At 41.8% G+C, this 60948-nt stretch overlaps 2 protein-coding genes across 4 annotated transcripts; both read left to right on the top strand.

Annotated features, from left to right (window-relative positions):
* Positions 1 to 494: 494 nt before the first annotated feature.
* Positions 495 to 35708, top strand: NUP58 (nucleoporin 58; the record flags this gene model as incomplete). The annotated part of the gene is made up of 16 exons (XM_082498727.1): positions 495 to 610; positions 4392 to 4531; positions 5978 to 6013; positions 7504 to 7656; positions 8698 to 8832; positions 9590 to 9700; positions 12540 to 12564; positions 13005 to 13070; positions 13676 to 13850; positions 15115 to 15194; positions 15862 to 15980; positions 18906 to 18988; positions 22435 to 22636; positions 28545 to 28643; positions 31556 to 31651; positions 35524 to 35708. The coding sequence occupies 16 exons, from the start codon at positions 495 to 497 to the stop codon at positions 35691 to 35693; spliced, it is 1806 nt and encodes a 601-aa protein (XP_082354853.1). The 3' UTR covers positions 35694 to 35708.
* An 11018-nt stretch (positions 35709 to 46726) lies between these two features.
* SHISA2 (shisa family member 2) lies at positions 46727 to 52333 on the top strand. Of its 3 annotated transcripts, none has more exons than XR_014270506.1 (3): positions 46727 to 47099; positions 49189 to 50072; positions 52320 to 52333. XR_014270506.1 is itself a non-coding variant. In XM_082498379.1 (2 exons), exons 1-2 carry the CDS (start codon positions 46793 to 46795, stop codon positions 49740 to 49742), a joined length of 861 nt encoding a protein of 286 aa, XP_082354505.1. In that variant the 5' UTR covers positions 46727 to 46792; the 3' UTR covers positions 49743 to 52272. The 3 variants fall into 3 exon arrangements, 1 of the variants encoding a protein (XP_082354505.1); XR_014270507.1 differs by lacking the exon at positions 52320 to 52333 and adding an exon at positions 50503 to 52272; XM_082498379.1 differs by lacking the exon at positions 52320 to 52333 and having other exon boundaries at positions 49189 to 52272.
* Positions 52334 to 60948: the final 8615 nt, after the last annotated feature.

The raw sequence follows: 60948 nt of genomic DNA, 5'->3' as shown, positions 1-60948 counted from the left end.
CGGCAGGTCTTCCGAGAGGCAGAGGAGAGCCGTGTGCCGCTGTGCCAACTGCGAGCCCGGTTCAGCCCCAAATTAAGCGGGTTTGGGGGTTTTCAGGCAATTTGAGTTGGAGGGTCCGGGGTGCCTGCCCCTCCCTGCCCCCGAGCGGGACATCCCCGCCCGTTAGCACCAGCAGCCCCGGCCGCAGCAGGCGGTACCCTCCGCCCTGCCGCCCCGCACGTTACTGTCGCTTTAAGGGCCGGCGGGGGGTGCGGCGGCTGTGCCGTCCCGTGGTGCATTGCGGCGGGCGCGCGTAGAGAGCGTGGCTGGAGCTCGCGCGTTCGCTGCTGCCGCTCGGTTCGAAGTTGGCGCCGGGCGCGATGCGGAGCTGAGGAGGCTGCTGCTGCTGCCGCCGCCGAGAAGACCGCCGCTACCGCCGCCCTCCCCGGACCCCGCCGCCGGAGCCCGCCGCCGTCTCCCAGCCCCGCTCTCCGGCTATTCCCTCTGCTGCCGCCATGTCTGCGGGCTTCTCCTTCGGCGCGGGGACCCTGGGCTCCGCGGCGGCCGCCGCCGCCGGGGCGGGAGGAGGAGGCGGAGGCGGGGGCTTTTCCTTCGGAGTCGCCACGCCGAGGTAACGCCGCCACCCCGCGTGGCTTGGCCCAGCCTGCAGGCCCCAGCCCCCCTGACTCCCGCGGCCCGGCGCGCCACCGAGGCCGCCGGCGCTCCGCGGGCCTGGCGTGGGCCCGGGCGGTACGTACGTGGGTGAGTGCTGGGGGGGGGGGGCAGGGCGCAGACCCCGTGCTGCGTGTCTCGGCGCCTCTGCTCCTGCCCCCGGAGGTCCGTCACTCCTGGCCCAAAGGGGCCTTGGTGGGCGGATGAACGGGCTTCACCGCGTCTGCCCCGGCGCGCAGGGGTGGGGGTGCCCTTCCTGCCCCGTCTGCCTCACGGCCGGCTTCGTAAATATAGACTTAGGGATCAATCTGTTCAGCAGCTAATAACAAAGGGAGGTGCGCTTCTAATTGTGCTTTATTTTGGCTGTGTTGGAGCAGGGTGTCTCCCTTCGCGGTTCTCTCTAACGTTCTGAACGCAGAATGTGAATTATATGCGTATCTAGGTTTCAGCAATCAGCCTGAGCTTGTGTGTGCGACATGGAGCTTGGTAATGCCCAAATGGTTAATGTGCAAACATGAATTTTATTTTTTTTTCCTTCGAAGGTGGGTTCAACCTTACCTTTTCCAACACAGATAACCTTGCATTTGGTGTATAGTGTATTGGAGTAAAAGGAGAACTTTGCTATGCTTTGATGTGCATGTGACACACAGCAGGCTCTGTACTAAAGGCATTATTAGTATTTAGGTTTCTCAGAATAATAGGTAAGCCTTTATTGCTGTTTTTATTCCCTTTCTTTCTTTGCACACAACTGTACTAGCAGAGATTGTTTTTTTCTGACCTGCTTGCTATTATGACTCCGTTGAAGATTAGGGCTGTTGTGGAGCTTTGTGTCAAGAGTTTTTTCCCAAATCTGCTCAAGCAAAATTGATCACTGTAATGTAAACTAAATGGGCACGGTGAGCTACTGAAGGGAACTTCCCCTGAAGCAGATATATTTGAAAATACTTATCTGACAGAATTGAATATTTATCTGTCAGAGTTGTCAGGAATTAGCAGTGTGAGGGGAAGGGAACAGAACATGTGAATCTGAAAGTATCTCTGGATTAAATGGCAGTATTGCTTTCTGGAAGCCCATATGAGAGGGAACAAGTTTTCTGAGTCTCTTCTAATAGTCTTAATTGTGTAGTTATGACAGATTGATGACATTCTTGTGTTACCTGTGCTTGGTTTTGTGGGTTTTTTGTTTGTTTTATTTTTTCACCCCCACAATGAAGCTTATATGGAGTTTATAAAGAACTTCAGTTTCTTTTGCTTCATGCCTGTTTAGGTTTCCTGTGATTAAGACAAGCAAGTTAAAATAACACTTGTTTATTCAAAAACGTTGTTCTAAATGTACTGCCTGAAACAAGGGAAACTCTTTTGTTGATCTGCACTTGTTAAAAACTGCCTGTTGAACTTAAATATTTTTATGTTTGGTCTTTTTTTTTGCTGTTCTAGGTGGCTCTTTAATCTGTTAAAAATAGTAAGTAGAAGTTTAACAGGTGCTAATTAATAGCAGTACAATACTCTGCATTTTTATTCATTCTTACAAGCAGGACAAGTCGTCAAGGAGTGTCACAGAGGAAGAGGCCTTTATACTGCTGTATGATTGATGGGATGATCTTGAGCATTTCTTTTGGATAGTTTGCTTGGGAGCATGTTTGAGACTATAAGAAGAAGCTGTTGTTCTGAGCTGGGTCTAAGACAGTATTGCCAGGTGTTGGGGAGAAAAGGGGCTTTCTGTAGTCCAAGCACAAGTGTTATTCATCAGTGTGACCAGACAAAGATTATATTTTGGTGGCCCATATGTGATATGCCAGCCTACTTAATTCCTGCATTGCACCAATAGTTCAGGTACTTGGGCTCTTTTTGTTAATTGATGTTCTCTGTAGTATGCTTTAGCCAGGTGCAATGGTTTATTCTAGTTCTAAAATTAGAGTTAAGATCTGACTTCAGTGACCTGAGCTCCTCTTCCTTCCATCTGTGGGGAGCAGACAGTCCTTCTGGCACAAGCTTTCTCCTGCTGGTGAGAACACTGCCATTGCTTTATTTCTACGTTTTGGTTTCTTTCTATCTTAAACAAACAAGATGGCACTTCATTTTTGGGGGGGGTTGTGGGGTTTTTGTCTTAGGGTGCTGAATTGTGTATTTTGTACCTTAGCTTTCTTCTACTGGAATGCTGAAACAGGAAAAAATTTCACAGAATAATCATCTTTATCTATGCTGGAAAGGGATGAGAAACAAACTCTTGGCTAGTGAGGGAAGCGCTATGTTGTATCTTTAAGTTTACAAGCAGTTAGATCATGGTGCTGTAGCTTGGTATACTGAAATTTTGGGAGTAAAGCGAGCTGAAATGCTTTGGCTGCGTCTCTGCTTCCTGAACTCTTTAAGAATAACTCACACCTAGATTTTGAACTTGGAGTCAACTTTTGCTGCACTTGCCACAATGGGTTTTGTAGATATTTTGAGAACTTAGGACATTAGGAGCTAATTATAGCCTTTTTTTTTTTTTTTTTTTAAGAATTTACTCTTGTGTTTAATTTGTTATGCCTAGGAGGTGCTTTCATACAAAAAGAGACAAGATGAGGGAACAATGAGAGAATACCGAACACCTGAAACGTAGACTATTTCTTGACAGTTGTTACCCTTAAGTCTGAATTGCATTTAATTTCAGTGCTACTGTTGTACATACGCAAAATATTGTTTAAGTTAGAGAAAACTTATCTAGTTTCTAAAAAGACTGACAAATAGAAACAGGAAGTTACTACAAATAAATTATTGACCTGATACTTTGTCTGTTTAAGAACAAAATCTTTAAAATTGTAGACTTATCTGGCTGCTAGTACCTGTCATTTAATTGGTTAGAGATAATCATGATTATTGTATTCCCCCATGTTTTGTACAATAACTTAATGCGTTCTCTGCTAAATGTAAAGCTTGCTCTATATTTGCCATGAAATTTTTAAAATGTGTAGTTGCCCCAAACAAATAAAGGCTTAGTTTTCCTGGTGGTGGCTGATCTCTGATTTTCTCCTTCTTCTGTCTTCCCCTTCACCTGTGAAAATAGCTCTGTAAGCTTGTTTCTGTAACTTTCTGACAAGTTTAGAGTCAGAAAAGAAAGTATGGTAGGTGTGGGTCCTCTGTAGTTTGCACCTGTGGGGAAGGGTGGCATTTTGGTTAGAAAATGAATTCATGCATTAGTGTGTTTTGGTGGCAAGATACAGCAAAGTTGTGCTATTGATGTGAATGATTGTGTGTCTGTGCTTACCACTTTGGAATGAAACAAACTAGCATTGGTTGAGGTTTCCGGTCAGAGGTATCTAACTGGACTTGCAACCCGCTTTGCGAAGATTTTCTCGCAGATTTGTTGTCATCTTTGTGCTGCCTCTAGCATTTGTTCTCCATTTTCAGTAGTTCAGGGAGAATAACTAGAAAGAACTAATGGGATGATCTAACAGAAAAGTTCAAATTTCCCACTTTTCTAGCAAGACGTATCAGCTCAGCAAGGAGTTGGAACAAATGCTGGAGCCGGTGTCAGGGAAGCAGTAGGAATTATGGAGCTGTAGAAGGAAAGGGGGAGATAGGCTTCCTCTTTCTCTTCGGTCGTAGGGAGCTTGGACTCTGTCTTGTCCAGCTGTGTTGTGTGTGATTTTGGAAAGTGAATGATGGTGTGGGAAAGAAACTGAAATAAGGAGGGGTGTGGATTTTTTTTTCCTTATTCTGAAAAAAAAAATACTGCTAATAGTCTTATTTTGTAATAGCTCAACAGGAGGACTTAGTTTTGGAACTCTGGGCTCTTCCACTGCTACAGCAACTACATCAGCTACTTCAGTGGGCTTTGGGAGTGGACTTTTTGGATCAAAATCAACCACTGGCTTTACCCTAGGAGGCACCAGTACAGGTAGAAAAACTTCTTTTACAGCAAAAACTTGGATCAACAGTGAAGAAATAGATCATCTGTACACGAAAACTGGGTTGTCATAATGTGCTTGCTTTTTTTTTTTTTTTTTACAGTAGTTCTGTAGCTCAGCATATTACTTATGTAGTTTTGTAAAAAGGCTTCATAGAACAGTTTAAAAGGTCATTCATTGATAATCATGCAATATCAATGCTGCAGAAACACAGATGCAGTTACCAGAAAACACTGCCTGGGCCTCTGTGTACATTGTTCCATAATTTGAATCCTGATGTTTTCTAGAAATCTAACTCTTCATCTGGGATACTTAAAATTATGATTTACGATTGAGGTATATTTTGATCTGAAAAATATTTTAAAACATTGTGAGATTGGTAGTATTTGTAATGTGATATTTGTAACCCTGCAGTAGTAAACACTTCTGGTTTTGTTGTTTGGGTTTTTTTAATGTCAGCAATATGCATGAAGAAATTTATTAATATTTTCTTGGGCTCTAATTCAGCCTGTGAACATACAGATCGTAGAATCATAGAATGGTTTAGGTTGGAAAGGACCTTGAAGATCATCGAGTTCCAACCCCCCTGCCATAGACAGGAACACCTCCCTCTAGACCAGGTTGCCCAAGGCCATGTCCAGCCTGGCAGGAATATTGGGGTGCAAAAGAATAAAACTTCTCTGACTGGTTTGGGTTTTTTTGAGCCATCATGCAAACCTAACTTAATGAATTTTACTTTGGCTCCAATATTGTTAGACAAAATAGTTTTTTTTTTCTTGTACACTTGTTTGAGTAGATAGGGGAAGTTCTAAGAACTAATCTACTAGAAATAAATTTAACAGTAGACTGAAAGCCTGTATTTGTGTTTGGCTACATTGGGGTAATTTTCTTTTAGCTTTCAATCATTCTTTTGATTTTCTAATCGGATGTTTTTTAAAATATGAAATGGCATAGCACTGTGTTCAAAATAATCTCTTTAAATTGCCAGTGGGTCAGAAACCCTAAACCAAGACATAGAATTTTACAAAGACTTTGGACTCCATAATCCTCTTCATTATACTGTAAATCTGCTGGCTTACATGTGTGTTATGTGGCTGAAAAAAACAAACTCGATACTAGTTTCCATATTTTTGTTTCCCTTCATTTATTTGGAATTTCAAACAATTTGTTATACTGCTGTGTTAACATCAGCTTCACTGTTAGCAGATTTTTATAAGGAAAAATTATGTGCTGCTGGTGCTTACAAATACCATTTTCTATGTTTAATGTTGTTTTGCTTTCAACATACTACAGAAAAATCTTGTATAATAATCTACATATTGTCGCATGTTGCATTATTTCAGTGTTTTGTTTCATGTTGTTTACTGTCATAACTGCTCTGTAGTCTTCAATTACTATTCTTACTCTTGTTTGTTTGTTTTTTATTTTTAAAGCAGGAACAGCAACAACTATTGCTACAGGACTGACGCTAGGTAAGGACTTAATTTGGATTTTAACATTATACAGGAAAAAAAAATACAGATAGATCTTTCTTGTAATGTAGGAAGTTAGTGGTCATATGAGAGCTTTTTCCCCGTTACTAATTGCAGTCTCCTTTGCAGTGCAAATGTTATGGCTGCAAACCAGAGCGGAGCCCCACAGTTTTGAGCATGGTTACTTGTTAAAGGTTTATTCCATTCCTGTACAACAGTGACAGTGGTCATAGTGAAAAGTTAGACTTCATTTTTATGTCCCCCTTATGAGTTTCATCCTTCAGCAGAGGGAAGGTGGAATACATTATCAAAGAATTCTTTGTACAGAATTTATTGCTCTCATGAACTTTCTGTGAACAAATCTGTTTGGTAATTGCCTTTTAGAATAATAGGGAACTGAACTGTGAAGGAACCTTGGGAATATTTTACTTTTGTTTCTCTGATGCATTGTCAGTGACTATTTTTCAGCTGTCACTGGAAATACAGGAATATGTGGGTAGTTGTGGTGTGTGTTTTTTGTTTTTTGTTTTTTTTTTTTTTTTTTCTTTTTTCTTTCAAAACATCAGCAGCTAAGATCTGAGAAGAAACCAAGCTGGAGTATGACACATGTTGGGGTTGGGGGTGGTGCTACAAGACAGACTGCTGTCCAAGAACTTAGGAAGCTATGCTGTGAATAAATGGAAAAAAATGGTGTTGGATAAAGAAGCAGATGAAATAGGCAGAAGAAGGGAGGAGCAGCAGCTAGCCGAGAACAGACTGTGTGATGTGTAATCGTACATAGCAGTCAGTACTATGCAGATGAACATTAATTCTTTTGAATAGCTGAAAGAAATTATGTCATCCAAAACAGACACAGAGCAGTTACTGAAAATACCAAATATGTGTTTCTTGTGCTTGCTGTTGTGGTTTGTGTATGTATGTGCACACCCCTCCTCTACTTTGCAATATGGATTCTAGAATATAACATGTATTCTTACCATGAAAACAGAAGGAAGTAGAAGCTTTATTTGCTTTACTTTAAAAGTGTTGAAGAGCAAAGTTTGAGGGAATAACATATCAACGTATTTTTCTTGTTTACAAATTGAAAGGATATGTGCATTTGTTCTAGTATGCATAACCAATTGAGAATTTTTAGTCTGTATTTTAGGCAGTATTGTTTATGGCTCCATCTACCAATACTTTGCTGCTTCTATTAGATGCTCTTGGTGAAAGCTCTTATTTTTACAGGTTTTTTTAGATTATCACTAGGTATCATCTCCAGTCCATGATTAAAGTCCAGTGGATCACTAGGAATTCTGGAGAAAAAATGCCTGTATGATTAATGTAAACCTTTGAAATTTATCTGAAGGTGCTATGGAGATATTTTGTTTGATGCAAGTGATCTTGCATGTGGTGGTGCTCATGGTGGTTAAATGGGAATAGTTCAGAAGAGAAGATAAATTGAGCATTCAGTGTTGTAAGAGTGATAATTGTTTTTGGGTTTCTTTTAGGCACGCCTGCCACCACATCAGCAGCTACCACAGGCTTTAGTTTAGGTTTCAACAAACCTGCAGGTTCAGCCACGCCGTTTGCTTTACCTGTTACTTCTACCTCAGCAGGTGGCCTATCATTATCATCTGCTCTTACATCAACTCCTGCAGCAGGTAGGAAAGTTTTTTAGGGTTTGGAGTTTTTTGGTTTGTTTTTTTATCAATAAAACTTTATGGTAAAACAGTTCTATGCTAAGTTTGCCTGGTATTTACCTAATTTTTTAGGACTTCAATAAGAAGGTTCATTGGACTTCAGTCATTCTAAATTTGGCTACCCTAATGCAGATAGATTTATGTTTATACTGAGGGCAGTATATAGAGAGTATATAATCTGAGTCATTAGAAGTGTAGCAGTAGCTTATTGGTCATGCAAAACCATTATTTTTGTTATTGTTAACCCCACTGAAGTTTGAGAGCTTCTTACCTGTGCAACTGAAAAGTTTGGAAAGTGTCTACCTTTTGTAAATGGCTTGAAATGGTTAACTAGTAGTGGAAACAAGATTTTTCCAGCGTAGTTCTCATACTGGCACGCACTTGCCTTCATATTTAACTTGGCTAAACTACACCATGCACAATGATAATTAAGACTGGAGTTCATTTTTCTTAACCTTAAGAGTGCATTTGAGCTCAGCTGTCTGTGCCCTCTGTGCACTGTCCCTTTATGCTTGTGGTCTTTCTCTATTCAATTCCTCCCTCTCCTACCTGGGATGGGATGCTTAATTCCAGAAAAAGGCTCAAACTACCAATGAAATGTTCTTGTATCATCTGTCCTGTGTAAAATGTTTTATGTTAAACATTAAAATATTAACACTTCGGCATTTTAATATAAAAAGTCAATAGCGCTTGTTAGATCCATTACACTGTAAAATAAATTCTGTGCCAGGTTCTATATTCTCTAGTGTTCTGGGGGACTCTCAAAATTTTTATATTGCAGGTAAATATGGACTAATCAGGATTATGATACTGTGGAACAAATCACATAATTCAAAAGTCTCTAGTGGCTTTGTTTGGAAAATCTGCAGGAAATAAAAACAATGATTGAGTTTATTATCCAATTATGATAAAGTTGCTGTTCAGACCTTTCAGTTATTTCAGATTGTCTATGGATGTATTTGAATGCAGCATCTGCATGAAGCTGGTTTGATTTCTGTGCAGGAACTACTGGCTTTACGTTAAATTTGGGTGGTACAACTGCTCCAACTACAACTGCGTCCACAGGCCTTTCCTTAGGAGGAGCCTTAGCAGGCTTAGGAGGCTCACTCTTCCAGAATACAAGCACAGCAGCAACAGGTAAAAGTTATGTTATCTTTTTCCTCCTTTTGTCTCAAAACGTTGAAGTTTAACATGTGATTGCATAAATTCGTAACGTAAGATTTCTTTTATATAAATCTTAACACAGTGAAAGTATAATTTTTAACAGCTTTACAGTTAAGAACAGTGTTGCTATCCATGGGCAATAAAAATGAAATCTGAAGTAGTTGGCTTCTTGCTCATTCTTAAATTCACTAGTACTTAACACTTTTTTTTTTTTAAATGAAAACACAAGGAAATCTTTGCCATTCCCATAATTGACTCAAGGAAGTTGGTCATAAATGGGAGAGGGTGATGATATACATGTATATCTCCTTTAACTGTGGAGAAGTTGAAAGTTCCTTATTTTGGTGACTTTTTGTCCAAATAAAATCTTTAACTGTTAGGAAGCCATGAAATAACAATACTGTCTTTTTCAGCTCTAGAGGAAAAACTTGTTGTTCTCTGTTGAAGTCTTGGTAACACTGATCTTAAACTGTAAATGAAACAGAAAGATTCTTAAGGTGCTGATAAGTTAGCTATCTAATTAACTTCCTAATAATGTGAAGAAATTATGTAAAACGTGTACAGTTGTATGAAACTTCATGCAATCTGTTTTCTTCTCTATTTTGCGTAATTTTTTTGTCCAAATGTAAATGGATGCTGAAACTGCAAGCAAGGTTATATATGCTTTTAGTTTAAAATGAGTTTTAATTATCAATACTTTAAGTGCAGAAATTGTTTGGATTTCTTGTAGGACTTGGGCAGAATGCTTTGAGTTTGACTCTGGGGACAACTGCGGCTCCTTCAACTACTACCAATGAAGGTCTTGGTGGTATTGATTTTAGTAGTTCTTCAGACAAAAAGAGTAAGTTTGTTTTAAAATATTCATAATTTTTTTCTATTGAGAAAATTATCAGAGCACTGCAGCAGAGACTTTTTGATTGAGGAGTGTGGAATGAAAGCTGACAACTTTAACTCCCCTTGCCCCTTACAAGTCATTTCAGTTAATTTCAGTCTTAGATATTGTGCTTGCATAGAAAAACAAGATTTTGGCTGCTAATGTAATGTAAAGTTAGTTATTTAACATAAGCGTAAGCCAATATCATACTTGAGAACCAAGATCTAAACGCTAGCCTTTCGGAAGTGAAGACTCATAGGACCATTTGCTGAAAAACTGCGTCAGATTTCTGAACAGTTGTATGTGAAATAGCCACTAGAGGGGGGAGCAGACCTATGTTTAGTAATGTATGGCTAATACAAAAAGTACTCAAACCAGCTTTCTCCAACTATAACAGATCTTAAACTTAGTTTATTTTTTTGAAAGCTTGCACAATAAAAATGTTCTATTTTAAGTTGCGCTTCTTCAAAGCTGTGTTTCTCGTGGTGTGTAGTTCTATCTGATACATTCTATCAGATTGTTAAAACCAGTTATAAAAGCTTTACCTCTGGGGTAACTGAAGTACTTAAGTAAGGGAACATTGAGCATTGACATATGGACCCTTACTAATTTCTCTTGCTTTTATGCTTCCTGAGTACACTTAAGCTGATTCTAAAATATGCATTTTCTCTGGGAAATCAATACTGTTAATTTAATCTCTTCGTTCCATTCAGGAGCAAAACTTTGAACTGGGTATACCAATAGCTAGAAGAGAAGGAAATATAGGAACTCTGTGAAACCAGTTTTACAGAGTAACATAGGTTGTGGAGACATAGTTCTTGATACTTGTAGAAGAGATGGCATATTGACTGTCCAAACTCGAGTGCTCTGCATGATGATGATTGATTTTGGAGATGATTATTGAAACTGGGAGTGATGAAAAAGCTCTGATTCCTAGGTTCTTAGGGGATATCCATTACTATAGTATTAGGATGTCACAACACTTCTGTAATATACAAGTATCTTAAAATGAGGACCAGATAACCAGACTCAAAGTCTACTTCAGTCTGACATCTCCCAGCATTGTTTTGCCCATCTCTTAGGGTGAAAACTTGAATGAGCACCTGAATTCTGCATGTGTTGTATAGTAGAACTGGGTGCATGGGACTATCGCTGTCAGGATGATAAGCAGAGATCCCTTAGCTAAGCAGTGGGAAATGTCAAAGGAGACTGGCTTTTGAGTTTTCCTTTTTTTAAAATTTAGGTTTTAATTTAGGAGTGTTTCCCATAATGGATAGTGCTTGCTTAAGCAGCCCTGACAAATATCCCTGCCTGGGTGCTGCTACTCAGTTCTGTCAGTACAATTGTTTGTACTACTATATGAGGAACTGTGTTAAGGTTTGAGGGTGGTGGTTTTATGGTATTGAGGTTTCTATTTATTTTCCTTCCTGAAGAAAAGGAAGGAGGAGATGTGGCTGTGAAAGAAAAGTTCCCTAGGAATCCCAGGACAGATAGGGACTAGCACTTTTGTGCTCTCTTCTGGAATTAGTTATAAAAGGTTTTCCTTCTGAAGAGTGTCTGTCTAATATTTCTTTAAAATACGGCTGCAGGAGAAAAAGCTGTTCTTACACTTATTTTCCTCATGTATTACTAAAAAGAATGTGAAAAATGTAAAAACTGGAGCACTTATCCAGAAAGTAGTAAAATCTGATATCAAATCTCTATCTTCTACTTTGTAAGTACTGTTCTGATGTACATAAAAAAAAAAATAGCTGCAGAGAGAAAGCAAAGTATACATAGTTTTTTGCCTAATTTTCAGGTTATCAGCAGAGAAATGAGTCCTAAATTCTGGGGTTTATGTTGGTTGGTTTTTTTTTTTCCCCTTCCAATTTTGTGTAGATTTTTTTTTTTTTTCCTCCCTTAGCAAAAGGTATAGGGAATGGTTGTGAGAGTCCAGGTTCTCTGAATGTCCTGGTACTGGGTGACAGTGTCTGCAGACAATTTAAGTAGATGTTGCTTTTAAAAGAAGTAGCTTTTCCTGGCAGAAGCACTGGCTTAAATGTTTGCTTAAAACGGTTGTGGCGCTGGCATTAGCTACATAGCTGCTTTCTGCCTTGGTGTCACTGAGAGGGAAATGGGGATGTGAATTGCATCTAACTGAAGCAGATGAAGCTCACTTCTTGGGCTTTCTAAGTAAGCTTCCTAGCATTCTGCTATGGTGTGGAATGTGATTACTACCCAGTTAGCCACAATATTGTTTTCAGCTCCGTTCTGTTACTCAGAGGCATTTGGCATCTTGATCCATGGATTCATAGTTTGGAGTGTGTAGGTGGTAGGTAAGCAGTAACATCTTCAGTTCTGTGAAATCTCATTTGTTACTCAATGCACTAGCATAATTCTTAGGGAAGTCCAATGGGCAAACCTTCATTACCCTCGTATTTCAGAGGAGACTGCTATTGCTGAATTCAAACACTTGAGTGTTTTGTTGGTGCAGGTCTAAGTGAGTTGTGGTTGCATAAGCAGGAACAGATTTCTTATGCAACTGCAGTTGTTTATGCATTTGTAGTGACTTGTATAGTGACACAAGATGTTTTGTGTTCTTTGCCAAGAAATTAGCTCCTCACCTGTTGAACCATTGTTCTTGAAAGATATCTATCTGTGAAGGGGGAGTAAATTAAAACATTCTTTTATGGCTAGCCTAGTCTGTTCCTCTTATCAAGAGACATCAAGCAGATTGTAGTCATTAGTTCTTCCCTAAAAATCTCATTAAGGTTGTCTTGTTTGTTCTTCAAAGTTTTATTTCTGACCTACAGTTTTTATTTTCTAGGTGACAAAACAGGAACAAGACCAGAGTAAGTGTTCAGATTTTCTTTGCGTTCCATGTCTTATTAGAAAATAGCTAAACTAAATATGTTGGCTTTTGTACTACTTCAATCTTGAAATGTAAATAACTGTCTTTTGCAACATGGACAATTTAGTAATCGTGCTTCATCATTTTAAACATTGAGATTTTCCCATCAAATGCAATACCTACAGCTTATCTGGCATCTCCTGTAGACTGATCGTGTGGTCTGAAAAATGGCTTCTGCAAATGTATACAGTGCTTACACCACAGGCTTGGACCCTGGCATAGTATCTGTGTGCATACGTCTAAATCATTCCTAGTTGCAGCATATATGCAATGGGTGCAAAACTGTGTACAGTCACTTGAATGTTTTCATGATACTTAGTAATTGTGCAAAAATATTTGGCAGTATTAAAGCACCATCTAAACATGCATTGTCTCTTGTAGAGATAGCAAAGCACTAAAGGATGAAAATCTACCTCCGGTAATCTGTCAAGATGTAGAAAATCTACAGTAAGTAGTGGTTTTTATTTATGATAGTTGAATAGCTAAAGTATTATGTGCTGTCAATGCTCTGTGACAAAAACACCCTACTGCAGGCTGCATGCAGGATAACTTACTACCCCAAGGCCTTTTGGCAGGTTAATCTTGGGAACAGAGTAGGCAGGTAGTTGTAGCAGCTGAAGTCTTAGACTGGTTTGATTTTCTTTTTTCAGCCTCACTTTTCCATGCATTTATGCAAATGGGCATGCCCAACAAATATGCTCTTGGAATCTGATCCATCTCTCCCTGGGAGTATTAAGCCTATTGCGTATGCATAGTAAGGATTGAACCTTATGTCCATATTGCATGTGCATTGTGGATCTCTTCTGGAATAGAGAGAACTGCAAAAGAGCCTCCCCTCAGGCAGGAATGAGGCAGGTTGTAGACTAAAGAGGCTGTATGTCACTGTATGTGAGTTCAAAGTTCACTTGTACATAGACATTATATCTTATAATACATATATATATAAAATAATTGATATATATAAATAATGTGACCAAGAAATAAACACTTGGGTACTTCAGGTTCAATAGATTGTTTCTTTCCTCCTTACCCTCTTTTTTTCCCTTCCCCAGGAAATTTGTGAAAGAACAAAAACAAGTTCAGGAAGAAATTAGTAGAATGTCCTCTAAAGCAATGCTTAAAGTACAAGAAGACATTAAAGCTTTGAAACAACTTCTGTCTGTAGTTGCCAGTGGATTACAGAGAAACACTCTTAATATTGACAAGCTGAAAGTAGAAACTGCACAGGTATAAAATAATGTACATTTTGTTATATAGAGTTTGTATGTTGATTATTTCATATGGGATAACTAGGCTTCTTTATCAGTCAAGTTAACATATGTGTCCAAACTAAAATCATTGTAAACAAAGTGAAAATTTGAATCCCTTCTAATCTATTTGAAGCTACTGGAGGAGACTCATATCTGTGACGTCAGTATTTTCAGATAAGTACAATAGCAATAAAATTACTTTTATTCCACAAAGGCAATAGAAGGGAATGTGTGCCTGCTTTTAGTTCAGTTTCAGTTGTATGTTCAGCTGCCAGTGAAAGCATGTTTGTAACAACATGCTGGACTCTGGAGTAGCAGAAATTCAAGTATGTTTTCTTCTGGTGACATGAAAACAAAACAAAACCAAAAAACCCACCCCATAACTTTTCAGGGACCAAAATATCTCAACTAGCACTAGTATTCATTTATTGAACTTGAGTCAAAACTCTGTCCACCAGTCCACATCTTAACTGTGCAGTCAGTTTGAGTTCAAGTTTTGATGCAAGTGCTTTCTTTCATCTGGCATGTCAAGGCTGCTTGCTATATAAATAAGTGTATTTTATTCTGAAGAAAAAATGTTGATGTTTTTTCTAAATCTTGTGATACCAAAAGGAAATAGTCTATAGTTGTGGCTTGCCAACAGTTTTCTGTGAAAACAAAAGCTTGTTACCGATAGTCTCGTATTTCTGTAAATGATGCAGTTGAGAATAATTGTGGAACCATGCACTGAGAAATTCTTAATGGTAGAGTTATTAGAAAATATTAAACAGAAGTGTATGCTGCAATTATCGGGCATTTAAAGATCGTGTTGATAGAAAGAGGCTTTTTTTAAAGGCAAAATAATCCTTTTTGTTCTATTTCTTCTCTTCTAGGTGTGTTACTTCCTTGCATTTGACTATTGCTTCCCCCCATAGTCCTCAGTAACTGTAACAGGATTTCTGATGTACAATAGAAATTAGGTCTTATCTCTGACAGTTTAGTGCAATACTTTCCCAACTTCTGAAAGCACACTGAGCTCTCAGTATGTACTGTTGTTTGTTCCTTCCCCAAACTTCTGCTGCTATTTGCAGTTGTTCAACTTCCTGGCAGTGTGTTCTTGAATTTCTGGTCAGATTCTATCACAGTGTTAACTTAAATATTTGAAGAAAATTATTTTACATGAATGAATAGTAGAGTTGTAGCTATTTTTTTAACACTTTGTACAGGACCTCATCTTTTATTAATTTTCCCTATTTATTTAGGAGCTAAAGAATGCAGAAATAGCATTACGAACACAGAAAACTCCTCCTGGTCTCCAGCATGAAAATACAGCCCCAGCAGAGTGAGTTACTGTTACTCATAAAAAATAGTCAATAACATAACTTGGAAAAGAGAAGGCTCCAGGGAGACCGTATTGCAGCCTTTGGATACTTAAAAGGAAAATGGGAATGGACTTTTTAGCAGGTCTTGTGCCAATAGGACAAGGGATAATGGTCTGAAACTGAGAGGGTTGATTCAGACTAGATATAAGGAAGAATTTTTTTATGATGATAGTGGGGAGACACTGGAACAGGTTGCCCAGAGCAGTGGTAGATGTCTCATTCCTGGAAGCATTCAAGGTCAGGTTGGACAGGGCTCTGAGCAATCTGATCTAGTTGAAGAAGTCCCTGCTCATTTCATGGAGGCTTGAACTAGATGACCTTTAAAGGTCCATTCCTGCTCAAACCATTCTATGAACTTCGTAACATGAATTTTTTTCTGCTTCTTGTAACATATACTGAATGCGTCATAGAATCGGTGTTTTATTTGTGCACTTAATTTATCTTCATCTCAGACATGAGAAATACAGTCTTTACTCTCCACTAGTAGAGAGACATCAAGAATGTCATAGAGCATAACTGTTGCAATTAATGAAATGAAAATTGGTGGCTACTATAGATCAGACTTAAAAAAAATAGTGGCAAATTAGTGAAGTTTAATCAGACTATTTCATTGTTTTATTCATCTAGCTACTTCAGAATCTTGGTTGAGCAGTTTGAAGTACAGCTGCAGCAATACAGGCAACAAATAGAAGAACTGGAAAATCATCTTGCTACTCAAGCAAATAATTCACACATAACTCCACAAGGTAAATGTTTCCATTTTAATGTTTCATACACGAAAAATAAAAATCTTACACCTATAAGAAAAATTCAGTAATCTCCCCTTTTGTTATTGTTTCTTATTTAATGTACAGAAATAAGTGTTCAGATAGATTCTGCAGTTGTTCAATGTAAAGATGAAAGGATTTAAAGGTTAAATTCATAAGTGTTCTTGAGCTTTGTTAAGATGGATCCAGTTTCTGAGGTGCAATTTGTAAGCCTGGTTTGCTTTGCATGGAAATCTTGATACTTAGGTATGTAGGAGTAGAAATCACAACTACTGAACTTCTGAAAAATAGGGTATAAGGAAGCATGGTAAGTTTTACATTCTTGTTTTGTCTGACTTAGGCACCATTCTTGTAAAATAACTTGTGTTCTCTATATTTAGCTAGAGCACTTGCATAGGAGCTGGAATTGGAAGTTTGGGGCTCATAGTGTGGCCAGGGCACATCTGAGATATTATTTTGCAAAAGCTTGAACTCCAGTTTTGCGCTGCCTTTTCTGACAGTATCTATCTAATCCATTTGCATTTTGCTTCTTTACAATTCTTAGTGAGCTCATAAACGTCAGTGAAAGCTCCCTACTCTTCAGTTTTTCATTGACTCAGCTCAATATTGTTTGGTACATTGGTTCAGTTCTGCTTCCAAACCGTTTTTCTTTTTCTTTGCCTTTGTCTATATCTATTGTTCTTATGGTTAATATAACAGTGAGAAAATCTGTTTTCCTTTCACTTTGGCTTCTGTCTTCCTTCCACTAATACAACTTTTCTGTCCACCTCCTATTTTGAGATGAGGTCTTTATACAGCAGAGGTGCTTATTTATGGAAGATACCAAAATGTCTTCACCATCGTAGATGAGGGATACCCCACCCCCCGTAAACTCTGAGAAATTATGCAGTTGTTTGGGATGTAAGGTTCCTTTCAGAATACTATCTTGCTGTCAAAAATGCAGGCATGGAGAAGAAGATGTATTTTCTGGGAAAGGTGTTCTGTCATCTTCTATAAAACTCTGAGCTGGGTGGACAATCCTGACAAAACACGAAAGTGAGAGCATTGACGTCCACTGTGTCCACCTCCTTCCCATCAGCATCTAGCTATATAAGGCTGAGGTCTGGGACCTTCTATCTTTCACTGAGCTGTCTGACCAGACAAGTATGGGTGTCTGCTCTGCCAGCTTCAGATCATAATGGTAACTTTTCCTTAGTTTGGAGCCTGTTGGCATTGCCTTCAGTTCTGACTGACTGAGAAAATTTAGTCTTGTTTGCTGCTGTGTAATTCAATCTTGGGAGAATCTCTCTGGTCAGAATACTGACTTCTGGATGGTAGTCTCCTGGTTGGTTGCCACTTCTTTGACCATAGAAATGTTTATCTTCTGGGCCATTTTAGGTACAGGTCCTCCAATAAGCAGTGATTTTTCAAGTGCATGGCTTTTTGTGCCAAATGATACTTGAACATCTTGCCACCAACAGGATGGTACCTAGACTCTGGACTTCATATGTCAAAAATAAGATAACTGTCTAGCTTCCAGAATGGAAGATCTGCTGAATCCTGAGGGTCCTCTATCTTTCCATGTCATCATCTTGTCTGTCCAGAGTATGAAAGGGATGCCTTCACAGATTTTGTTCAGGTTTTTCAGCAGTTTCTGCTATAATCTAAATGTTCCTTGCTTGGGTGGGCAAGGCTCAATCTGATGTGCCAGCATAGGCAGACAGTCAACAAATTATCTAGTCAACACTATTGCATATGTAGCCTTTACCATACAGCAAAAACTTCCTTTATCATACAGGAGACTGTGACTCAGAATGTCTTGAAAATTTTGAAATATCTAGTATTTGATATCTATAAATTGCTTCCAGATTCTTTGGAAACTTGTGGCCAGTCCTCCTAGATACTGCTGCCTCCACAATCCTGCAGATTGGTGTGAGATGTATTCCTCAGCTTTTCCTTTGCAGAAAGAAATGCAAATCATAATGGAGAAATTCCCCTATGAAGAGGCAGACCTTTTCAGTTCACAAATCATTGCTAGACCTACTCATCTTCAAGAGCGTGATAGCTACTATTTGCATTTCAGTAGCTAATGTGCATCCTTCAGAGGAAATGCAGAAGCTGATCTTTTCACAGTGAAAAAACACAGCACTTTTCTCTCCTCTGTTTTGGTACGCTGTTTCAGTCCTTCTTTCAGAAAAGCGTTTTTTCTCAGCAAATGCCTCTTTTTGCCAAAACCTTTGAGATTTCCCCTTTAATCCTGAAGTTTTGCATTAGTTGGGTCAGTGCACTGAAAACACTTTCATATCTGTGTGGGAAGTAGGATATTCTAAATATAAGACTTTATGTAGGCAAGAAGGCTCCCCATTGTGTTTTTCTGTGTATTATATGCTTGTGGGCAGAGCTAGAATAAGGGTTGCTGGGATGTCTTTAAAATGTAAGTAAAGCTTCCCTTCTACTGCTCTCTTTGGCAAAATAAACTGACCACTTAACTGTGCTTTAAGTCAAAAAGAGTGGAAAATGTATACAACCACAAGAAAATCTGATTTAACTGTATTTATGTAAAAAACAATGAAGTAAAATGTTCCTGAGTAATTAGATGAAGTTCAGTTAAATAATATTTTTAGCTTTGCTAAACGATAGAATCGTAAGAAACACATTACCACGTAAATAAAAATAAATCTGAGGAAAGAGTACTTTTCAAAATGAAGTTTGAAGCCCTTTCAAAAAGTAGCCCTTGGGTGACTTATGTCACCCAGTTGCTCTCAAATCCTGTATTTCTTCTAGACATAAAATTGTTCTCATGCAATTGTTTTTGTGCTTTGTGTTCCATGGGTTTTGGGTGGGCTTCTTGCTGCGTTATAACCACTAAATCTTTAACCTAGTAGTAAGATTGTCGCTTACCAATATTTTATGTGTCTGTTACAGATTTGTCTATGGCTATGCAGAAAATCTATCAAACATTTGTAGCTTTAGCTGCACAACTTCAATCAATACATGAAAATGTAAAGGTATGTTGTTTTGATGTCTTCCTGTGTATTTAGTGAAAACACTACAGAGTCACTTCTTGAAAATGTAGTATCTTCAGGTTTTCTTTTCTCTTTCTGTTAAATTAACTGCTTTTAAAAATTTTCAACCTGTCCTGGAGAATTGGTGATAGTAACTGACCATAGTCATTTAGGTTACAAAATATTTTTCACCTAACTCCTTTTCCTTTTTTTATTGTTGATCAATTTTTGAAATATCTCTTTCAGCTCATGCTTGTATGTTTTGCTTTTTTCACAATGACTTCTTGATTTCAAGCAAAGATGATCTAAATCTGCTTTTACTCAAATAGGTAACAGAAAAATCAGTATTCATATGTAAGATTTTTCAACATGTCAAAGAATTCCGGGGAAAATCGTGTTATGGCTGGCTTAATTTTTTTTTTTAAATGTGATTTTCAATGAAAAAGTCCTATGTATAGAAAAAAAGACGACTGTGAAAAAATGCTGATGTACCAAAGGTCCTAGCTAGGGTTGTGTTTTGTTTTTTTGGTGGTGTGTGGTTTTTTGTTTTTTTTTTTTTTTTTCTCAGCATGGATTCCAGCTTAAATTTCCCATTAACAGTTCTGGATGTATTGACACAATGTCTGTGTCCTACAATCCATAACTTTTCTTTTCTTGATCATCAGAACCCTTCTTGGTTACAAAAAAAAAACCTTGGGAGTACAAGTGTTTAGGATTGTTTCTGCTAAGTGACTTCCTTAATGGAATAGCTCTGGTAAATCTTCTGCTTGTTTCCTTCTCAAAGCAGATTCTGCACATTATCGCTAGTTCTCTAAACATCTGAAACTTTTTACCTTTCCCGGATAAAGTTCAGGAATACTGAGGATCTTGTATGAACTGGATTCTTTTGCATTGCATTGCTTCTGTCAGCGTGGATATTCACTGGATTACAGCTACCTGCTGTCAGATATTTGTGCTGCTCTTGTTTAACTTGGTTTTGGTGCCAGATATAGAATATATCAGCTCCTCCATAATTTTGGCAGAGTTACACAAAAAGGATCCAAAATGTGTTCTGGGCTCTTCACTTCTGTGATCTGAGTGTAACCCGAACTCATGCAAGTAGTCTCTGTGATGGCACTGTTTTGTTGTTCTTCAATATGAAGAGCTGGATTAATGGACAGGTATAAGCAATAGTATCTTCAGTACCTTGTCAGCATGACTGAATAGGAAAAATATTACTTCAGCTTGAGGAGTATTCTAGTGCCTAAGGTGTTGGTTTGAGGATTTTTCTTTTTTGGGGGGATTTTTTTTTTTTCGAGACTTAATCTAATGGGGGGATATGAAAGCTGATATTTTGGAAGACACAATTATAAATAAAGCTTCAAAAATCAGAAAAAAATGAATGTACTGCTCAAGTGGATCTCTCATTCTGACCATCTGTTTTAGTTTATCAGCAAGGAAATGCTAGGAGAGGAGAGCAGTTTTGAAACTGCTGTCTCTGGCTTATTTGATGGTTGTGATATGGTTTGTGAAGAGAGAGCTGTGACCACAATTGATTCCTTTGTCTGAAGTAGGCTTTCTGGTTTGCATATACACTTTGCAAAGGTCTGAAGCTGTAGAATAATACTGCCTGGAACATCTTTGCACTGAGCTAGTAGTTAAATACATTTATATCACATATGAACATATAGATACATTCTGTATCCTAGGCCAGTGAAGAGTAAAATATGCTTAGGCACAATTCAGGCAGAGAGTGTCATTAAATCATTCCACATAGAATGGCGTTAAGAACTGCTCTACAATGTCTAATGGCATTTCTGTCAGCTCCTGTGGCAGTCAGTAGGGCATTGTATTAAATCTCATCAGAGTTCTACAAATGTTTTTTGTCTCCAAAGACAGCGCTCCTGGTGTGATAATGAGGTCCTTTCTGTGCATTTCATGCTGTTGCTGATTAAACAGCTGTAAGCCTAAATCTAATCCTGAGTCGGAATTTTTGAACTGTAAGCTCCTCTTCTCAGAAACAAACATATCCTTAGCCAGGAACACAGGACATAGTATGTCTTCCATAAAATTCAATTGAACTTGCTGTGTTTTGGTAGCAACTAGGACCACGCAGCCACTTGCTCCCCTGGTTGGGATGGGGAAGAGAATGAGAAGAGTAAAAGTGAGAAAACTTGTGGGTTGAGATAAAGACAGTTTAATAAGTAAAGCAAAAGCAAGGCAAGGCAAGGAATTAATTCATTACTTCCCCCCGGCTGGCAGGTGTTCAGCCATCCCCAGGAAAGCAGGGCTCCATCATGTGTAATGGTTACTTGGGAAGACAAACGCTGTAACTCCAAACGTCCCTCCTTCCTCCTCCTTCCCCCAGCTTTATATACTGAGTGTGACATCTCACACGGTATGGAATATCCCTTTGGTCAGTTGGGGTTGGCTGTCCCAGCTGTGTCTCTTCCCAACTTTTTGCGCACCCCCAGCCTACTTGCTGGTAGGGTGGCATGAGGCCTCGGCTGCTTAGCAATAACTGAAAACATTGGTGTGCTATCAACATTGCTTTCATCCTAAATCCAAAACATAGTACTATACCAGCTGCTAATAAAAAAGTTAACTCTATCCCAACTGAAACCATGACCAAGCTGTTTATTCTTTTTATGTTACCCAAGATATCCATAGTTCCCTTATATGTGACAGACCAAAGTTGCTTATGATAAACAGGCCAAGCCAGGTGTTGTCAAGGGGCATAGGCAAGGAGAGGGGGGACACAACAGATTTAGGCTACTTGCTACTCTGAAGCAGGATGATCTATTTTGCTCTGCATTACGTTGATGAAATGCATCAGAAACGAGTGAATTCTAAAATTCTGGTACCTTCTTTAGCTTTGTTCTAAGACAGATATGTAAGAGTGAAAGGAAGGAAAGAAACGCAGGTGAAGGTGATCGGGGAGCAAAAGCAGACTCCATGCAGAAAGGCTAGCACTAAAGAAGAGCGTATTATTTTATGTTATGAGCTAGTAACATAGTCATATTTTGCCTCTTAGGTCAGCTAGTACAGCGATACAAATGGAATTGTGATGATTTACACCAGCTTTGAAAGATTTTGATACCATTCACTATGTTAGTCTGTTACACTTGACTGCTTTGCAGAATTTAAGTAAGGAAACTGTTCTGGCTGTAGCTGGTGCAAAACAATTCTCTCCACCTCATAGCCTGACTAGATCCTTTCAGGTTGTAGGGTGGACTTTATTTGGGGTGGGGGGTGGGGGTGGTTTGGGGGATTTCTTGGGTAGGTTTTTTGTTGTTTTCAGAGTGTTGTGTTTTGTTGTGGGTTTTTTGTTGTTTTCTGTTTTTTGGGTTTTTTCCTTTTTTTTTTTTTAAGGAAATGTTACTTATAACTTAGTCTCTCTATATCCTTATTAAGTTAAAGTTCTATGTCAAGTACACTGAACTAAAATGGCTTCCTCCCACCCCCTTCAGATGCTCAAAGACCAATACCTTGGCTACAGGAAAACTTTTCTGGGAGATGCCATGGATGTGTTTGAGGCAAGACGAACAGAAGCTAAGAAGTGGCAGAGTGCGCCACGTGTTACCACTGGACCGACCCCTTTCAGCAACATACCAAACGCAGCAGCCGTTGCGATGGCTGCAACACTTACTCAGCAGCAACAGCCTGCTACAGGTCTGAGTGCATTCAAGTTATAGATTATTAGTGTTACGACAATAGTAAATTTGTGTAAAATTTTCTATGAAGTCTTCCTTTGTGTTAGACTAAAAATCTAAACGTTGTGATGAGCAAAGTTACTGGTACATAGCCAATAGAAAAATGCAGGGTAGACTTAGCAATAATTATGCAACAGATACTTAATCTTGTGAATTTACTTGTATTAGTGGTATTTACTGTATTGTTCTAACTTACCCCTTGGAATGTGAGTCTCCACTCTTAAGTAACATCTCTGAATACTCATAGCCTCTTTCTAGAATTGTACGGCTATAGTAAATTATTTCAAAGCAGTGAGGAGAGAACATCTAAATGCATATTACCTTTTTCTTATGTAAAACTAATAATGCATTTTTATATAGCACTTTGGAACTGTAAAATGAAAAATGCTGTAGAACAGGAAGGATAGTAGAGCAAAAATCTGTAGAATAGGAAGACAGATGCCTGGCTAACTATTTTATAGCCAACTCCTTTGTCAGGGTGATGTTGGAGCAGATTTTGCTGCCCATTCTGCTGTTGCGAATAAATATTAGCAGAGTGAATCAGTGGTTCTGTGTGTGTATGTGTGTAAAAGGAAGACCAAAACAGGAAATGCATGACCCACTGCTAATGAAGAATGGATATGTATGGCAAAGGAAATAACTTAAGGCACCTTAGTTAATGCTGTTATACTAACCAACACAACAACAACATTTAGGGATTCCTAAATGTAGAGAATTGAATTCATATTCAATCACTTAACAGACATAAATTCCATGTAATTTTACTTGGATGTGGATATGTCTATCAGGAAGTTATGAAAAGCATAGTTAACTTCATTCTACCATTTATTTTCTAAAATGTTGTTTATCATGGGTGTACTGAAAGTGATATTAGCACCTTTTCCTTTTCTTGTCTTAAACCATTCAAACTATGACTGCTGTTATTAATTGGAGACCTATGCAGCAACCACCCGCAGTTGGACAAATTATTAGATTGTGCTTGCCTTCTCCAAAATAAAAAAACACAATGTGCTTCCAGCCCTGGCCCTTACAAACAGCAAGGAGATGGATTTTACAAAACAAATATGCCATGATATTTTGAATGCAACAAAAAATGAAGTGTTTATGAAATATTTCTCTGCTAAATTTCTGTCATAGACCACAGTCTTCCTGTTGCTGCTTTATTAATCCATGGAAATTTTGTTGAAGTGACATCTGCAAGAGAGTCTGGTTTTAAGCAGAAAACATGAGATAATGTACTGTCACAATTCAGGGTTTTTAAAACGCGTAGAAGCGTGGCTTGTGCAGCCTAATGTTGCCAAAGTAGTTCCCTGTCCCTTCACCTCTCTGTTTCACGTTTGTTTTTTTTTTTTTTTTAACTTATTCCCCATAGTCATTACAGGATTAGTTGTATATGAAAGTCATATACTTGAGATGCCACGTTTAAAGTTATACCTGTGTTTTATACCTGCATTTTCATGAATTGGGGTGAGGGATTTGAACTTCCTCTTCCTAGTCCAGATTCAAGAGAACTACTATTACCTTCAGGATATTGATGCTACTTATGGCATGACTTCATGAATATTCTTTTAGGAGTAGGAGTGAAGGGGGGGGAAGGCAGAATTGGTCTGTACCAACACAACTTGAGGTAAGGTGACTTTATATCTTGAGGCATTTCGTAACATTTTGTGGTGAAAGGAGCTAATGGCAGTGTGTGTAGGTTGGTGGTTTTTTTGGGGGGGTGGGGTGGTGGTTGATTGTTTTGATGGAGTATCTCAAAAGCCAAAAATGTGCCAATTACAAGAGTGATGCAGATAGAACAAAGCCATTAACTTACATCAGACAGGCCAACAAAAGTAGACAACAATTTGTTTGCTACTTATTCACTTGGAATATTGTCATCCTCCATGCAACTCACTTGAGGACCTGGACAAATAGAGGTAGATTAATGTTTTGAGTGGCACTTCAAGAGTACTTAAAACTCTCAGAAAATAGGGTTGGGTGGAACTTGAAGTCATCTTTTCTGTTCCTCTAGCTCAAAAGCAGGATTAGTCAGGTTTTTCCAACAACCTCCCTGAAACTTCTTACCTTCAGATTAAGGCTGCCACTTTTTGTCTTACTCTTAGTGGAAAAGGATAAGAATCTATTCTTTCAGTTTTGCAGGAATCTAAATATTTAAAGACTGCCTCCTCTTCATTTCCTTTTCTTTGAGTTTTCAGATGGCCATTTGCTGCAGTAGAACTGCAAATGTTTGTGGTTTAACTTTTGTGTTATGTTGTTATGAATTTGATAAATATCTGCTAGAAGTTAAAATCATGCATATTTGTTTGCAGGATCTAGATCCTGAAGAGTGGGATAGATGAGGGATGGTAGAAGGTTATGAGAGAAAAGATTATGAAATTGTATGTAAAGGGGGGGAAGGGAGTATCTGTGTAATACCTGACCTGCTGTTGCTGTTCTTGAAGATAAGAATAAAACAAGAAAATTAAGCTAGGCTTTAAAGTTTTTTGACTAAAATCTAATATATGGTACTCTAGTATTGAGGGATCAGGATGGTTAGTCTCTTTTTTAAAAAATATTTCATGTTTACATGGTAAAGTCTATTTCATAAGATTAGAGTTAGTTGCTGTTCTTTCTCTGAAAAAGATAAATAATAATTTATTTTAAATTTGTGTTTAGAAGTCAAAAGTTTAGTAGCTACATCTAAGCTGTGGGATCAGGGAATGTTTCCCCAGTTCCTGGGTGTAGATATGCACCCTATTTACGTTCTCTCTGTATGCCAAGACATCTGGCTTCTATTGAAATAAATAAAGCCAGTGGATCCTGGCCATATGGAAGAAAGGGAGCAAAGATGCGGTCCACTGGTCTCCTGGGATGGATAATCAGGGAACCAGGACTGTGACGTGCACACTGAAGCACAATTCTTGTGCAATTTTTTTGAAGCTAGAGATATTAAAATTATGCTTAAGTCTTGTCTGCACACAGACTTTCTCCCTAGTTTAGCACTTTTGCTCTGAGCAGTTTTATTGGTAGCAGTGAGGCTGGTCGTGCTTTTGTACAGTAGCAGCTAGAGTTTTAACCATTGCCTCACCTGCACCTTCCCCGATGTCCTGGTTTGAGGACATCTTGAACAGCATGGAAGTTTGTAAAATGATGGTGGCTATTCTACCCAGTATTATTGATGGGACTAAAGTAAAAGATTTTAAAAGAAATTAAAGCTTAGTGAACTAAGAGCTGAAAATGCATGAGGCTGAAACTGATATTTTTCTGATAAGACTAAGTTGTCTTAAAGAAATGCTTTTCTTCAAGCTCCCCTGTCCTCCTCTAAAAATAAATAAATATAGTAAACAACCCCCCCAACAACCTAGTTACTCTCTTTAACTGGTGAAGTGCAGAGTTAGTCAAAGGATTATTAAGCTATTGGCACACTTTGACTTGACTCGGTATGAGTGCTAATGGGAAAGGATTCTGAAATCTTTGTTGCACTTAAAATTGTTATTGTGTAATTTGATATTAATGTTAGTCAAAAGTAGTCAGTGTATTACTTTGTCAGAATCAAATCTAAGTTGTGACACTAAATTTGTTTGCTGTTAGGACCAGCTGTGATTTAAAAAATTGCAGAATGTCACTTTAGGAAATCTGGCTGACCTGTCTGGACTCTTTGTAGTGGGCCCTATTCATTAAACTGAAATGCTCTACAGGGCAAATATATCAGCTTTTAAAATGTTAAAATACTTGTAGGTACAGGACAAATTCTTTATAACAATAGCCAGAAATGCCAATTTTTTGCTAGTACTTTTGGCATCGAAGAATCTTTATAGTTTTTTGCTATTGGAAATGATGTTTACTTACAAGAATTATAAATAGTGCTGATGCCTTCAGAACATTATGGTACAAAATCAACAAATATCATGTGCTGTTGCTCAATGAAAAGTTTATTAGCCTAAGGCTTAAGATCTTGTTTTATATAATCTGAAGTGTTTTAGAATAATTTTTTTTTTACTGGCTCTAAAAAGCATGTTGCATTTGGTAAAAAGCTTGGACTGGAGGACTGTAGTGTTTTATTTTAAGGTCTTCCACTAACAGTGCCTCCTACTGGGATAGAAACCTGTGCACTTGAGAAGGAACTGGATGTGTGTTTTTAGGTTTTCTTTTAGTTTATTAGGTAACTGACCTGTGTAGGGTTTTTTGTTTCTCTTTATTGATAACAATTGTTGTCTTATTTTTAAAGAGCTGCTAGGTAGATGTATCAGTATTTAAACTGGATGTAAACAAGTTTAGTTTGAAATTTATGTGAAAATTTGTAATTACAACATCTGATATACTTTTTTTTAATTGAAAAAATAGCTTGGGTTTCCCAGCTGTTCCCTGCTAAGCAGAGACTGAAAGCTAACAACTTTAGTTGCCCTTAAAATTTAGTTTTACACTACTTTGAGTATACAGATGTCATTCAGCTTGGATCACGTAAGAATTTTGTGTTCCTAGCAAAAAATGTTACTTTTCAATTTACAGTGCCTTTCACTTGATTCAAAATGATTTTCCATTTCAGTCTTTGAATACTGAAATGATTTTGAAAGCTTGAAATAGCTACATTTTAAAACTCTAGACAAATGTTAGTAACAGGAAACTTCATAATATGAAGGAAGAAATTTTGAATGAAAATAAGGCCAAATGTGATAATGGTTTAGGAAAAATACTGAAATCATTTGAGCTTTATAGTAATATTTGAATAAATCATCACTTTCACAGATCTAGTATGTAAAGTATGGTCAAAGATGGAGAAAGCTATCTTGAGGAAAGGTGTGAATGTCTGTGGATTAAGAGTTTGGCACTGTATTTTGTCTTCAATGGTTAAACTTCTTAACTAGTGCACTGAAAACTGTTTTTGAAAAAGACAGGAATATAAGATTGTACTGTGAAAACTGTCAAAATATATTAATTATTTATCAGAATTAATTATTTTAAAATGTGTTAGTAATGGGCTAGCAAGTTGATTCTTTACTTCCTAAGGTTAAGAAAAAAAAAAAAGGAACTGAGGCTATAAATTTAATCTTGTCAGACTGAAAGTGTTTTTTGACAGTCCTGCATCCTATTGTGAATATGCAGGGAAAGTACTGTCAGCTTTTTAAATTATGGGACAAACTCTTACTCTGAAATTTTGAATGTATCTAATTCTTTAAGGTACACAGAATTGTGCCTTTTGTAAATGTTTATTTAAACAGGTGGTTTGACTAGTTTACCTTATTGAATGGTGTTATGTAGCAGAGCTTAACAGAACTCAGTTATCACTTGTGTGGAAAAGAATTGAATTGTCATGTTACTGTGTAATTGACTTGCTTAAAAATGAACAATAAATTTAATAAAATAAAGTCATTGTCTTGTTTTTTATCTTAGTGTTCTGTTTAAATTTGGATGGAATACTTGAGTAGTTTTGAAGATTCCCATTTATTAAATAAATTAACTTTTGGTAATATAGTTTTAGTTACATTAGTGACAGTTCTTATGTTTTTATTTGAAGGTTTTTCTCTTACTCTGATTCCATTAATACAGGTGGCAAAATGTTGTTACCTATGAGTTCTCTCAAGGTTTTGATTACTGTTTAAAGGTTTAAGGTGAGACTGGTTAACTTTTACACATACTAAATTATGTTATTATCATGGTATTAGCTTTGACTAGTTTCACCTTATTACAATCAGATTTTCTTAGATTTTTACCAGGTGGACGTAAAGGCAGACAGTTAAGTGAGGAATTTTGATGAGGTAAAGTTTGGGATCTTAATGGGATTTGTTGAAAGCAATGATGTTCACATTATCAAATACTTGAATAAATAAAGGACCTCTTTACTATGAAAGAGTAAGGCAAGTTTGTTCTCATTTTTTTTATACCAGGGCCACAGCCATCTCTGGGAGTTAGTTTTGGAACGCCATTCGGCTCAGGTATTGGCACTGGCTTGCAATCAAGTGGCTTAGGTTCTTCAAGCCTTGGAGGTACACTTTAATTTTTCTAATCTTTCATTGAATTTTTATTCCGCACATCTGAATCTCTTGCAAACCTTTAACTCCACTAAAAGGATGATCTGTTTCAGGGAAAGACCTTACAGTTTGGCAGCCTGCGCTTTCCAAACTCTTCATGTTTTGCAGAAGGAGTTGCTAATAATACGAAGGCTAATAAGCCATTGTAGTGAAAAACCCAGGATGAACGGGATGAAGTAATCACATAGAAGTTCTGTTCTTAAAGTTAGGGAAATACATCAACTACATCCTTTTGTAACTACAGCTTGACTTAATTTTACATATACAAAACTTAGGCACCTGAGACATTGGATAATGCTGTAGCTAACCCATAGAAGTTTTTCACCTGTCTGTACAACTGTTAACTATAGGGACCCATTTCTGCTTGGATTAAGATAAGACTAAATGCTAAAAAAATACTACCATTCTGGGATCCTGCTTGCTGAAACACATTTGCTTTAGGTGTCACTCTGTCCCTCAGTGCTGAGGTGGAAAAAAAAAATCCCTCCTCAAGCTGAAAAAGCAACATTTGTAAGTGAGGGAAAAATACTTACCAACATGTTAATAGTGCTGGTGGGGTATATATTCCAAGAGGACGCGTGACTCTGAAAGAGTAGGTGGTAATAAAAAAAAGTATAAGATTCATGTAGGCCTCTTCATTTAAATGTAATGAATTCTCAGTTGTAGAACTCAGAGTAGAATCTAATCTGCATATACATTTAGATCAGGTGTTCCTACAGTGAAAGTCAAAAGACAGTATTGTCCTCTGATGCTTTTGTATGAGATCTGCAAAGAAAATCGTTAAATCTGCTGAGCACAAACATAATGTGCTGTGGATTTTTCTTGTTACATCCTCTCCTCTCTGCAACCTCAGTTTGCATCCCTACATTTTGCTTCTTAAGAGCCGAACACGTGAATAGATGTTGTAATGTGTTTGAAATAATTGAACATCACTTGGTATTGGAAGGATGATGTAACTTGAACATTACATCAGTTTTACTTTAAATCATCATCTTGAAATTATATTTAAATCTACCAATGTCCTTTCTCATCAGATTTTAAGCTTTTTCAGATAAAAGAAAGTGTGTACACCAAACAGGAAAAATAACTGAGAATAGTGGGCTAAGAAGAAAGTAGTTTTGAATTACCAGGTTGTTCCCACAATGTTTTAAATGTCTTAAAAGAAAAATAAAAACCCACCAAACATAAAATTCCTCTTTTTCAACCAAAGAGGCTGTAGACTAAAGATTGTTTATATATGTTCACCAATCTTGCCAATGTAAATTAAAGAACACTTTCTTTTAAATTGATGGATGTCTGCTTCCAGTTTTGTCTTGCAGACCTAACTTATGTTCTCTTTTTGCTAGTTCTCTGCTTAGGAAGGCATTTGCTTGCATTTCGTCTATTCTGTATTAATTTGCAAAATTTTCATTTTCTGACAAATCAAGATGACTATCTAATAGAAGCAAGTGTAGAAAAATACATACATGCAAAATATCCTGCAGGTGTTCTCTTGGAAACAAATTAACAGAATGAATACTTAAGACTTTTTTTTTTTATCTTGGGTTTGGGGTTTTTTTTTTTTTTTTTTGAACAGGACAATTTGTAATGTATACTCTTTGAAACATCGTTTTAACTGGGGACATTTGCTCTTTTTCTATGATAAATATTCTGTGAATTTTGTTAGTGATAAACAGAGAGGCTTTTGCATTTAAGTATATAAGGTATGTAGCATATAGATCCTATGCTTCATTAAATATTTGCAGACACCTTGCCTGACCATTGGTAATTAATTTCAAACTAGATGGGACAAAAGTGTATCATGTAAATAAACTGTCTTACATTCAAATGATGCTTGCCTTTATATACCCTTAAAACTTAACTTGATTTTAAAGTTGTAGAAAACTAGAGAACGCTGCTTCGGATCGTGTGTTCGATCCTTAATAGTTTTAAAATCTAAAAATTATTTCTGTAAAGGAAGGGTAAAGGCTCAATTTGCAGTAAAATAGAAGCATTTTCCCTGACGCTTGAAACTTAAGATGGGGTCATAATTTCCTCAAATACAAATACTGCTCTCTTTTTGAAAACCTCTTAAGACAGTCAAAATCGGAGAATGTATTTCCCTTGCTGTTCATTTTGTCTGGCCTCTCTCTCAAACTGCAAATATCAACTTACTTTTCCTTTGAAATGATCTCTTATTAATAACATAATTTGAAATCTTGAAACATTTATATTACGAAATTATAAATGTCAATTATGAAATTAACTGGATGAGTTTTATTACAACTGTGTTTATGGCTGCCCTTTATATGATGATAAATATTGTGAAATTCTGTTTCTGTTCTGTATTTAACCTGTTTTCTGGTTTCCTAGGTAAAGCTGATCCCCCAGTAATCTGGGGGAGAACAACTAAAATAACACAGATGTAAACTCAAGAAAATGTTTACTCTGTTTTAAGCATAGAGAATATTTCTTTTAGAGTTGTGGATGAAGGTTACGGCTTTCTGTAATACAAGTCATATAACTTGTGTCTGAATTTTCTTAGTTTTGTCCCATTTGGTTACCATTTTCTTGCTAATTTAATGGCAATTCTATAGCATTTTTGTAAACTCTGATAGTTTGTCACCTGTTTTTATAGCTTTTCCTTTACTCAGTTTGCATTTTGAAGGAAGTATTTTTCTCCAGTGCTTTCCGGTTTGCACTGTTTTCTTAATGCAATGCTGTGTTGAGAACAAAATACTCTTGAGGCAATAATCTTAGGAAAACTTGTTTTCCAAGTAATGCTTAGAATTATGTTTGGTTTTAGAATATTCACCCAAAACCTATGTGTCTTTAACTGCTGTGTCTGTAATCTTTTTTGTTGTATGTCTTTACTATTATTTTACTAGGATTTGGAAGTAGCTCTGCCTTTGGAAGTAGTGCCACAGGAGCATCATCATTTGGGTTTGGAACTACAAGTAAACTGTCAGGAAGTTTAAGTGCAGGTTGGTTTGTTTCTCTTGAATTCAAGTTTATCTTAAAGCAAAAGTGTTATAATCAAACTGCTGCACTCAGTCTGAAAAAGCTATTGAAGCAAATGTGGTTAGTTGCATGTGTATATAAACATTAAAGTAACTATTTTCTTGCAAAATGCACATTTTCAGAAAGTTTAAGTTCTGTTAAAGGTCTCCTAGGCAGACAGTATTGAGTGAGCATTAATGTTTTCAGTTTGATGGTGTCTATCTAATTAGGAGTGGAAGGAGATGCATCAAATTGGATCAGATGCAGTCTGAGGCACAGAAATGCAGTTACTACTTGAACGCATAGGCTATACGGTTACTGAGCTATTGAAATTAGTCTATAAATTTGTTACAAATATATCAGTAATTTGACTTGCCATATTCACAAATAAAGTTAAAATTACTTTTTACAAGCCCAGAAGGTTTCCTTAAAACTGTTCATGTGCTTATCCTTTCTATTTGAATAGTGAGTTACAGGTATTGTATCTCTGTATATATCCCTAATTCATCGTGTTAACAACTTTGAAAACATTTCTGTGGCAATTGAACTACTCAGTACTCATTTCACTTTTTTGGTTTAATTTTGTTGGTGGTGAGAAAATTAAAATATGGATGCAATTTCTCCTTAACTTAGATGTCTGAAATCTTAGTCACTTCTATAGCTTGCATCTCTATTTACTTTCTAAATAGGAGTTTGTTTTTGAGGCAAATAGCTTACTATAGTCTGTCTTACAGTCTTTCTTCAATGAGAGATTGAAGGAGTATCATGTCTCCTGGGACTGGCTTTTGGTAGCATGTTTCTTTTTCAAAAGCAAGATGTTCTTTTAACTATTAATACAAACACAGCAAGTGACTATTATTTGTTAGTAAGTGCCCAGTACGTTAGCTTAGACCAGTGTCTTGTTAGTTGCCGTGCTTTTTGTTTAGTTTTTTCCTTGGTTCTGTCACCCTGTCCTCCTAGGCTGCTTAGATAATGCCCCAAATTTCTTCCACATGTTTTCCATCACTGTTCTTATTATAGAATGAAAATTATAGATCCCCAAATAGCTTTTGTCAAGTGTTTGTAAGTTAGGGTTAGATTTAATTGCTTTAAAAGATTTGAAAATGTTTTTAGTAGTATTGCTGCTCTTCTCAATTTCAGTTTGTATGTTTGAAGAGAAAATTCTGAGTCCTCAGAACGTACTTGAGCATCTTCTTATAGTAAATTGGGTGTAGTCCAGTCATTGTGTCTGCTGTGTCGGTATATGAAAAGCAGAGCAACTGCAGTCTTCTCTCAATTCCTTTAATGCACACAATTGTGAGATGGAACAAGTGTCTCAGACTACCCTCTGAAACACACACAGACACTGCAGAAAGTGGATTCCCAGTCAAGTCCCAATTAATTCCTACTCTTATTCATTTGATGGCAACTGAAAAGGCTGATGTGAGTGAGATGTTGTAAAAAGCACTGACTCCCAAAGTGATGGGAAAAGGAAAAAAAAAAAAAATCACCATTGAATTTATAGATATAATATTAAGGGAGAGGGGAGTGTGTACACACACTATTTTTGCAAAAGCTGAGATGCTAAATATGCCTTGAAGAGCTGAGTTGAGAATTTTGTATTGGAGACTTATTGGAGAATAACACGGTAAGAGATAATCAAGTGGGATCATGGCTGGACATACTGCTGAAAAATGGACGTGAATATAATCCATGCGTAACTGTGAGCAGCTTTTAGATACAGAGGTTATAGTAAATCAGTCAAAGCTGTGCTGGAAATCCATTTTGATCTACAGCACCTATTGTGGCCTGAGGGATGAGGGCAGGAATAGATTGCCTTTGAGATCTGCTGAACTGCTGTTTATCCCTGTAGTGTTAAAATAAAAAAAAAAAATACTGTTATGGAGAGGTGTGTACCTCATGGTTGGCTCACCTGTCTGAAGGGCTGACTGAGGCAGAGATACAAATGCCCAACAAATAAAGTGTACTCTAAGGTCCTTCAGGGAGATGCTAAATCTATGCCCTCAAAGGACAGGTGGTCATTTGCTTTCTGAAAATAATAGTTTACAAATAAGTAATACTAATCATTGATCAAAACTTCATAACATGGCCTTGTTACACTGCTGTGATGGGACAAAGCCATTTAGATTAATTTCCCTTTTCCCTTTCTACACTTTTGTGGCCACCATAAATGGCACCTCTAATATAAGAGCTATTATTTTCCAAGTTATGTTTAAATTAACAAGTATGTTCTCAGTCTTCTATCACACAGTTCTTTGTCGTTCTCTAACGTGCTTTTTCTATGCATGCTTCAAAATAATCCCTGCATCTGCAAGCAGCTAGGTGGAGGTACTTCATGAACACTTTACCCTTGCCTACTGAACTCCTGACACTATAGATCTTTATTATGAATGGCATTCATGATGTTTTCTATAGGAGGCAATGCTTACCTGTAATTTCACATACATACTTCAAGTAAAAAGGTAACTTACAAGAACAGTTTTGGTTATTAAAGATTTTTTTCATTAATGAGACTCCTTGATGAATAACATGTTTATTCTTCTAAAAATCTTACTTGGGATTCGGAGTTAGCAGGGAAACAGAGGAATAGTTGCATCTGCTTCACCCCTTACATCCTGGGGTGAGAGACAAATTAGTCCACAAAATTTAGGCAAGACCCAAGTGAACAGTATCATGAGTCACATGGTACATCTGCACACTCATTACATTGACAATGAGTTCTGCACAGGCAACTGCATGTTGAAGGACTGCAGTTACTGGAATGTAGATAATGGGGGATTTTCTTGACAAGATGTAGTGTGCAACCCAGGTCCAGACACTGCAGGAGAAAGAGTTTCACGTTATGTTTTGAAGTAGTTCTTGATGCAAAGCACCAGTAACAAGTGAGAGAACAGAAGACATCAGGCTTGTGAGGCCACCCTGGGATTCTTATGAGACAAACAGTTGGGTTTTTATTTGTGTGCTTTAAAGATGTTTAGGCATTGAGTTAAAGGTACTGATGTGACTAAAGGATTGCTTTAACTGTCTACTAGAGAACTGATGAAGCTGTTAAGTAATCTGTATTGAGAGTATACCCTTTTTTGCTTGTGAACCAGTCCCATTTTTTTCTTAATATTTTAATTGCTTCTATGTGCAACTTGTATGAAACTATTTGTTAAAATCTTGTTTGTGTCGTACTTGTTATTTTGTATGATTGGTTACCTTATCTAGTTTTTGAGAGAACAAAAAGTGGAGTTAGGAAGTTCTGCTTCCTATTAACTAATACTTGAGACATCTCTAGCACTCTCTAATATTAGCTTCAATTATTATCCAAGTTGGTTGTGCATAACTGATACAAATGCACAAAAGAAAGTAAAATGAGTTGGTATTACTGTTGCTGAAAACTCTAGGCAGATTTTCTTCTACTAGTCAGTAGGGCACGAGGCCGGGGGCTCCAACTCCAGCTTTGCCTCGTACCTGCTGTGAGTGAAGTGGTCCCTGCGTACTTCTGCCCTCCTTCCCACCCTATGTACGCGTTGCATGTTTACCCTGAGAACTTGAGGAGTTAGGGTTCTTTGACTCTACAATTTCAGTGGGACTTTTGGGTTCTACTGTTGTATGGATAACAATATAATAGACTTGAGATTTAGGATATAATTGTTTACAATCACTGAGGTAGACTGTGTTAGTGCTGTAAGGTCCAAGTTGTCATAGCAAGTCCAAGGCTGTTAGCAATGTGGCATGCTGCTGTAGATTTGTGAGTATAAAGTATTACAAACATTGGTAATAAAGTGGCTGGTGTTCATAACTCCAAGGTGAACAAACTTGTAATCCTCGTATAACTTATGTTTTAAAATATTTTTCCCTCCCTCATAAGGCTTTGGCAGCTCGACTACATCTGGGTTTAACTTCAGCAATCCCGGCATCACAGCATCAGCTGGCCTGACGTTCGGGGTGTCTAATCCTGCATCTGCAGGCTTTGGGACAGGAGGGCAACTTCTTCAGCTGAAGAAACCTCCCGCTGGAAACAAGCGAGGGAAAAGATAGGCACCCCTTTTAGGAAAGGGGAAGTGAATCAACTTTGTTCATCTGAAAAGTCTATTTTTCTAGATTGATGCATTAATTAAATTGCATCGCAGGAGATTTATAAAAATTTTGCTACTTTTTCCCTAGTCTGAAGTAAAAAATGAAATCATATTGAACAGCTATTTTCTTGTGAATAGAAACCTGTTTATGTATTTTTATTTTTGGCCCTAGTTTTAGAAATGTTCTATACTGCGTTATTATTAAAGAATCTTGTAAAACCATCTATTTAACCTAATGTTAGTAGCAGAATATTTTTTGTTAATAAGCTTTATACCATATGAATATATGCATATTTGTTTTTTTGTACAGATAAAATATATTCTAGTACAAATACTAGAGTTCATATCTTCTGTTCCTGGATATGGCCTTTAAATCTACTTCAGGGTGTTTTTGTGTATATGGATGTAAATATATACAGTACAGTGCACACATCTGTGTGTATGTATGTGTATATATATATGTATAAAATACAGATGTGCAAACCTTGCCACATAGACAGGTCTCCTTTTCTTTGTGCGTTCTGTTTCTCCGTGTTGCCCTGTGGTCCCATATCTTGATGTTCCGAGGAGTTTCAAATAGTGGGTCCCAGGCTATGTCATCATTGCTTCTTGTGTTTTGTTGTTTAAGACCAGCTGAAATACAATGTTTACTATTTCATAAAGTTCGGTAAATAGTGGTTATTAGCTGGATTATTTTTTAAAAACCTTCTTCTTGACCTATTTAGCAGCCAACTCTAAAGAAGAAACTGAGATTTTGACACAGGCATGTCATAGGTAATGCTCCCAAACCACTGGGTTTTGTTTTTTTTTTCTCCTGAGCTGAACAGTAGGGTGTTGCAGGTTTTCAGCTGAAAGCTCAGGATGCCACAAGGTCTGCATGCAAGAGGAGAGTTGTCAGGCTGGATGAGCTTTCCCTGCAACTGGGGGAGATAGGATGTGCTATTCTAACGAAAAGCTGAATTAACTGTTACGAAACGGAGTTGATTGACTAGGTTCTCATCAACACTACTAGCATTGACTTAAAAGCAGTTGGGTATCTGCTTTCAATACGAGGTATATAGTACAATAAGTTGCTGCTAAAGAGTGGAGGAGGAAAATGATGTAATTTGAAGGTTAAAGCTATTGCAACAGTAGTTAATGAATCTTGCATATTACAACAGCATAGCTTGTTGCGCTGCATTTCCAATTTGGTGTGCACTAGAAATAGCTGGGAAAACATCTTAAGGAGATGAGATAAATGATAGATCGATTGAATCTTAGCAAATAAAGATACAGGTTGAAGTGTGATTGTGGAACTTTGGAGCCGAGTTGCTTTTTATGTAGAAGATGTTTTGTATATAACACGCATCAAATAAATATTCACAATCATTTTCACAAAAGCACCTTTTTTTCTAAAACAGTTACAGTGCATAAGATTTTTTTTTTTTCTATTACCAGGTCATTTGCTTTCTATTGTTAAAGTGTTATTACCATTTTGTATGTTTTGGAAACGTCTGCATTCAGTGGTGGTTGCTCTTTGACAAATGTTCAGTTTGTCACTTGATCTGACATAATTAAGGGAAACTGAGCACAGAATTCTTCACTTTTGTACTTGTATGTTATTGCATCCTTGTGAGCAGTCTCTTATGAAGGGATATAATGTGGTTTTTTTATGTCTCGGAAAAATAAAGCTTACAGTTTATTTTGATTTCAACCTTTTCTTAAACTTTTATTGGGCTGCAGTCAGAACCGTAATGTTTGTATGCCTTTGTTATTGCTTTTTTTAATAGTTAATATGTTAAACCACTGGACTCTCTTGTAATGTATTAATTTGTGAAACTAATTCTAAATGTGTACTGTTTGTCCATATGTGCAACTTACCATTGTGCAAACAATAAAGCGTTATGCTGTGATCCTTGTAATACATATTTGCCTATTTGAAAGATCTTTTCCTGTTGTTCTCCTATGTTGTAGGAGAAATACAAACGTCGTTGGCTAATACGTAGAATTTATATAGTGTAAAATTGTTCTTGCTGAAGTTAGGGCCTTGGTCTCTGGGGTTGACAGTGGGGGTGGGGAAGGGAGGTACTGTATTTTGGGCTTGTCTACAGTCTCTTTGCAGGGCGCTATATAAACTTGGATCATGCCATAATGTAGCACAGCACTGGTTTTGTAAATTCGAAAGCAGTCTGATCCTCCTGGGTACCTGTGTTCTGTTTCTTTTCATATTGAGGCAGGGGTTATGTCCTTAATTTAGCCTAAGTGAAAAAGTGATTATGTAATAGAATAATCACATGCTGGAGTACAAACTAAATTCAAAATGGGATTTGAAATAATTATGTTCCCAGAATATTACCTGGGTGGTTGAATTTAGCTGTGATTTTTCAGGGATCAGCATTGTATACACTGTTTCAAATTATTTTTTGTTCCCAATTTAAAGATATGTAGTATAATTAGAGGGCAAACTACAAGTATATTCAAGGTGTGGCCTCTACAAGGCATGTTAAGAAGCTGACCTGTGCTTAAGCACCCTGAAATTATTTGGATTATTTGGATTGAAATTATTTGGATTATTTGGATTGAAATTATTTGGATTATTTGGATTGAAATTATTTGGATTATTTGGATTGAAATTATTTGGATTATTTGGATTGAAATTATTTGGATTATTTGGATTATTTGCTTTGTAAAGAAAAAAAAATACGTACCAGAGGAAGGTTGAAGTCACATATGAAGGATGTGATTTTCTTCATTAGTTTGCACCTTGTTGTGCAGCTGTGCTTTAAAGTTATTTATGTGACCTTTTTCTTTTGCCAGAATTCCCCCCCCCCCCCCCCCCCCCGACTATTCTCAATACAATGAACATAGCAGGAGGTGTGATAGTCCTGCCTTAAATTGCTTCGTGAATCTCTTCCTGGTTCTGCATCTCAAAACTTTGTGCTCACATTTGTCTCTGTTCCTGAGAAGTTGGCTAGCTGGATACTACCGTGCTTGCTGCTTTCTTGCAGAAGGGGAGGGAGGAGGTTGAAATAAGGTGGAGTGGGATAGAATTTGTGCATCTTCCTCACCACAGGCCTCTGAAAGCCAAATCTATCTGTATGCCCTCCATCTACATATTCCTAACAACTGCATTTTGAAACTCAATTGCTTTTATAGCATCGTTTTTTAAACAAAAATAAAGTTCAGGAATACTTGTTTAGTCGCCCTTTTTTTTCCTCTTTGACATTGGTGGTAATTCTTTGGTTTTTTCCCAGTCCTCTACTCATGTTAATAGTAGAAATAAACTAGAGTCAGTCATGTCAGCTCTTACCTGTTACTGGTTCTTATATCTGGACTGTCTCACAAGAAGATATGAAAGAAGCACCCTGTAGGTTCTTAGTGAGAAATTAAGAGTAACTATAGAAAAATCTGTCTGTACTGTAGAGCAAAAATGCCTTATGCTCTGTAAAAGTTTGTTTCCCTAAAACTTTTATTCAGGTTTATAAGAACAGAGCTGCCTATGCACAAAAACTTCCAGCAACAAATTATGCAGGTTTTGGACTAACTGCAGTGATTGTGCTGTCAGGCTGTTTCCCTCTTGCCTCTCATTAAGTATCCTTCCACCCTGGGGCTGTTATCTCCAGATGCTGATGGACAGTCAAAGTATCGCGGTAGTAGACTTTTACAACTTCTCATGAACATCAGGAGTTGGGTTTGGGGAGGGGAGTGACAGCGAGTGGGTGCCTGCAGCTGCTCTGGGAGCAGTTACCCACTGCAATAGCGCCTGTGCAGCTTCAACCCAGCTGTAAACACAGTCTCCCACCCAACCACACAGGTAGGTCGCTTAAAAGGAAGATGGAGGTGGTGAGGGGGAAGAGAAGCTTGGGGAGAGGTGAGGGGATGCAGAGCACAGGGCTTCCTACTGTGAAGGGGACAACTGGCTTCAATTCTGTTTGGGTTCATTTCTTCTGAACTCAATGTTGAATGTTTACATGCTTGTATTTTTGTAATCCCAAATCAACTGAATTTGTAATACAAATTTTTGGTATTCGTTGAATGTTGTGTTTAGTAGGTAGAAATAGATGATCATAGCAGTTTAATTTTCTAGGTGGGTGACATTTCTTACTCCTGGGGAGGGAAATTATAAATTAACTTCATAACCAAAGGAATAAAAAAATATGAAGTCAAGGGATTCCCATCAGGATTCCAAGAGCTGTCTTGGGGAATGCTGCTCTCACCAGGTGGCGGGAGCCTGCCAGTTACATACTGCCACTGCAAAGCCCTGGCAGGCATCGTCCTCCTACAGTGTCACCTTTTGTGTCCAGGTCATTCATGTTTTCTTACGCTTCTTTTTAAGGGAGTAGGATTTCGCTAATCTTCACCAATATTTGAACAATCTTTCTGACCCATTTGACTCCCGTTGTTATTAGGTTTATTACTTAATGCTTTTTTTTTTTACTCAGCCTCCGGAATTTAATCTTTACAGCCCATCGCTGCAGCTGAAGCACCACAGTGAGGAGGTGAGCATGCTGCCTGTTAACTTCAGCTTTAATTTTTCCAAAGAACAGTTTGCTTTTTGTTTTCTCACCTTTTAGCAGTAAGACAATTCTAGCTTACTATGAACAGCTTATGATTAAGTTTAGAAGTTTCTGCAAACTTCTAGAAAATCTTCTGTGTTGATTTTATTTGTGTTTGGGTATAGATCTACCCCTACCAGGGTATTGGGTCAATTCTGCTGAGCGCTTGCATGGAAAACTTGGAATATGTACTCTTGTCCTAAACAGGACAATAGCCAAGCAAGTAAAAGATGTTTTACTTGTTTGTTCAACTAATGTCTTGCAAACTGATGGATTTCCCTCCTTTTTTTTTTTTTTTTTTTTTTTTTTTCTCCCCTCTTTAATGCAGGTGTCACTCTACAGCGTGTGCTTGGGCAGCAGCAGGACAGTAGTCGTCTAGCACAGGATGTTCTAGACGTAATTGTTTCCAAAATCCGATTCTGATTAGAGGCTGGTGTATACCTCCCTGGCAAGAAACTCCTCGCTGGCTCTGTGTGTTTGATGTGGCACATCATGGTAACAGGATATGCTTCAGAGGTGATGATCCCAGTCAGAAAAGCAAGCTAGGATGGCGGGGGTTTGATCGGATGCTATGGTGTGGTAAAAAGGGAAAGAAACACAGACTTGAAAAATACTCAAAATCAAGTATTCAACATCAAACTAGTTGTTATATGAAACTTGAAATTCTGAAAAATACCATGTACTCTTAGGGTAAGTTCTCATGGGGGAAAAAATTGTGACAGGCAGCTAGTGTAGACTTTCACTTGGGTGAAACCTCGGGGAAAAAAATATACACCAACTCTGTACGGTTGGGTAGCTAAAGCACGTCTATTAAGTCCATGGTTAGGTACCTCAGCACAAGTTACTCTAAACTGAAAAAAACACCAAACCCCTCTAATCCTGTTAAGTGTTAGCATTTCTTGGCTGTTTGGCCCACCTTTGTTTCTTTCTCGACATACACATCAAGGAATCGAACCTTTGGGCATAAGCGCTTTTGCTGTTGTTCTATCCAGGGATAAGGTAAGGTACATGAGGTAAAGGAGTCCGTACTGGAAAAAAGCCCACCTTTCACAAAAAAGGGCCAGGAATGGGTGGGCCAAAACGCTAAATGGATGCAACGGCAATGAGCACTTAAGCCAGCAGTGCTCTGGTTCTTAGTAGTGTGGGGACACTTCTCCATCTCTGCTGGAGATGGGTGGAGGAGTGACGGTGAGCACGCCTGTATCTTACCAGCCTTGGTTCTTTCCTGCAGCTGTGCTTGGCACAGCTCTCCAGCGCGGTGTCTCCGTTATCCTTAACAACGATGCCGAAGGCAGCTACGGTGCTTCTGATTTAGCATCAGGTCAGGCAAAGTGAACTGAGAGAGGTGACAGCGAAAGGAAGGTGCTGGCCTTAATGCTGTGGAAATGAGCCTTAGCAATGCACATTATATCAGTTTCAAATAGCGACAGTCTTTTTTTTTCCTTTTAGCTTTCCTTTTGCCTGCTGACTAAGGAAATTGGTGGCTGTCTGAAGGAACTCACTGCAGCTAACATCACCGTTGCTTACCCCCTGGTAGGAGTGTAATGCTTAAACTCTAAGAATAGCTTTTAACGAGTAGGCAGGTGTTCGCATACCTCCGGCAGCCAAGCCAGAAGTGAGCATTACCCCGGGGAAGGTGAGACCTGCTCTGGCCATTAGCTAAGCTTATGCAGTACAGACCACAAGGGCAAAGCTCCTACTTGATCCCGCAGTAGCAGAGTGAAGTCGATGCCGAGCTCTGCTCCAAGAGTAAAGAGGGAAGGCTTTTAACGTTGTTGGCTTTGGGCATGGTAATGATCTGTCAGTGCCGATAGGAACCTCCCGCCTGTGCAGGAGATGTGCAGAAGTGGCTGGAAGAGCAGGGAGGCTGTGACAACTCGTCTGGGTTGCCCTGCGCAGAGCAAGAATCACTACGCTGAAAGGTGTAGGTGTAATACAAATGCCTATTGGCTTAAATGTCTACTTAATTAGTAACAATATTCAGCTAGAAATGCTTTTCCGAGTAATTTGTCGCTTTACACTTGAAGTGTCACATTCCCCGTCACCTTTCCCTGCGCGTTATCTCTGGCACCGCAGCAGCCCCTATAGCTATTGTTTGTTGCTCTGTCATGGTGATCCCTGTGCTGTGGTGGTGCCGGGGCTTGCCAGGCTTCGGAGCGGCTGAGAAGCACCGGGGCAAAAGGGGTGCTTGGGTAGGGTCATGGGCTCAGGCAGATGGATGGTGATAACGTTCCAGCAGTGACAGAAATAGTAACCTTAAAAACCAGACACCATTGCAGAGTGGTGGAGGTATCGCTTACAGTTGGCCCTGAGAATGGGTGGGGAGGGGGGAAATTCGAAAGCCTCATTGCTAGGCTATATCATCCTTCAGGTAAGTTGTACTGGAGCTATGCTATTGATGTCATGTAAAATAGCATTGATACAAGCAGATACAGTCTTTTTTACTTCTTTTGTAAGCAGTATACAAAAATGTCCTGATCCAGAAAATATGCTGATAAATACTGTTAATTTTCTGCACCAACTTGCTGCTTCTTGCTCATCTGCAATCCCTACATAATCCCTACGTAAAATCAAAAACTGCAGATAAAGTTGTAGTTTAAATCCCATTGAGCCATACCAAGAGGAGAAGCACCTTCTTCTTGTCTGGAGCTCGTTAATCTTACTGTACAGGCAGCAATCTGGGCTGTGGCTGCACACTGATGTTGTTTTCACTATATTGTGCCTAAATCGCGCTCTGGCATTAGGAGGTGAGCAACAGTAAAATTCTGTTCTCTTCCTGCATTGGATAAAATGCTCATGCTTTATGCGCTGTGCAGCATAAACTGGAGTGTAAATGTGGAAAACTCTTGTACCTTGGGGCTTTTCTTTTTTCGGTTGAAATAACTTTGTAAGAATGATGCCATGTCAAATTGACCAGTCCCACTGGGAGAGCAGGCTGTGGGAAGATGGGTTTAGTCCATCAAAAGTAATTCTTCCTCTCTTCTTGTCTGAGGAGGAGGAAAAAAAGCTAAAATTCCTTCCTTTTTGCTAGTGGCTCGAGTGGTTGGTTACAGCAGCGAGTGGTTGGTTACAGCAGAAATAATAATTCGATTAGGAAATGACACCCCTTTCAACCTGAAGATGTGCACGTCAGCTTTTTGTCTTTTATACCATAGCAGCAATCTGTTGTGTCCGCAGTAAGCGGGAGCTCCAAATATCAATGTAGTGAGACTCCCGGGAGAAGAGCATGCCAGTTGTATTGACCACAACCGAGTAGTGGGAGGGTACTAACAAACTCCCTATAGCCCCATCCGAAGGGACTCAGTGCTGAAACTGGGGGTGGGGGGCATTTTCGGGGAAACAGCCTCCTCCTTAACTTGTTGCAATCTTGCCCTCGTGAATTTGGAGGGACACGTGCCCCAGCCCTTACAGATGCTGTTCCCCGGGGCACCTCCCTTCAGCCTGCATCCCCTAACCCTCTTATCGAGACAGTGGTGCATTTTGGAGCCAGACGTGCGATACCGGAGGTGTCTGCGTTGGCTGTGATAACGTGGTGCCAGCGCTGATGGCTGCTGTCACTGCTGCCTGCGCCGAGCACCGATAGCAGCAGCCGAGCGTTGCGTATTGACGTGCCTGGTGCCGCTGCAGCGTCACAGCCCGGCCCGTGAGGGGTGTGCCAACTTCCTATCGCTTCATTCACAGTTATTTTTACAGTCCTTTGACTCTTTCTGTGAGCTTTTTTTTTTTTTTTTTTTTTGGTTGGGTCATCTTGTTCTAATTATTTTCCAGGAAATGAGAGCCCATAAAAAAAAGCCTTTCTGTTATGAATACACATGTATTTTAAAATGTAGTTATTAAATATGTTCCCCAAGCAGATATAAAACCCACTCCAGCTTACGCAAGTAATACCACAATTGGAGTAGCAGTTTGGGCTTTTAAATATACGGATGGCATTTAAATAATACTTAGCCTAGGTATAGCTACGCTAGTGTAAAAGACGGCTAATAAGCAGAGCAGGAAGAGAAAGGAACCCCTACTAAGTTAAGCTCGTATATTCTGGTAACTTTCCTCACTTTGGGAATTACATTAGTATGACCTGTCAGTAGGAACAGCACTCTTGCTTACAACAGTTCTCTGTACAAAAACCGTAGTGATGGTGTTTTAATAGCGCTACCCTTCCCACTAACTTCACATGGGGGCAGCAAGGCATTGCTTTATCAGCAGGGAAATACAGTTTTACCTGAGAAGCGACTTTGCCAGGATAAATGTACAAAACACAGTGATTTCTGACTCCAAGGTGATTTGTTTATAAGTTTAAAAAACAAACAAACAAGCAACCAAACAAACCAAACGGTTTTTTAAATAACTAAACCCCTACAGCATGGCTTTCAGATGGGAGTCGATTCCATTATTTTATACTACCAGGAAGAGGAATCTCTGCCGATGAAGTGTTAAGCTGCAATATGTAAGTGTACAAACTGCAATAAAATCTGGCTCTTGCAGTAAGCATGGCCTGGCTTTTACATGCCGAGTGATCTAAACGATAGCACAGTGACAATAAATTCTAGCTTTTCTCTGGGAGAAGGAGGGCTAAGACTTCAGGTTACAAGCTTGAACTTGCAATCCTCATTTACAATGTTGCGAACACAACTGGAGAGCCGAAGTGATTCCTGAATCCAGATTTTTCGAGGTTTCTGATGAGGTTTCAAAATTGTTTAAAAGTAATGACGTAATGGTAGATATGCTAGCTAAATATAACAATATAACACATAAATGCCTGTTTGGCATCCAAGGGGTTGAGCAATGAAAAACAGGTAATCTCACTTGTTCCCAGGTGGTTAAAATCCATTTACTGTTGTCCAGGCTACCAAGAATGGAACCAAATATCCAACAGGGGGAAGAGAAGAAAGCATCTATCCACTGTCTAAAGTTTATCTTCAATGGGCTGAAAGGAAACTGGGAGAGGAGTCGCTGCCAGTTTTGTGTCTCTCTTACCATCGTGGTAATGTGGCGAGTTGCAGAGCATGGGTTGGAAATACGATAGGGGAAAGCAAAACATCCCTAACAGCAAGGGCCGCTTGCACACCCACAGAAGCCCACAGCAGCTCGGAGAGTTCCATCACAGGGCTTTCCTTTCCATAGGTCTAAAGAGGTTCCAACCAAAATAGATGGAGATACAGAATAAGGTGAAATAGATGGGGATACAGAATAAAGTGACAGTTCTGTGTTCCTGATTTATGCTGGAGAATTTGTAAAATGAACCCCCAAGGGGGAGGGAGAGGGACTGTTGTTTCTTACTTATTATTGTTCCAACTTCCTCTAATTTGTCCTTTCTCTTCTTTCCCTCCTGTCCAACCTGTGCCCGCACAGCCAGCCACAACAAATGTGCGTGGTCCCTCACTGTGACCGGTTCAGCAGCTCAGACTCAAGCTGGGTTGTCCTTGGGTTTTCCACCCGTTGAACTGGGACCTGCTTTTGTACTATCTCTCTTTTTGTGCCTTTTCTATTTCTGATGATGTGTTTTTTTGTTTTTTTTTTTTTTTGAAGCGGCAGCAGTTGTATTTGCAAAGGGCTTTAGCACACGAGGCCTTGCAAACCTCAGGGAAGCAAAGCACCATGCTCTGAAGGCACATAAATACTTCTGAAAAATTCCCATCTGTAGAGGGACCGGCTCAAATGCCTTTGTTATAAAAAGGTGACTCTCTCTCGATGCAGTCACTGAATGAATTTACAAGGTGAGAAGACACCAGTCTTACACAGCCAGTGACGATGAGCCCGAGGCAGCTTTGCCTTGCAAGGATGAGCATCCCGCTCCCACCACCGCCTATCGCTCTCGCAGGACCAGCGCAACAGCCGGACGCTGCCACCCTATAAAACCTGTAACGCGCCGTAAACATCCCCATCCCCTCCGCTGCCATTTCAACCGCTCTTATTTCCCCCTTGCTCCGAGTTCACAAGATTTTTGCAGGAAAAAACCCGGAACAGCCCCCTTCCCCCCCCCCCCACCCCAAGACTGCCAAAATAAATCTGGCATTCGCCCTTTCCCGGGCTGCCGCGCTTTTGGCTTGAGAAGGGGGAAAGGCCCCAAATTTGGCTGGGAAAAGGGCGAGGCTACGGGGCAAACGCCCCGGTCCCCGCCGGCGGGAGGGAGGGGGGCGCGGGGCCGCCCCGACGGGGCGGCCCCGCGCCCCCCTCCCTCCCGCCGGCGGGGACCGGGGCGTGGTCGGCGCATGCGCACTCGTCCCCCCATCCGCTGCCTATAAGGGCGGGGCGCAGCGCTGCCCTCACCTCAGCGGCGGTGGCGGGAGCGGCGCCGGACGGGGCGCACGGCGGCGGCGGCGGCGGCTCGGCGCCCGCCGGGCGGGCGGTGGATCGCCCCCCGCCTGCCTCGTCCCATGGGCGCGGCGCGAAGCATGAGGAGGAGGCGGCGGTTCCCGCAGCGCGGCGGTGGCGGCGGCGGCTGCTGCTGCCTGCCCCGGGGGATCGGTCGGCGGTGCCCCGGAGAAGGGGGGCTCTGACCCGCCCGCCCGCCCGCCTCGGCGGAGCCATGCGGGGCGGGCGGTGCTGGCTGCTGCTGGCGGCGCTGGGCTGGCTGCTGGCAGCGGGGGCCGCGGCCAGCGGCGAGTACTGCCACGGTTGGCTGGACGGGCAGGGCGGCTGGCGGGACGGCTTCCAGTGCCCCGAACGCTTCGACGGCGGCGACGCCACCATCTGCTGCGGCAGCTGCGCCCTCCGCTACTGCTGCTCCAGCCCCGAAGCGCGCCTCGACCAGGGCGCCTGCGACAACGACCGGCGGCAGGGAGGCGGCGGCGAGGCGGGCCGAGCCGGCAAGGACGGCCCCGACGGCGCGGCAGGTGAGGCGGCAACGGCATCGGGCACAGCACCGGTGGGGGGGGGGGGGCTCCCCCCGGGGCTCCGTGGTTCCGGGAGAGCCGCCGCGGGTTTTGTGGCAAAGTTTTGGCCCGCTCCTTATCCCTTGTCGCCGGTTCCTTCCACCGACGAGTCGTGGGGGCGAAAGGAACAGAGGTGGGGGCAGCCAAGTCCTTCTGCCGCTGCTTAACGGGGAAAAATACCCACGCCTGGATGCTGCTTTTTCTCTCTCTGTTATTTGAGAGTCCAGCCCTCTCATTTTTAGAAGCGGGTGACACCGCTGTCCGACAGCCTGGGACAAGCTGTGTCCCCTGTGCGGCTCTGCCACTGCTCTGAATCGGCTCCTCAGCCCCCTTTGTGCTCCCAATTAAAAAGGGAACTAAAAAAAACCGCAACACCCCATATAAACAACAACAAAAAAGTAACATGACATTTCAGAATTACTTCTGGCTGATCCCCGCTCTAATTGCGAATGTTCCTCCAGCTCAGATACCTCCACTTAGGACTGGTTTTTACAAGCTTGATTATCAAGGATAAACTCCAGTCTTTCTACTGCTGTTTAAAAAAAGCCTCGGTGGCTTCCCAGCACCCTTGCTGCCATCCCCACGTGCTGAATGCACCAGAAGTAGCCTGAAGTGATGTTATAATTAGCACAGATTTACTCTTGAAAAACTTGTGTGTTAGTGTGCACCTGTTAAGGAGCTACTATAGCACCAAGCACAGAAGTGGAGTTAATTTTTTTGCAAGTCTTTCTTCTAAAAAGTGCAAAAATTATGGGATGTGGTCTTTTGGTTAATAACTTGCTTGGTGTAATCAGCTGTGCAAGGAGGTATTCCTGACTTGAGCGGACAGATAACTCACTTTGCGGTTCAGAGAATAAGACATTTATCTTAACAACTAATACTTACTGCTCAGCGGGTTTGGGAGCCATCACCCGGCCGGCGCTGGTTAACTCACAGGAGGGGCAGGCGCATCCCTTGCCACTGTGCACGGGGCACATATTGTCACCAGCGGCTGCATTAGCCCCAGTCGGGCAGGGGTCCGCAGCCCTGCCTGAGTCTCAGGGCTGCTGGGTTTTGGTGGAAACGATGAAGCCCAGGCGTGTTGTTGGGAGCCTTCACAAGTGCTGAAGTGAGGCACCTTCCCCCTTGTTATTCCTGGATGTATCTGTGCAGATTTCTTACTGAGGCAGAGAAAACTGCTTTTTCCCCGGGAGTGCAGAGCAACTGGAGCCCAGGTCCTCCCAAGGATGGTGTTCACCATCTGCCTCACTGGGCTCCCAACCCCATGGCTGAAGCATCACCTGTACTTTCTGCTCCCATCCCTCGCCCACCCTCATTCCTCCTGTCCTGATGTCCCTTCTTTAGGCCTCACAAGGAGGGATGCTGCCCCTCTGCTGGTAGTGGTGCTTTGGAGCATGGTGCTGTCGCCCCACTGCCCACCCTGTGGTTTCTCCCCAAACCCAGGACTGAAGTGCAGAGCAGCCAGACACTCATCCCTGGGGCTGCAGGGTGGCAGAGCCCCTGCAACTGCTGCCTGCTCACTGCCTGGCTGTCCCCCTGCCCCAAGGGTGAGAGCAGCCAAAGAGGGCTGGAGATGGGGAGGGACGTGATGCAGCACTGGTGTTTCACTACCCCGTGCTCCCAAGCCCTGAGCAGGGATCCTGCCCCCAAAGTATCTCCCTATGGCGCTGTTCAAATCCAGCATTCTCTTGCCTGCTTTTCCTAGTGGGGTGTATCAGAGACAAGATCTGGTGAGATGTAGAGCAGTCGTTGATGTGGACTACACCGCAGTCAGCAGGAGCGAGCCATCCTCACGTGAGGTGTGAGCTGTAGGCTTTCCTCCCTGCTAGTAACTTTAGAGACACTTTTTGGAACTCCAGCCATTGGTTTTAGCAGTCCTTTTCATCCTCCCTGTGCAAAATGCTTGGCTGCACACACAGCTTTTAGTGCTCACCCTGCACTGACCTGCGCTGGAGGGAGGTGGGCTCTGCTTGGGGGGATGGGACCTTCTGCCGGGGTTGCTGAGATTTGTTCTTGTCCCCCAGTGACGACATTTTCCTTGCCGTTGCAGTGCCCATCTACGTGCCATTCCTTATTGTTGGATCTGTCTTTGTCGCCTTCATCATCTTGGGGTCGCTGGTGGCGGCTTGCTGCTGCAGATGCCTGCGGCCCAAGCAAGAGCCCCAGCAGAGCCGAGCCCCTGGGGGCACCCGCCTGATGGAGACTATCCCCATGATCCCAAGTGCCAGCACCTCCCGGGGCTCCTCCTCCCGCCAGTCGAGCACTGCCGCCAGCTCCAGCTCCAGTGCCAACTCAGGGGCCAGAGCCCCCCCGACCAGGTCCCAGACCAACTGCTGTTTGCCAGAAGGGACCATGAATAATGTCTATGTCAACATGCCGACGAACTTCTCGGTGCTCAACTGCCAGCAGGCTACCCAGATCGTGCCGCACCAGGGGCAGTACCTGCACCCCCAGTACGTGGGCTATGCTGTGCAGCACGACTCCATGCCCCTCACCCCGGTGCCCCCCTTCCTTGACGGTTTGCAGAGCGGCTACAGGCAGATCCAGTCTCCCTACCCGCACGCCAACAGCGAACAGAAGATGTACCCAGCTGTGACTGTGTAGCACTGACGCCTTCCTCCCCCTCCCCAGCCGACAGATTTTAATATCTAAACTGAGCAGAGGAGAAATACTTCCTCGGAACGAAGCTCCCAGAACATCACTTGTAAATAATTTTGAAAGGCTCATGCATGTCAGACAGTGTTTATAAACCATTTATTTTCATCGGGGTCCGTTGCCAGAAACTGTAGGATGATATCTCTGAATTAACGTTGCCAGATACGCTCTCATTCCAGTGCATGATTTACAGCGGCGAAGGATTACGCTGAAAATGCATATGCATTTCAGATCACTGTACTTGCGAGATAAATGCCGGAGCCATTAAGTGCCCTTCAGGTATGACATGGTCAGAAGTATTTGCCTAATTAATTCGTAGAAAGAGTTTTGTTACACTATACAAGACCGCAGTACTTAAGAAACCTCTTTTCTCCTCTACCAGCTCCTTAATGACATTTCCCGTTGCTTTACAGACAATCACAACTGAGAGCCGAACAGTGCAATCCCTGTGTGCCGGGTGCTGGTACCAGCCCCCATGGTTTCTTATGCACCCCTGGTCCGGGGTGAAATGCCACGAAAGGCTAAGTCTTGCAAAGACCAATTTTCCTTGTCCCTGGTATTTATGTAGGAATTAGAAGAGAGTTAATCATTCGGCTCTTCCTTCCAGTGCACTTGAACCCCTTCTTGATTTGGTTTTGCCTCAAGATCAGGACCCAGTAGTGGTTTGCACAGACTTTGTTTATCTTTGTGAACTTTTTACTCAAAACAGGGTACGAGGTGCTCGCTCTTCCTGATGCTCAGCAAAGCTTTTTTGCTAACAGCATCTGAGCTGAAACTGCCGTTGCAGAGAAAGGTGGTACTGTGACTCCAAACACGCCTGATTTAACCTCACTTCCCATGAAACAGTAAACCCGTGTGAATACACACGAAGTTGTCAGCCCCAAACCCTGCTTGCCATCGAGTTGACCGTAGGAAAACAGGCTTTGTCCCTCAGCCAGCCTGCACGGAGTCCCCAACCCTCTTCCCTGGGGGGAGGTCATACAAAGCCACCCGAACCTGGGAATGGTGGGGCTGGTGGAGGTTTGAAACCCTTTTCTTCTTCACCCATGGGGCAGAGGAGTTGGAAGGCACAGCTGTATTTAAAAACAAGGTAAAAGGCCCAACCAAAGGATGAAGGTGCTTGCGACTCCCCATGATGCTGCGGGGGTCAGGGAGGAGGCGCGGTGCCCGGGGGGGACACTTTGCACTGGAGCTGCTGGCTCCATCTTGCTTTGCTTCATCTGGGGAAAAATACCTCTCCAGGTTGAAGGGGCAACAGCGTGCTGGGAATAATTAGACCGTGCTAATTGTAATAGAGCATCCCAGATTCAACAACAAACTATTTAAGGCTGGTGGTGTCTCTTAAAAAAACGTAGTCTCTGCATTTCCATCCATTCTTCAGCCAAAACGCCGCAACAGAGGACTGAGGGCACATACCAAAACTGGGCGATTACTGTAACCAGACCAGAGCTGATAAAAGGTTTCTTATTGTCTGATACTGTATCAGTATGTAGCAATAACTGTGATACTACTATTTTTTTTGTACGTCTGTTTTTAAATTCCGCGTGTGTGTGGAAGCCTTGCCAAATCCAATGGTTTACTCGTAAACATGCCCCACACAGGCAGTCTGCAGCAGGCAGAAATGGTCTGACCACTGATACAGGAAAATGAATAGGTACTTTATCCCACATCGGCCATTCCTGGCTGCAATTCCCCATTCAGCGTGTAGGACCTGGACAGAAAGATTGGTTTACAAGACCTAGTTTCCCCCACCTCCACTGGCTGCTGGAGGCATTGGGTAACTGCTCTGCTCTGCCCGCACAGCTCAGTGCTCGGGGGGATCTTTAAAGGCAGTAGGAGCACCAGAGCTGGGTGCTGCCAGGCTTTTGAAGGACCCAACGTGCACTCAGGTCTTGTGGGGCTTTAGGTTTCCACCTGCCCATGTTGCAGCTTAGTCACGCTGACCTCCCAAAGCTGAGTTGGCATCAGGCGCGGGGGCTTGGATGCCTTCAGCTGCTGGTGGCTTCAGCAGGAGCTGGCGGTGCTTGGTCCCAGGGGAGACCTGGCCTGTTACAGACGACAAGCTCATCCATGCATTCAGGATCTTTCCCAACTGTGACCCAAGCCAGCTCTCGCCCCCGCCAGCGCACACTGCCCGCCTTGCACGTGCCCTGGCAAGGACACCGCCTCCAACCTATGAAATTCAGGTGAATCTCTGTATATTGTTTACTTGTTTAATAAAAAAAATAAAATAAAATAAAAAAGGAATAAGTTAAATTTAAGTCTGTAGAAATTAATTTACAACTGAAGGCAGAGAAACCTGAGTTGTAATAAAAGGAAGTTTGTGAGATGTGGTGTTTTTTTTAAATGTCATGTACAATAATGTAAAACCGATGTTTCCATTTGATATAGCTTTTAAATCTGATAGGGCACTTGCTTTAAAGTGTTTCTTACAAATGAAGAAAAAAAGCCCCCTTTGTTTCTTAATAAATACTTTATGGTGTGACTTTGGTTTTGTTTACTTTGTTATATTTTTTTTTTCTTCAGTTAATGCTTTACTTTGTCCATGAGAGCACATCTGACCAGCCCAGTTCTCCGGACCCTGGCAAAAAGCAAAACTAGGATTCTTGGCTGTGTTTCTTAAGAACAACATTAAAACCAACAACTGATGTGGCTGAATGCTGTGCCCTGGTGCAGCCCGTCCGAGGGGGCTTCTTCGGAGGGAAGGGGAGCAGGGAGAGGGCATCAGTGAGCTGGGGACCCCTTATGTCCCAGCAGCTGCAGGGATGGTTGGGGAGCAGGATGGGCATGACTCAGTCTGGGACAAGGCCACGTAGCTTTCCTGGTGTTTGCTCCCTACTGCCGCTGGTGATGCCGGCACTGCTGAAGCTGCACTGCGAGGCCAAGCAGGTGGGTGGCTGGGGGAGTGGAAAGGGCACAGATAGGAAATTGGGCCTTGCCGGAGCTGCGTGTCTATGACTCCAATAAATCGGAAAGAACAGTCTGGAAAAAATGTAGCCCTGGTCAGTCTGTACATATCGTGTCCCAAAATGCTACGTCTTCCTGGCATCCAGGGGAGGTGAAGGAGCTGGGCTGGAAGCAGAAAACCAGCAGGGAAGGAGGGGGTCAGGCACAGCTTAGAGCAGATGTGCTGAGGTGAGGAGCAGGAGAAGCCAATAGTTTGTGTCAAAGCTTTTGCTTGTGTTTTTTAATACGTTGTTAGTCTGTGGTTTGTTTTTTTTTCCCCTTGGCTGAGAGGAGCTCTCGTTTTCCTGCTGCACATAGTGACTATGGATGGCATGGGAAAAGCCAGTGTGGAAACTGTTGCTGATAAACGCTGAACAAGCACAAGTGGTGGTTAGGAAAGATGCACTTACATACTTTTTATAGGCGACAGTGCTAGTTGAGACCAGGGTGTCTATGGTTGCAATTCAGAAGGAATAGTTCCACGTGTAATATGATAATGGGGAAACCCCGGTGCAGTGCTGCTGCATAGTGCTGCCCCACAGCAGCCAGGGATGGGCTGGGACTGGGGACCAGGACAGGCACAGTGGCTCTCAGGTCCTGCCAATGAACGTCCATCAGTTCTGTAGGAGAGCTGTTCTTCCCCTTTTCTATATAATGCAAGCACCTAAAATCTGGGGGTTAAAAAAAATCACAGACACACTTCTAAACCTGTTGCATGGCCCATAAATGCATGTTTAGCCTTATATGTCTGTAAGAAAGGATGGAAACACTCCTGCAGTCACTTCACCCACCCTGCAGCCCTGGCCGAATGCTCCCTGCGGGGCTCTCCACCGCAGGTCGTGCAGCTCCATGTGGGATGACTCACGGCTCAGGAAACCCGCCCAGAGAGGCCGTACGCCTTTCTACTTGCTCCATTTCATCCCATTACTCAGCCCCATCTTTCCAGACTGCCCTAAACAATTCCCCTTCTTTCCTGCTCTTTACACCCCTTAAATTTATGTTGTTGCTCACGTGCAGTTTAAAGTGCACGGTGTACTTTTTCAGTGCTTGTTTCTGAATACATTGGTACCTATTTAAGGCACTGAAGTGTTCAGTCCTGTGCCGTGCTGGAGGTGCCGTGCACGGTAAGCAGCAATGATGGTGGTGGTGGGTGAGCCAGCAAAACGCATTTGGGCTGGGCTGGTGCTGGTGTGCCCATAGCACACACACCACCGACCCAATGCCACCCCTGCGCCCACCCACGCTGGCTCAGAGCAAGACAGGGGTCGGGCCGACCCACTGGGACATGTAGGGGAACAGCACGAAACCATCACTAGTGGCACGACCCCCTCACAACACGCATGTGAAGAACCGCTTTGAAATGTCGTGCCTGTTCGCTGGGCACGGTCAAAGGACAAAGCCCGTTCCTTCCCATCAGCAGGAGGTTTGCATGACCCCCTACAGCTGTTACCAGCCGTTGCCATGATTATTAGGGGAAAGCAGAGCTTGGTGCAATTAGAGGCTGTTGCTTAAATGGGGCCCGTAATGCCCGAGGAGAGCGAGCTGGGGTTTGGGTCCCAGCTCAGCACATTAGCGTCAGCACCTCCCTTTCAAAATACCTAATTGGCTGTTCACTTTGGGTCTTGCCGGAGCTCTTCTTTCCCCTCTAGATTTTCTGCCTTCCCATTCTTTTCCTCCCACTGAAGTTGTTACTAAATATTATTCCCCACATGTATTCCCTTGCATCTTTCCAAGCTGAATCTCATTTTATTGTTTCCTGCTCATATTTCTTGCTTCTCTGTAGGTCCCTTTGTGTTATTTCTCTGTCCTCAGTGGGGTTTGCAACATTTTCTGCCCAGATCACTTGCAAACGATCGAACAAGTCACTTAAGCCTGTGCCCTCCTTTCTCCCCTTCCCCATCTGTAATGAGTGGAGCCAGTTCAGTTGGTCCCTGCCCTCCCTGGGGTCTCAGTGTCCCCTGCCCCATAGCAGAGCTGTCCTCGTGACAGCATTTCTGTGCAACATGAATGGCCAAATAACACTGGTCACATGCTGAAACAGCCTCCTGTGCTTCAGCAGTGGGGAGATGCCCCCCACGTTGGCCCCTGGGGCACAAAATACCAGTGTGGGCTTCACCCATGGGAAGCCATCATGTGAACCCGCACCCCAACGTGGCTGCTTTGCACCAGCCAAACACTGTCAGTGTTGGCCCATCTGCGCAAGCCCTGGAGATGTGGTTGGCCTGGGTGACATCTTGCCTCAGCACCCCGGGGTGCACCAGTGCTCCCACCTCCTGGGCTGGATCTGTCTCTGGACCCCACGGGGAGGCACTACAGCCCGGCACAGGGCTGGCTTCTCTCCCCGCGGCAGGGATACCCCTTCCCATCCTGCCGCTTACTGGTCTTGAAATTTGCCCACAGGAATGCTGTCATATTATGGAATCATAGAATCACTGAGGTTGAAAGGGACATTTAAGATCATCAAATCCAACCATTAACCTACCCTGATAAAACCACTTCTAAACCATGTCCCCAAGTACCACATCTACCCTTTTTTTAAACACCTCCAGAGATGGAGAATCCACCACCTCCCTGGGCAGCCTGTTCCAGTGTTTAATAACCCTTTCAGTGAAAAACTTTTTCCTAATATGCAGTCTAAACCTCATCTGACATAACTTGAACCCATTTCCTCTCGTCCTATCACTCGTCACCAGGGAGAAGAGGTCAGCGCCCACCTCTGACCCCAGACTTTTTTCACCTGGCTCATGACCCAGCACTTCTCACCTCCCCCAGCTCCTCCAGGCGGACTTATTCACAGTGTTTTTCTCTGGGCCTCGTGTCTTCTCCAGCTCTTGCTTGCCCCCCAGCCAGCCCCGTGCCTCACGTGGAGCTGGGCATCGCGCTGCGGCATCTGCTGGGCCGGACCTCTTGTGGTGATAGCTGTGCTGGATGGGGGCATCTGGGGTGGCTGATTAACAAGTGGAGGCACAGCTTCATCATGAGACTATGTGCCCATTTAGCAAAGGTGACGCCTTCCTGGTTTTCCAAATACGGAGAGCGAGGCGGCAAACACATCACTAGGCACGGCTGAAAAGTTGATAGATGTGTCAGAGTCCGAGTATCCGCTTACTCCCTGATGGTCATTAGAAGAGGGGAGAGAAACCTCTCTGGAGTGTAACGTGAACCTCAGCTCTCGGATTGCAAGTGCCTCCAGTATTGGACTGGCCTCTGGCTTTAGGAAAAGAAGGCTAATTTACTTTTTCTTAATATTTATCAATTTTGGTGGTTGCTCCCGATGAGATGAAACCATGCAGGTGGGTACATGCAGCTCGCCAAGGACAAACATCGTTTCCTCACCTTAAACTGAATCTTATCTATCATCACAGGCTCTTTTCACCCACTCAGTAGGCTTACAATAGCAAAACTAGAATTCAAATATTCAAGCAAGAGTAGAAATAACATCCTTTCTCCTAAATGTGATAGTCCTTTGATTTCAGGTAAACAATCCCTTTCTCATGGTTATCAGTCCTTCAGAACATCTCCAGTAAAATCAAGGCAAACAATGATATATCAAACTGAAAAACATTGTTTAATTCAAAAGATGAGTCACTTTTTCCATCAAGCCTTCCTGGTGTTTAACGCTGAAGCAGCTGAGGGCACAGCCCAAACTGGTTTGGCTTTGTAGGTTAACTTGAAAACAAAACCAAAGAAGTAGGAAGGCACCATCAATCAAGTAGGAAGGATCCCATCAATGCCAGTTAAGCCGGGGCAAGACAACATCATGTCAGACAGCAGTAACCATGCAATAGTTTGGGTGGGAAGGGACCTTTAAAGGTCAGCTAGTCCAACCCCCCTGCAATGAGCAGGGACATCTTCAACTAGATCAGGTTGCTCAGAGCCCCGTCCAACCTGACCTGGAATGTTTCCAGGAATAGGGCATCTACCACCGCTCTGGGCAACCTGTACCAGTGTTTCACCACCCTCAGTGTAAAAACTTTCTTCCATCTAGTCTGGGTCTACCCTCCTTTAGTTTAAAACCATTACCCCTCGTCCTATCGCTACAGGCCCTGCTAAAATACAGCAATAAAATAAAATTACTTATCCAACTCCCTTCCAAGATAGCGAGCAACTCCCTTCAATCAGGTTTGGAAAGCACTTTGAAAGCTGTCGGGGACAGGCCGGCAGAGCTTTGGATGCCACTGGGCACAGAGCCGAGCTTAGCCGGGCCACAAACTTTGCCCAGAGCTTGCTGGCACCGTGGCCACTCGCACCAGGGCAAGCCCGACCCCTTACAGGACATGGCTCCTCCCAGCCGAGGAGACCAGCATGTTGTGCAGCCTCTGCTATGATTCATTACCTGAATGGTAAATATTGGCTTACGCAGCTGCTATTTCCCTCAGTATTTGCTTTTGAGAGAAAGAATCCTATTGACTCCACACACAGACAGTCTGCGCAGGACTGTAAATGTCTCATTATGGGGGAAAAAGTGATTCGCAGTTTACATCGCCGCGAACCAAAAGCAACTGCTGCAGACCTGCTGTGCAGGCAGAATCCGGTCTCCGTTTAAAAGCTAAACTGCCACCGTCACTATGCCTGGGTAAATCCGTACAGTCGTTATACAGGGTTTAATTAACATGTACGATATAGGTACGCAGTTCAAGCTCTGACACCGGGCACATCCAAACAAACTGGCACTAGGCCCACATCACCTTTCGTTCCAGACCGAAGCCTGTTCTAGCGCGCTTGCAGGCACCTCCTTCCACAACATGGAGAACGGAAGCGGGGAGTGGGACCAACACAGCTACAAAATGAGTGCATTATACAAACCCAACCCACAGTCCCTTTCTTCCAGTATTCTTTCTCCTGAGGGACCAGGAGGTGCTCCTGCTGCCTGTACTGGTTACCAGCAAGTACCACCAGCTCCACGGTGTCCATCAAGACCAACAAACCAGTCTTGTTTATTTTACTGTGACAACTGTGTCGGTCCTTTGGTGATCCGGCTGTAGGTCAGTACCAGTCAAGCCGTCAGACACAAGGTGGTGTGAGCGCTGAGGCTCCTGGACACTTCATTGTAGGATTTAAGTGCCAAAACGCCTTGAAAGCTCGGAGCTTCATCACTCAAGGGCCTGCTTCATGTGACCCAGCAAGCTCAGCATCCCCACCACTCCAATAACATGACACCCTCAGGGGCAGCACCTGACAACATAGGGAATGCAGAGTTGAACCAGGACCACCTCTTCCACCATCACACCACTGTTCATCAGATCAGTCATCTGCCCTAGAGCCGCCTCAGCGTTGGCAGCCAAGAACCATCACCGGCTTTCGGTGACGTTTCAAGCCTTGTGTCTCCGCAGCCCCGTATTTCTGCTGAGGCAGAAGCAGGAGGAAACATGCTCCTTTCAAGTTTCTGAGGACCTGCGGCACCCCAAAGGCTGGGGGAGCTCGAAGGGGCTCAGGGCTGTGCTGGAGGGAGGGCCGGTGGTAGGTGGCTGGGTGCTGCCACAGCAGCGCTCACAGAAAGGGATCACATTTCTGAAACCTTCTTGCTTAACATTCCTCAACCAGACCTTTCTCAGTTACCCTTTTATTTTTTAATGTTCCCATTTCAGACTCGAGCATTAATCTACGGGTTTAGGGACTTTGATTCTCCTTTGGTCTGGTATGAGGCACCGAAGACTGCGGCAAAGGACTTAACAGCTGCTCCGGCACATATTTGGCCCTGAGACCTGAGCACTAGACGCTCTCACAGCCTTGCCTGTCAGACTATCAGGAGGAAAGTCTCTGAGGTGATTAGTCAACTAATATATCTATTAAGGGGTTTAAGCAGCAATCCATTATATTTAACAATTCTGAGAATCGTTTCCCTTTTAGTGCGCTGTACGAGAGATGACAGTGCAGGGAGCAGTCGGCTAAGCATCGCATTCTCCCACCGCCAACTCAATAAAGCTTATTCAAGTTTATCATCAATTTTCCTTCGGCGTAATTGATTGCCCAGATGTGTGAGAAGCTTTAACGCACAGCGAAGTTCCCGCTGCCCCACGCTCGCGGGCCGGGCTGCTGCTGCGGAGCCCCAGGGAAGGCGCAGGCGTTCACCGCAGCACAACAGGGATACACGAGGAGTTCGCCGCTGGCTTTTTATTTCTCTGCAAAGGAAAAGCAGGTACTAGGTCTGGCTTCTGGGATAAAAGTGTTTTGAGACGTGCTCAAGCAATGCCTCGTAAAGGGAAGAGGGGAAATTTGGCTTACACCTCTTTTTTGTTTCCCAATTTAAAAAAATCCAGAAGTAATTTGTTGTTTTAAAAAAGCCTCTCTATGCTCTTAAAAGGGGTTCTGTCGGCAATCTATAAGGAAGAAAAAAAACCCATTCATCAGGTTATAGCACCCTAAGGAGGAAAAGCTTTAACCAGACTATATATAAATATGCATCTTGTTCCTGATAAAATCTGTTTAATTCCAGTATTTAATAATATTTGGACAAAAAGATCTCTTTGTTAAAGCTCATACACTTTTTTACTTCCTATAGGGATCTTATAATGCGTGTTCCCCATGGTCACCAAAAATCGAGTAAGGCCAATCTTTCCCGCAAATTTAACTTCAGCCGTGACTTGAGTATCCCTCCCAGCCTCGCGCATGCATGATGGTTCTGTTCAGGGATGACACCGCTGCCTGGAGGTGGCTGTGCCCTGAGGTCCCAATGCCCAGGCCCATCTGGCCGAGCTGCAGAGGGTCTCCGCTGTGCCACCCCGCAGCTTTGCAGCAGGTCCAGCGTGAGGGACGAGGTGGGTCACAGCTTACTATGAAAAAAAAAAAAATAAATTAAATAGAAGGAACATACTGAGGCAGAGAGGATCACAGCACATGTCCCCCTGAGCACATGGATGCAGAGCTATGGGGGACACTGAGGAGCAGTCCCTGAGGAGAAGGACCTGGGGGTGCTGATTGACGAGAAGCTCAACATGAGCCAGCAATGTGCGATCATAGCCCAGAAGGCCAACCATATCCTGGGCTGCATCAGAAGTGTGGCCAGCAGGTCAAAGGAGGTGATTCTGCCCCTCTACTCCACTCTGGTGAGACCCCACCTGGAGTACTGCATCCAGCTCTGGAGTCCCCAACATAAGAAGGACATGGACCTGCTGGAGCATGTCCAGAGGAGAGCCACGAGGATGATCCAAGGGCTAGAGCATCTCTCCTATGAGGAGAGGCTGAAAGAGTTGGGGCTGTTCAGCCTGGAGAAGAGAAGGCTCTGGGGTGATCTTATTGCGGCCTTCCAGTACCTAAAGGGGGCCTACAGGAGAGCTGGGGAAGGACTTTTTACTTGGGCATGTAGCAATAGGATGAGGGGGAATGACTTTAAACTGGAAGAGGACAGGTTCAGATTAAACATTAGGAAGAAGTTTTTTCACTTTGAAGGTGGTTAAGGCACTGGAAGAGGTTGCCCAGAGAGGTTGTTGAGGCCCCATCCCTGGAGGTGTTCAAGGCCAGGCTGGGCATGGCCTTGGGCAACCTGGTCTAATGGGAGGTGTCCCTGTCTATGGCAGGGGGGTTGGAACTCGATGATCTTCAAGGTCCCTTCCAACCTAAACCATTCTATGATTCTATGACACGAGAGCCTTTGTGTGGTGCTTCATGCTGTCGGTCTTGCTTGAGGCAAGTGAGCTTGAGAGGCACCTCTCCAGGCAAGGCAACACAAGAGCTTGGCGGCATCAGCTGAGCACCATCAGCGGAGAGCGGACGTGATGTTCCTGATCAGGCAGAAGTGGGAGAGAGCCTGCCCCTATGTTCAGGATGGTTTGAAGAAAGTACTCTCTCACGGTCTTGTACCACCTCACACCTCAATGCCTCATCAGACCGCTCTCTCCCCGCAAACACAAGAGCCCACAGGCCCAGTGTTAAAAAAGCCTCTTGCAAATTTAGCTGCAAGAAGGGAGCAAAGGAAATTTTAGGGCTTCCTTTTTCCCTGCTGCGTCTACGTGACTTAGCTGGGAGAAACGATTTCCAAGGTTTATTTTGGTGAAGCCTTGGTGAGATCAAAGGTATCATTTGCAGGAGAATATCTGTCCATCTAGTTTGTACAAAAAATGGTTTTCTCCCTGGAGACACTATTCAAATATCAGGTACCTGCTGTAAGCTCACCAGTACTATTCTTATTTTGCCACATTAGTCTTGTGTTTGGGGCCTGATTTCAGACCCACTAAAGGAACCCGAGCCTTGTCCTCGGCACTGACAGAAG

This window comes from Vanellus vanellus (assembly GCF_965231255.1).
Source record: "Vanellus vanellus genome assembly, chromosome: 1".
Lineage (NCBI taxonomy): Eukaryota > Metazoa > Chordata > Aves > Charadriiformes > Charadriidae > Vanellus > Vanellus vanellus.
This window is presented reverse-complemented; position numbering and strand designations above follow the sequence as displayed.

Excerpts from the sequence above, each read along its gene's own strand:
- SHISA2 (XM_082498379.1), top strand. The coding sequence starts at position 46,793 with ATGCGGGGCGGGCGGTGCTGGCTGCTGCTGGCGGCGCTGGGCTGGCTG. Across the intron at positions 47,100-49,188 it reads CGGCCCCGACGGCGCGGCAG|TGCCCATCTACGTGCCATTC; the intron begins GTGAGGCGGCAA and ends TTGCCGTTGCAG.